General features: G+C 40.6%; 2 protein-coding genes across 8 annotated transcripts; one reads left to right on the forward strand and one right to left on the reverse strand.

Moving 5' to 3' along the window:
• The first annotated feature begins 6593 nt into the window (after positions 1–6593).
• Positions 6594–18205, forward strand: AGT (angiotensinogen). Of its 5 annotated transcripts, none has more exons than XM_083858089.1 (5): positions 6594–6633; positions 12083–12899; positions 15172–15436; positions 15896–16040; positions 16502–18205. In XM_083858089.1, exons 2-5 carry the CDS (start codon positions 12110–12112, stop codon positions 16691–16693), a joined length of 1392 nt encoding a protein of 463 aa, XP_083714215.1. In that variant the 5' UTR covers positions 6594–6633; positions 12083–12109; the 3' UTR covers positions 16694–18205. The 5 variants fall into 5 exon arrangements, with proteins under 5 accessions (XP_083714215.1, XP_083714218.1, XP_083714219.1 ...); XM_083858092.1 differs by having other exon boundaries at positions 6603–6633; positions 12086–12899; XM_083858093.1 differs by having other exon boundaries at positions 6630–6642; positions 12086–12899.
• Positions 18206–22598: 4393 nt separating this feature from the next.
• On the reverse strand, positions 22599–47398 carry COG2 (component of oligomeric golgi complex 2). Of its 3 annotated transcripts, XM_083857470.1 has the most exons (18): positions 47306–47398; positions 46630–46791; positions 45792–45857; positions 44816–44896; positions 44090–44193; positions 42753–42861; positions 40856–41035; positions 39731–39855; positions 38313–38439; positions 35998–36137; positions 32959–33020; positions 31567–31718; positions 30529–30729; positions 29658–29730; positions 28600–28742; positions 27863–28002; positions 24599–24779; positions 22599–23037 (listed from the first exon to the last, which is right to left on the reverse strand). In XM_083857470.1, exons 1-18 carry the CDS (start codon positions 47372–47374, stop codon positions 22936–22938), a joined length of 2217 nt encoding a protein of 738 aa, XP_083713596.1. In that variant the 5' UTR covers positions 47375–47398; the 3' UTR covers positions 22599–22935. The 3 variants fall into 3 exon arrangements, with proteins under 3 accessions (XP_083713596.1, XP_083713597.1, XP_083713598.1); XM_083857471.1 differs by lacking the exon at positions 47306–47398 and having other exon boundaries at positions 44816–44954; positions 46630–46644; XM_083857472.1 differs by lacking the exons at positions 46630–46791; positions 47306–47398 and having other exon boundaries at positions 44090–44195; positions 44817–44896; positions 45792–45824.
• Between the last annotated feature and the right edge of the window lie 6911 nt (positions 47399–54309).

Consider the following 54309-nt stretch of genomic DNA (forward strand, 5'->3'; position numbering starts at 1 on the left):
CAGCTCTCTGTCCTTCCTCCTCCAGATCTGTATGAAGTTACATAAAACATCTTTGTTCTGTCTCTGAGAGTAGTCTCATTTTGTACTGCCTGGCACCCTTTGAACCTTTGAATCCAAATACCACAGTCACAGTCACATGAAACCACACTGTTTCTGATACTTTCCATTACTTTGGCTCAATGCAGTGAATGGACTTTTGCCCAGTGGCTTGCAGCCTGGCAGGCTTTGCACACACTCCTGCACACATCTTTGCTATCTGGGGACATCTTCTATTGCTCCAACAACAGCTGAGACCAGATAAAATTAAGCCTAGCTTGGGGCTATTTTTATAAGGTATTTTGTGTTTTTTTCTGGCAATAAACTAATACACACTTTCTCTGGATAAGACATGGCTTGCTACAGAGGGGCTGGAGTATCCTTCTTTCCTGCATTCCAGGCAGAAGTGAGACAGAGGGAAGGAAGGTGAGAAAGGACAGCTTTAGTGGTTCTGCAAGACAGCCTGAGGCTGAAAAGCTCTGCAAAATGTTGTGGGCAGCCTAGTGAAAAAGGCTAGAGAGCAATGAGAAGGGTACAGAAAAACAATGGGAGGGTTTTTAAGAAGTGCTCTTTGAAAATTTTGTTCATTAAAGGAAAAAAATACCTTGGAGGAATTGCAGGATATCACAATCTCATTCAAGGGGAGGATCCTAAAATAACAATGAATGCAAGAAATCTGGTCTCTTTCACTGGGCTGTGCAAAAGCGGTAGGTTCTTCTCCCAGAGAGGCATCAGTCCCCAGTGCGGTCTCAGGACTAAATGTGTGCTCGCACCACCTGCAGCTGTGCCCTCACTGCCCACTGCTGTGGCTGGATATGAAATGCTGGTGTGGCCCAGCCCCTCTGCAGGGCCGAGGGAGCGGGTGCTGAGCTGTCACCCTGAAGGAGGTGATCCCATGAGGTGGCTCCCCCACCACGGCCACCTTGCCCAGGTCACCCTGATGCTGACAGCACTGCAGTGCCAGGAGGCAGCTCTGCTCTGCCTGTCCCCTTTTTGCTTGGCCTCTCTGACGGGCTACCACCCCTTTTACACACCCAGAAATGTGAAACATCTTTTTGTGTGCTTGGGTAAGTAAGGACAACACTATCTGTGCTGGCAGCTGAAGTATCATCATTAGACAACCATCTAAGTGCTTCACCCTGCCAAACTGCACAGCTTTCTGAGCTGTTGTTCCAGGCTTTTGTCAGAGCTGAGCACACAATGCTGCATTAATTCATCACTTCGGGGAAGCAGCAGTTTTACAAACAAAAGAGGGCTTTTAAGATTATTTTTATTCTTATTCTTAAGACTGTGAAACACCAAGTGGCAGTATGGGAGAGGAGCCAAGCTGCAGTATGTCTTCAGCTCCCTGAGTCAGAGGCAGTCCCTAAGGGAGCTCAGCTTTTCCTGGGAGTAATAGAACAGCTCCAAGAGCACTCACTGATACTTTTTTTTCTTTAATGAGAGGAGTTATGGTTTTCAAAGGCTTTCATCAAGGTTTGTTGCCAGAAAGCAATCTTAATCCTTTTTTCATCATGAATATTCTGGGCTCAATAATAGTGTTCCTCTGATTTATCCCTCAAGCAGTAAGCTAAATTGTTATTCCATGTTTTTACAGTTAAAACAGAAAAGGTAGAAAAATAGAGCAAAGTAAAAACAAAAATGAACCCAAAACTGCAGCATTTAAGCCTTTGCTTAAAGATCATCCAGCAAAAACAAAAGAGCAGGAAGTTCTGATCTGCCTGGAGATTGACTTTTGCCACTCCATTGAAACCCCAGAAACTTTAGGTTATGAGCTCTTTCATTATTTCCTGTAGAAAAAAAAAATTAAAAATTAAAAAAAAAAAAAACAAACTGGATATAAATTTATTTTTCCCCCTCCTCTTGCCTCCAGAACGACTGGCTTACCGAAGGGCAGTAAGGTAATGACATTTCCAGATGTTCCCGGCCGGGACAGCCCCGGTGGCGGGAGCAGCGATGCGGCGGAGCCTCCGCACGGCGGCAGCTTCGGATAAGGAGACAGGGAAGGGATCAGCGCCGGGATCAGCGCCGGGTGATGCACACACACTGCTCTCCCTTCCCGGCAGACCAGACGTGCCAACACTTCCCCACTGGCGCTGCCCGGGGAGGTTGGCTCCCATTCTGCGTGGCACGGCTGGAGCTGGTGCTGAAGGAGGGGATGGGTCTGTTTTAGCACCCCGAGCAGGGAGATCCTGCTCGGCTCCTGAAAACGGGGCATCCCTAGTGCTGGCCGGCTCAGCCTCTGCTTTCCAACAGCATCCGAAAGCAGGAGAGAGTCAGACCAGCGTAGCCAAACACTCGTTAGTTGGGCACCCCTCAAATTAACCTGAAAGCCCCGCCCTTATCTCAGGTCACAAAGGGGTCTGTAGGTTGTACTTGGAGCACAGAAAATTGCGGCTGCTGTCCCAGGAGTGTTGCAGTTTTGCTGAGTGGGAGCTGTTCCCGTAGTGCCTGCAGTGAGGAAGGAGCCAGCCTATTTCTCACTAACGAACTGCACAAACTGCGTATGATTAAAAACACTCCTCGAGTGAGGCAGGAGACCACCACAGACAGTCTGTTCAAAGGAACACCAAACTGTGCCCAAAAGAGCACAGTCCTGCTGCCTGCAACTATTTGCCCACCCAGGGAGAGGAGCAGGAGGAGGGGTGGAGGTGTCATGAGAGAGGCTTGGGAAAAGATAAAAGGAACCGAGTTCCCATGCAGGAAACACGGTTATCCCATCTTCCAAAGGTCTTTCTATGGCTATGATTTGAATTTCCAGACTAGGAGACAACTACTATTGTGCATAGTGCCCTGTGGACAATTTGGCTGGGGTACAAAAATTAAAACCAGAGTTTCAAAACTCTGCCAGTAGTGACAGGAAAGATCAGCCACAGAAATATCACAAAATTAGGAGATCCTCAGGGGGCAAATCACTACTGAGCTTTTTGCAGCACCCTTGCAATACGGAGGGCAGCTGGATGTTTGATGGTGGAGGATTTTGGAGCTGAATATTTTGGCATTTCCCTGACAGTGGTCAGCTGGCTGCATCCCTTGTTCAACTTGGGTGACATCTTGAAGACTTCAGTGGCTGACCCAGCTGGCAAATATTGGGACAGTGCAAAATCCCTCCCTGACACAAAGGCATCTGCCAGAGTTCTGATAACAAAGCTGGCACCACCAACTCTCTCAGGCAGACATTTTGCCATGCTGGTGCTGCCATCCCTGCTGCTCTGCCTTATCCACAGGACTGTGTGAAGATAGAGTGTGATCAAAAAGGTAAACACACTGGGCTGGGAGCAGAAAAACCTGGATGTTTGTCCTTGAGATGTTGCCAATCTGTTGCATGACCGAAAATGACTCATGTCACCTCTTTGTGTCCACTTGCACTCCCAGGACAGGCTGCTCTGTCCTGGCTGCTTCAGTCTGGGATTGTGTCTTGCTCTTCACAGGCTCAGCATGTGCCACAGAAAAGGACCCAAAATCAATTATATGTTGCTGATGTAACTGTTAGACTGCAAAGTATTTTGAGATCCTCAGGGAAGGAGGTTTCCTCTGCCCGTGCACACAGTGGGCCCACAGCCATGTCTCTGTGTGCACGTGCAGGCTGTGCACAGATCATTCTTAAAATGCTCTTCAAAACTGCATCTTCCACTGGGATGGACAAAAATAGGGCTACAAAAATTCAAAGCAATCTTTACCATCAGTGCCTGCAAACACAAGCTGTGACAAACCAAATGTAATTTTAGGCTGGAATATGTGCTAGCATTAATAAAACCTTCCTTGAGAAGCTGAAAGAGACAGCAAGATGGTCATGCTCCCTCCTCCAGCAGGGAGGATTTGTGGCACTGCCAGGGTGAGAGCAGGCCAGGCAGCTGGCTCATCCAGGGCACCTCTCTTGTGGGGAGGGAGCACTGTGCCCCACCAGCCCTTCCACCTGAGTCAGCTCTAAGGCTGCCCACTCATCACGTGCATTTTGGCATCATCCAGGCTGTTTCCCTCCACCCCAGCACAGTAATGGCACACGTGATCTTTGGGGTTTATGGGAGCCAAGTTACCAAGTTTTCCATTGCTCCTTGCTGTGAGAACCCATGGCAGAAGCAGGATAATCCCTCTCTTTCATCATCTGTACTTTGAATGTTATTATTGAAAAGCATTTTTGCAATCCTCTTTACACAAAAAATTGGGCAAGCTGAGTACATCCCTCATGCTCACCAGAAGCTTTCACAGAAAAGTGGTTCCAGCCAGCATGGGCAGAGGTCAGGTATACAGAGAAAACACAGGAAAAATCACATGCAGACCTATTCCTGTTTTATTAAAACAGCTAAAAACCCATTATTTTGCACTGCATTTCCCCCCCAGAGACAGCAAAAATAAACAAATAAAATCAGGCTCGTGGCAGCTGGCCACAATTCTTACGGACTGGGGGGAAAATTGATTTACTGAAGTATAGAAACTTGCCTGACACATTGCCAGAGTGGTAGTCCTTTCCTACTTATTCACTCTGGAAAAAGTCACCAAATACTATGTGTGCAGCTGAAGATAGAACGGAGCTTATAGGTCTGGCAGGAGACAGAGACACATTTTAGACCCCAATGTACTAACTGCAGTTAGTGAACGTACGCTGATTAAAACAGAAAAAAATTCCTGAAACATGGCTGATGTTAATTAATATTAGAAGCCTACCCACAGTTTTTGACAATTGTTCATATTTTCCAGGGTTTATGCTGATTTTGAAGAGATAGCAGCATGTTCCCAAATGCTCTGTGCACAGGAACAGTGCTGAGACTGAGGGCTGGGTTTGCTGAGTGCAGTGTTTCATTAGTATTGCTCTACTGAAAGAGTGTTTTCAGTCTGTACTGCAAAATGAGCCAGCATAAGCTGGCCTCAGATCAGACATCTCTATTTCCACAATAAGTTGAAGACAATCCCTTGGAGAGAAGCATGAGAGATGCTGGAGCAAGCAAAATTCATGACAGCTCTCTGTCTGGGCTTTCCCAAGTTTGCAATCACACCTGGACCATCATGTTCTGCACAGGCCAATGACCACATCCTCTGTTATTCCATTTAATCCCTTTTTTTACCTAGACCTTTGGTCTCTGCAGCATCCTGTGGCAGTGTCTCCTGCAGTTCAAGTGTGCAAAAGGGTTCTTCCTTTGTAGCTGTTGCCTGATAATTTTATTGGGAATGCACTGATTCTGGCAATATTAAAAAAGAGTGATTCAAGACTTTCTGATTGCCTTCAGCATTTTATGTTCATACTTCCCATACCAGTGGATTCTTTTTCAAATTGAAATGTCTTGGTCTCTATAGGCACTCTACTGCTCTACAAAGTTTTTTTCCTGGATGTCTCACAAACAATCATTCTTCCATTCCATCCATATGACCCATCCATATGACCTGCTGCCATACCAGGGGTGACCACTGTAGCAGCTGACGCAGCAATAGTCCCAAATCTTCCTTTTGTCAGATCTTCCCACACAGGCATTCTCTTTTGCCAGATCCTCCCTGTCCTTTTCCCAGTGCCTTAACATTTGGAGCGTTGTTAAGACTCCAGGCTGTGCTCCCTTACCAAAACAGATGAGAGAGAGAACATTGCGAATGTTGACGGGATGTAAACGTTCACAATTATCAATGTCAACTCACAGGCTGTATAAGCAAACAGTTTGTGGCCTATTTTTCACTCAAGATACTTTTCGGCTTAATAAAAGAAACCCTCAAATTCAGTAATGAATTATATATGCCATGTACATGCTATTATGCCTAAATTAGCCATATATTAATTCATAATCTATGTATGTCAGACATGCCAGCTCAGGTTAGGAAGATGTCATGTGAAGGTCTGTGGTCTGAGCCTGTGAGCAGAGTAATTTATTATCCCTCCTCCAGGTCTGCCACCTTACAGGAGACAAGAGCATCATCACAGGAGTACATCTGGCCCTTTTGAGTTCAGGTCTCAGAGGAAAATTTGGAAAGCTGGAAAACAAATGGAAGAGAATAAAATATTTACTATTGTCTCCACACAAAGTGCTGAATTTTATACAGCTTTCCCCAGAACAATACAGATCAATGAAAATGCTTCTTGACAAAGTGGAGACGCGACGTTCTTTGGCAAAAGAACAGCTGCCTGGTCGATCAGTCAAAATTCTAGCTTGGACAAAAACATTTTCCCATTCAAGGCTGAATTACATGCTGCTGTCTGTAGGGTTAGTGTTCCTCTGCCAGGGTTAAAATTTCTGAACCCTTTTTGGAAGTATTTGCATGAAGAAGTGTTGGACCACCATCAGGAGAAATTTTTCATGGGGCAGGGGAGCGCTTCCACATTAGCACTTCAGAACAGTGAGGCTGACCAGGAGATCTCATCCCAGGATGGCTGCAAGGAAACCCAGAACTGCAGCACCAGTGTTTTTCCATCCCTCTTTGCTCCCTCTCAGCAGCTACCATGAATAACAAGCAGGAAAAACAGAGGCAGGTTTTGAAGAGAAATGAGGGCAGCGGTGGGGGGGAGGGGGGCGGGCCCGGCTTATGCAAGAGTGGGTATAAAAGGGGTGGCCGAGTACCCCTCCAAAATCGGAGAGTGGGGCAAAAGGAGAGCACACACCTACCGCTGAAGAACAGGTTTGAGAGGTCTGTGTTTCTTTGTACCTTTACTGTGCCTGTTGCAGGGAGAGGTTCATTAGAAAACGTGTGTGGGCCACAGGCTTGTTTTGGGTAAGGGATGCTTGTAGAACATCCTCACTTTCACCTTCTTGGGTTCCTTGTTGCCAGAAAGCTTTTTGCCCAAATTTGGCCCAGTGCAAGTTCTCTGGCACAGCTCTCTTTAAGGGGCAAAATCCTTGGGTGCCAGAGCTGAAGGGTAGGATAGAGACTCCACTTTCTAAAGTCGAAGCTCTATCTTTGAGCACACTCATTCCTAAAACCATGGCAACCCAACAAAAAAAGCCTGACAACAGAGTCCACATATAGTAATTGGAATAATGCTCATGCACTCCTGCTTAAAAATGTCTCAGAAGTAAAATGAAAGACTATCCGTAATTAAGTGTTACTAGGATAAAATACGTTGCAGGTGTGGCAGGCTATGTTCTTCCTAATCTGAAACCTTCTCCTTTAGAAGAAACTGTTAGAAGATAAAAGACAAAGATCTGAGAAGTGTGCTGGTGTGTGATGCATCTTAATAGGGGAATATTAATTGAGTAAGCACAAGTGACTGGCAAATGAGAGGGGGGACTGTGTCTGAGCTTTGTAGTAGTGCATGAGCATAAGTGAAATCAAAGGTTCTCCCTCGTTACTGGGGCCAGCCAAATTCCCAGTGGTCCGAGGCAGGGGGAGGACTGTGGTGAAAACAGGACGTTGAACATTACCTGATGAATTTTTTTTTTCTGGAGAAAGCTAGGTATTTTAATTTGATTACTTTATCAATGTAGGGGCAAGGGTGGGGGCCAAAAGATAGACTTCTGTGTTCCTCAAAGACACTGACCTTCTTTTTATCAACAGAAAACAATAGAACTGAGTGCACAAACACCAAAAGACACCCAAGGATCAACTTGGCTGAAAACCCTGAGAATATTCAAGTAAACTGAACTTTCTTTATGTGGCAGAGCCACCAGACCAGCATGTTAGATTTGTTGTTCAGGTGACTCCTGCTCCTCCTCTTCTTTAGGGCAGCATCCCCTGCAGCCAGGGCTGCCTGTTTAGTGCTGGTACTTACAGAAAAGGAGACCAACAGCTGCAGCATGGGTTGGTCATGAGCTTCAGGGGAGCTGGAAGCAGGAGATACCCAAACAACAACATTGTCTGGATGCTACAGAACTAAGGCATAATGATTTAAGGAAAAAAAGTACAGTGGGTGAGGGATTTGTGATTCTCCCTTTCAGTGTTTATTCTCCACAGCAAACATGTAAAGCTGACAGTGGTACTATATGCTATTAGCATTACTTGTAGCCTATTAGCCAAAACCAGTAATTTTAAATATTTTTATCCTTATTTTAATAAGGATAAAAATATCCTTGCTTTTAATAAAGATACTTTTCAGAGTTTTACAGAATTCAATGTGCCCTTCCATGGAACTGCTTTCATTTGTGTGTCCTTGATATGGAGAGTACTGGGTTTTCTTTTTACCTGTGTTCAAGCCTCATCTTGGGCAACACAGCAGAGCAGCTGTAGCTCATAGGCTCAGTGTGGTCTGGCCATTTGTGTGCACTGCTGGTGCCTGCCCAGTGTCTCAGGTGGACTCTCATGCGTGGTGGTGCAGGAAATACAGATTTGGGCTGTGCTCACGCCCCACCCATAGCTCCACTGGCCTCTAAAAGACCAGCTGGCTCCCCTGGTCTGCCTGTGGGAAGGAGTCTCCAGGGTAGAAGGGAAAGAAGAGGAATTGCAACCTGAAACCTAGCTTGAGTTCTTAGCATTAGCTGGACAATATGCATTTTTCATTTTTCATCCTTCTCCCTTTGCTTGTGTTCTTTGCTTGGCTAGAAGCATTTTAAAGCTGTCTGGAGATGATACAAATGCTTAGGGATTGTTCTGTGGGCAGATGCTTCTTCAACTGAGATGCTCAGGCAGCAAGAGCACAAAACACCTTGAATATTTCAAGCTGTTTGTTTAAGCCTTTCAGTGCATGAGAGCATGTTATACAAGCCTGGGCTCAGAACCACTCTTGGACCTCATTAGAGTGAGGGTAATCAGATTGTTTAAATGAAAAGCAGGACTGCAGAGACAGAAATTTCTCATCTCTTTGGTGTTAGGCACCTGGCACACAGCACTTGGGCTGGCAGGACTCATCTGTTTCTGTCTCCATCTTCATCCCCACCAGCTCCAGCTGCCCAGGGACGCTGAAAACATCCCCCTCTCTCAGCTCTCTCCTTGAACCCAACATGTAGCTGGGCACTGCAGTACAAATCATGCCTGACTGGCCCCCTAAAATCGAAGGACAGATGATAAATCAGTCCTACTCCTGTTTGAGCCGTGGGATTTTAATTACTAAGAATACCAGGGGCACTGAACAACACCCAGTCTAACCAATTGCATTGTCCCTGGTTCGATTCACTGTTTATTTGCTTAAATAGGAAGAAGGGACATACCAAAAATTGAAAGATTGTTTCAAAAGCAGCAGAAAGATCTGCAAATCCCAAGCCGTTTTCCCAAACGAGACTTGGAAAGCTGAGACTGGGAGGGATGAAGTTTTTGTGATCCAGCTCTGGCAATCTCGCCTACCTGCTTTCATCTCCATTTCAACATGTTTTGTTCAAGAGGAGAAAGAACAAAGCCCTGACATTCTGAACAGACCAAGAGGGAAAGAAGGGATAAAAATTGAGAGCTTAATCACTTTATTCTGCAGTAGCATAGACGCCTCACACACTCCTGGGTCCTCAGGCTACAAGGTAGAGATTAAAGGCGATTTATCTGCGAAGACAAAAATCTGATCCAACTGTGCAACAAATATAAGTACAAAGGAATCTGCATTCCTTTCAGTCTGGCACAAAATGATGTCTTTTCAGCTCCTATGATCAGTTATTCTGCATAGCAAAACGCCTGTGTCTGCCTCAGTAAATGTGTAACTGCAGGTTACACAGGTGTGCTGGGTCTGGCTAAAGGTTGTCTGCCCACCCTGGAACTTTCTATGCAGCTGGTGTTAAGCCGGGCTCAGGTTTCATTGGGCCCGGCCTGGCCTGAGGTAACTTTTCTCGGCCCCCAGGCTGTGATGTAAATAAAGCAGTTTTGCGCAATGCTGCCGCAGCCGTGTAGAAAGGGCAGAATTCCACCTGCAGCCCCGGGGAGAGGTGTCCTGAGGAGCTCACCTGGGGGACAGCAGCATCGGAGGGGCGACAAAGGGGCGACACCCCCAGCACAGTAAGCGCTCTTACTGGATTTGCTTTGAGTGCTGCTTTTTCAGCTCAGGTGTTCATGCTTTTCCAAAGGGCTCGGGGCTCTGTTCTTTATCCAAACAAACCGCGCTGGCTGTCCGCAGATGGGGCTTAGGGTGAGTGCTTGGCAGTGAGAACTCCTCTTGCTTGTGTTCTCGGAGCAAAAGCTGATGGGGGGCTCTGGCAGCCAGAAAGAAGTGACCACTAAGTGCCAATGGTACAGCCTGCCTGGGCAGCACAGGGTCACCCTCTCTGCTGTGCAGGAAGGATTAAATAATGCCTCAAAATAATTGTATGGTGGAGAGAATAGTGTGGGAAGGGCATTCCTTCTATTTTGCAGCTTTTTGGTTCGTTTTCCTGAGCATCCCAATGTGAAAAATGAGTTGAGTAGTCTAGAAATCCACTAGCAGTGTAGCTGGGCTAACTGTGAAAGTGAAGTTGGGAAGGCACCTCCCAAGACAATTTTTTAATCAGTCATAAGCAATGGATATGCTCTGTCATGCATGTCACACGCTACCAGGGGGGCTGGGGAGGTGAAGAGGGGACAGCAGCAAGACTGTGCTGCCCATACAGTAATTTAGAGGATGAGGTGGGAGTTAATGGGGAAGAACAATCCTTGGGTGGAGGCACAGGGACAGAGACCTACAGCCTGGGAATGTAGATACATATCCACATTAGCAGGCAGAATTGCTTAGCAAGGTATGTCTAGTTACCAAGCATCTGCACATCTCAGTTTTTGTATGTGCAAGAGAGTGGTGATACTGCAAACTGGGATATTATTATTAGGCATGAAATAATTGAGTACCCCCCAGGGGAAAGGATATTGTTATACATTGTAAATTAGGCTGGGAAAGGGCCAGGTCTTGAATAGATGGATTTAAACACAAGCATTTCCACCCTGTGTAAAGTGTTGGTGAGACAGACTTTGCTCTGTGTCCTCTCAAAGGGCTCAGGCTGCCAGAATTACAATACCTGACAGACTGGTGCGACTCAAAAAGCTTTGGAGAAAGAAAGCAGAGAGCAGGGCTTGGCTACTGGCAAGGCTGATAGCATTTTGCCCATCCAATGAGCTCTGCAGAACTTGAAATGGGTGAAAGAGAGTGAACAAAGCCACAATAAACAAGGATTTACAAGTAGAATAAAAATACTCTGAATAATAGCATTTTGGCTGATGATATGTGTTACAGATGCATCATTTTCAACATGTTTTAATTTGGATTTCAAATACACAGATTGAAAGTCATGTACTAGAAATCCAAGAAAGGTATGGCAGAGTTATTAGTTACCAAAGAGTTTGATATAGGAAAAGAGCCAATTCTAAAAATATAAAATTTGTCAGTGGGTATAATTTGTCAGAGTATGTGTGTGTGTGTGTCCATGACATTCTCATTCCCAATATGCATTACATCCTTTGTGCTAAAATACCAGGGACATCCACGTACAGTAAAATTCTCTGCTTCTTGTCAGGAAAAACAAGAGCAGCAAGTGGTTTTTTACCTCAAAAGACTGCCTGCACAGCTGAATAAAACCGAGCCTACCCCTTCTAACTCTGTAGTCAGACATTTCAGGTGCAATGAAAATGGTTTCAGTGTGAGCGCATTTGTAAGGGAGCCTGGAGTGTGTTTGCCTATAAGCCAGAATGAATGTTTGCACTGGGCTATGAAAACATAACATGCTCTGCTAGTGCCAAGTATTTTGCTGACTAGACATACAAAGCAAGACCATTTTGTGTTTGGACCTTAAGAGAGCTGGTTTCCAAACCCACTTCCTGCATAGCAGGAGGCACATTGCTTAGCCCATCCGTGTGTCAGCAAGGCTCAGTGCAGCAGTTTGCAGAGATGGCTCTGACCAGGTCCCAGGAAAAAATGTTGTTGCATTTGTTGCAAAATAAGGTTTTGCAGAAGTAGCATGCTCTAGTTTGCAGGCATAACCAGCATCCACAACCATTCCCATGCTAAATCCTTAGGGTACTGTGGTGGGTAATTGAGTCACGTCTGTGCTTACCATTTCCCACCTACTGCCACTGAAACTGGTGTCTGTCCCATCCTGGGCTTTTTGGGGGCAGTCAGACCAACTGCAACTTAATACTGAATTAATTCCCACCTTTGTTAACTCCAACATAGCACTAACAGCTCATCCTGTGATTAATAGAAGCTTGAAATAGACTGACCAGTCTCCTTTCCTCCTATTTTTTTTTTTTTTAGCAGACACCGTGGAGGCGATTTTCCAACATGAATCTGGTAGCAGATTTTCTCTGCTTGTTGGCTTGCCTCACTGTGGTGACCTGTGACCGAGTCTACGTCCACCCTTTCAATTTGTTTTCTTTCAATGAGAGTGACTGTGACAAGCTGGAAAAATTGGTTCAGGAGGGAAAGACTATTGTCCCTGTCTCCATTGAGTCTCAAACCACACCTGAATATGAAGGTGACGTGAATGACAAGAACAAGCTGGAAGCCCCAAGCCTCAACACCTCGGGGAAGGAGGAACGGGGTTACCTGCGTGGCTTGGTGTATGTGCTGGGCATGAGATTTTACAGTGCGCTGCAGAAAGCACGGAGGGGCCAAAATGTGCTCCTGTCCCCAACTAGCCTCTACAGCTCCTTGGTGTCTTTCTACCTGGGTGCCTCCAACCAGACAGCCCTTGATTTGCAGGGTTTGCTGGGCTTTGTTCCCCCCTCTGGAAACCCTGACTGCACTTCCACGGCAGTCGGAAGCAATTTCCTTTCCAGCCTGAGGACGATCGAAAGGCTTGTGAAGAGCGGGGATGAAGAACTGCTCTTTTCCAAGACACTGAGCCTATTCTCTGCCCCTGGCATACCCCTGTTCCAGCTGTTCATGGAGCACTTGCTCCCCAGTGCTGATGCATTCTACGCCCGAGCTGTTGACTTTACAAATCCAGGCGAGGCAGCAAAACAAATAAATGCCTTTGTGGAGGCCAAAAGCGAGGGCCAGAGCAAGTGCTTACTGACCGACATCGACCCATCCGCCGAGCTGCTGTTTGCAGTGGACATCCACTTGGCAGGTATGAGGCAGCACTGCTCCTTTTGGGAACAGCCTTGGGGGAGGATGGGCAATAACCCCGCTCCTGGGAAGGAAGCAAGGTTCACGCCTGGCCAGCGGGGAAAGGGAAGGGCTCAGATGAAAGGCTGGAGCTCTGCTCCCCTCCACTGTGCCAGGGATCCTGCCTGCACTCTGCCATGAGCCAGCAAGGGCAATGGGGAGTGAGGAGGAGGAGGCAGATGGCCTCCAAGAAATTTTCCTCGTCCAGGAAACTAAGGATTAGAAAGGTGCATGAGAAAGAATTGTGCAGCATCTCTGGCTGCAAAGGAACTAAAAGTCATGAGTGACGTCCAGCAAGATTGATCAAGGTGTAGCTTTTAAGAAAGCCAAAAGAGCTGGGGGTAGCAGGCCAGAGGTACAGCTACAAAAAAGGCTAAAAAATACCATGATCATGCCTCCTCTAGTGGCCATTAAATACAGAAGACTGGAGGCAACATCTGGCTCAGGAAGCAACCAAACATCATCAGTCATATGGAAGCAGGGCAGCTTATAGAAACCTAGAAGAAATAAGGCAATCCCTTCATTGCTTAGGGTTCCATGCTGCTGTCCCAGAAATCCCCCTACACTACAACTGAGCCTTCTCTTTTGAGTGTAGATGCTTTCCTAGATCCTCATGACTGGATGCAATACCAAAGACTGCACACTTCAGACAGCTTTCCTACCTGGGACTGTAGTTCAGAAAACTTGTAGCCCTAAGTTCCTGAGTGGGCCTCTACTACTACTAAAGGTGGAGTTATGGTGCCCAGGAAACCTTTTTGTGACTCCATCTTCCCACCTCAAAATTAGATGTCAGGTTTTCTTTACCTTTCATGGGTGCTGTCATTCTCTCAGTGAGCTGTGGGCATCAGCTTTCTCTTCATTTTAAGATCTAGAATAGATATGATATTACAAAAGTAATTGTGTTACAGACTTGTGCACGGTCAAAAGCAGAGTTTTCCTGTAGTAGAACCATTTTTTCCTCTTCTTCTGTATTGGAAACTTGTAATTTGTATAAGCCTAGAAACACAAGTGTCTGCCTCACTGGGTGAGTCTCTACTACCTTCTTTCTCAGAAGGTGCATTTGAAATGTTGCAGTCCTCACATGTGGGATGGACAAAATTGTCTCAAGAACAAATGAATTACACAAGCAATTATCTTCCAATAAACACAGAAGATGACTTTAGCATTTGGTTTGTCATTTGGTTGTGAAGAGGCATCCATGACAGCTGATGCTGCCATGCTCTGTGTCTGTCCCAATAGCTGCAGAAAGGAAAAAGTACCTTTTTTTTTTTCTCTGAAACACGTTCTATAAGCTCTGAGATGCTATTAATAGCCATATCATTGATAAAGTGTCAGAAATCCATACTAAACAACAGCTAAATGTTCCAGTGGTCTCAAGTGTTGCTTACTTGCACACAGTTTTTGTAGACTTGCTGCCAAGCAGGGCCTGCCATTTAGAATTCAATGCAGAGCATCAGGTGCAAGTTTCACTGAGGGCAGTAGTGTCTTTAAAGCTAAACAGGATTATCTGCCCAGCTGGGCAGCAGCACTGATCTGTGGTAGTGAGAAGACAACAGGTTGAAGTGCAAAGCTGCACAGAAGTAATGCAAGGTGAGAGCAAAGCCTCTCATAGTTGTGAACTCAGAAAGAAATTTATTTTAAGATCTAGTAAATGTTCTAATATGTCCTTTTTAACCTCCTTGGCTAAACCAACACTTCAGTGTTGTGCTTACAGCCTTCCCCATCGCTTTGGTTTGTAAGATGGTGAAGGGTTGAGACCTCAGGCAGAGCTTGTGCTGCCTTCCCTCTCCTGAGCCCATCTGGCTGCCTGAGAGTGCTCCTGCAGTAAGGGATGGATCTGCTTCCAAACATGCCATCACTGCACTCCAGGGACAGAGAGGAAACCAGGAAGACTCTCTGCAAAGGCCTGTGAGCCCCTGGGGACCATGTGGCAGCCTGGGAGGAAGCAGGTAACCAAGAGACACTTTCCTGTCCCCAGGAAAGGCTGCAGAGCCAACAGAAACACAGCAGCTTTAGTCACAGTCCTGATGGTCATGGTCCCTGTGCTCTGAGCTCGATGCCACCAGAAGGCAGATTAAAAGGAGGAGACATATGATTATGATAGCTAGATGTGATTTTACACACACAGTCCTTCTCTAAGGCACAGTGTGATGTTCTTAAATAGACCAGCTAAGGGGCAGAGGGGAGGAGAGAAGGAGAAGAATCAATTTCTCTTTTCTTGATCTGTTTTTCAGTGAATGCTAAGCAAGCCTTCCCACTCAAAGAGCCTCAGGAGTTCTGGGTGGATTCAAACACAAAGGTCTTGGTCCCTATGTTGTCTATCACGGGGACATTCAAGTACAAAACTGATGCCAGTGGGACTTTTTCTGTGGTAGAAGTGCCCATCAGCAAGACGGCGCTGCTGGTGCTGCTGCAGCCCATCAACGGCAGTGACCTGGAGCACGTGGAGTCTGAGCTGACACAGCAGTCCTCAGCCTGGCTCCAGTGGCTGTCCCCAAGGTAGGGAAGGGCCATGTGCACCCTCCCATGGCAGGGGTGGATGGGATGGGGTGAGCTGCACTCACCTGGGGCCTGCCCACTCACCTGGGATCATATCCTGCCAGGGAGGCTTTACTACTGAGCACAAAGAGAAACCCCTACACAGCCAGGGGGCTCACTGCAAAGGAGCTCCACTTTGGTGGGAGCAGCTTTTCTTCTGGAGGTATTTCAAGGCAATAATCAAGTCTCTTTGCATCCCACCCATGAAGTGGGATGATCTGGGGTTTAGCAGCAGATCCTGGGTGAAGTCAGGGTGAGCTCACACTTGGAAACAGTAAAAGGCACCCACTGTGTTTGTGCCCACACACCAAACACTTGTTCAGTTATTTTCTAATACCCATTCCCCAGGACTGCCCAACCATGATACTTTCACAATGAACAACCACTCACTTGCCTCTTTCTGTCTCTCTCTCTCTGCAGAGAAATTAAATTAACGCTGCCAGCATTAACACTAGAAGACAGGTCTGATCTACAGGAGCTTCTTGCAGATATGGAACTGCCTGCACTGCTGGGGAAGGGGGCAGATTTCAGTAAGATAAGCAACGCCAGTCTAACAGTTGGAAAGGTACAGTACATATCCCTGGCATTCAAAAAACATTATGTTTCCTGCACAGTTTCAGCCTTTTCTAAACTGAATAAATCTACCTAGAACAAAGCAGTCAGAGCCATGTAGGGGACATGCTTAGTAGGGGACTGAGTATCACATACAGTGCATGTTTTGGATTTAGTAGGAGAATAATGCTGATAAGGCAAGAGTTTTAGTTGTTGGCAAGTTGAGGGAGGAATGAGGGAGCAGCTGTGTGGTACCTAGCTGCTGGCTGGGGTTAAACCATGACATAAGGTGAACACAACTACAGACCAGCCCACTGTAAAAACAGTATACAGCTTTTGCATGTTATGGACTTGCACACCAACATCTTTTTAAAACATTTATGGAATACAATGTGCTTTTACTCAGACTCTCATTTGTTCCATCACAATCATGCTCCGATGACTCCAGAGTTACACATGTGTTTTTCCTTACAGGTAATAAATAAAGCCTTTTTCAAACTGGCCAGTGATGGAACAGATCAGCCAGAAGACCCTGCAGCACAGAAGGAAAATGGGGCATACCTGGATGTAACACTGAATAAGCCATTCCTTTTTGCTGTTTTTGAAAAGCAGTCAAGGGCAATGCTTCTTCTTGGCAGAGTAGTAAACCCTCTGCATGAGGATTAAATGCAAACACAGAGAAAAAGAAAGGAGTGGAATGATGCATATTTTCCATCACCTTTTTCTTATTCTTCAGATATTTTTGTGATGTTGTTGAGAGCTTTACTTAGCTTCGGGATGAAGCAGTTAGTGTTTGAAATACAGCTTTTTGAAAGCTAACACCTTGCAACATTTCATCCTTGCTCATCTATTTCATGTGAGGTGACTCACATCCTTCCTCCAGCTTCCATTTTATTCTTTGTCTCTCTTTTGCTCCTAGTTCCTTTTTTGGATGCAGTGGGGCAGGGCAGTGACTTGATGCAAGGCAGCAACTTCAAAAAATAGATAAGAGAAGCAGCTTTTACTGTATTAATTTTATTTACTATAGAAAAGGACCTCTTCATTCTTTAAAAAGCTTTTTTAATTGTATGGTCAGTTTTGCAAGAGAGACTCTCTTTTACATTACAGTGAGAACTTTACAATTATCCACAGAGATTTGTAGCTTCATCAGGGACATTTCCTTTTAAAATGCTGCCAACAGCACAGGCACGCTCCACTTGTCCCACTGAGACAAGATTTTTTGCCTTGGAAGCAAAAACATGCTTAGAGGAAGCTTCTTCTTTCTGCAGCCCAGATATGTTCACTTCTTAACTCTATGGAAATGCTAAAAATAGGGTTTGGTAGTGTTAATGAACTGTCATGGATACATTCTCAGAGTGTGACAGAATTATCTCTGATTTTTTTTTTTTTTTTTTTTTTTTTTTTTTTTTTTTTTACCCACAAGGTCTACTATTCCAAGACAATTCCATTTCTTGGATTACTTTATAATCTGTGAGGCATTTCTTACAGCCTTATAGCAAAGATAGACATGACTGGTTAGAGTCCAATTCTGTAAACTTTAACATATCCAAAGCATATGTTCTTTAAAAATAGCATTAATGGCAATAATATGTTTTAGTATGAATAATGGATGTGGCGCAGCTACTTGTGAATAAAATTATTACAGCAGTCTAGTCCAACTTTAACAGAGTCATAAAAATTTGAAACATTTAAGTGGAACAACAGATTATTAGCTGAATTAGGAAGTGAGGAATTGGGAGACAAACCTTGGTACTGAGTAAAGCCTGGAACAAGGATTTCCACCTCTCATCTCTCGATTTATTGTTAGCACTGAGGGCATTTAAAAATAACTGCAAACCTCTTTGGCAGATGATGTGAGACGTATCCTGCAGTGCACAGCAGCTCATTATCACCCACAGTGGCCCAAATGTGTATCTCATCTAAATGCACTAATGCCAGCAGCTTGCTATCAGTGATGTAAAGACATGACACATCCTTGTAGTTCCATGGAAAATGCCATAACATTATAAATAAAATAACCCTCAGAATACTAGGATACAGCATCCATGTATTCATCCATTTATACTGTATGTACTCCAGATGCTCTAACATCTAAATACTGTACTTGTATTATATACAGAAGTAATTATGAACATGCAGAGCTAGAAACATGCAAATAAACTCACTTCCAAATTTCTTTGTCACAGTTCAGTTGGGCTTTTGTCCATAAATAATTTCTGGCTTCTGAAATCTGCTCCAAATCAGATTTATGCTTTCAAGATAGTAAGTAGCCAAGGTCTAAGCATGAAAGAGGCGGCTTCATATTAATTTAAATGTTATCCCATTTACTTTTTGAAGTCAGAAGGTAGCATCATCTACAAATAAAATATTAGACCATGAAATGTTCCATTTTTATGAAGAAGGTGGAAAATAACAAGAGGGAGCCCCTGGATACACTGATGGAAAGTTCAGGGAAAAATACCTTTATTCACAGGTGGAGGCTGCATGCTCTGGAACTCCATATCCCTGTTTAGTGGTTACAGGCAGAAAAACAAAACAAAACCATCAAACACACTTTTCAAAAAAGAAATTTTGTGGTGGAGAGCACCTCTCCACTGACACCCTGAAGAAGAAAAGGAAGAAGTAAAGGGCAGAGACAGGGAACTAAAAGTAAACTGACCAGAATAAGGACTGTGGACAGAAGTGCTGGAGCAAATGTTACAATGCCAACAATATATCTGTACAGATACCCATTCTCCTACACACTGTACACATCAAATGGTAAAAACCAACCAACTAACTGAAAAAAACCACCCATGCCCAATTCCCAAGTCTCTGCTTCCTCAACAATGTATATATACTCTCCTGAGACTTGTTTCTGACACCATTTTTACATGTAAAATTTTTATGGCATTTTGTACTCTTCACTCTCCTCCAATTTTACCAAATTCCTCTGTCAGGCACACCACAATGCACATTCCAAGCATTGTAGACACCATTCACATACTGGGATCCCAAATGCAATCTACAGCCCAACAATCTAGTGAATGAAGCACCTAAACTCAAGCTCTGAAAGGTGGGAGATTTGGTGAAAAAGAACAATGGCAAGGATGAGCTTTTTAGGTTTCATCAAACAGCACAGTGTATCCCTGAGCATAGCTGACAATTTACTGACAGCTCAAAAAACAAAATACTTTTTAAGAGATCTATGCAGTTTCCTTCCTCATCCCTCCAGTTCCACCTTGAAAATACAGTGGTTGATGGAAAAAAGGAGAGTAAATATTCTTTAAGTGGTCCAGCCAAATATACATACTGCTAGTTATCTTTAGATGATGAGGTTAGAACAGTCTGGTCCACTTCTGGTGTAACCTACCAAGTTGAGAACCCAGTTATCATTTTAGAGGAAGACATGCCACTGCTCTTTCTCTCCTCAATATTGTATAAAACTTCTTCCAGCTAAATTTCTTCCAAGATTAGAAAGGCATAGCAAGTTTTCTAAAGGTTCTAAGACAGAAGAAGAAAAAGGCACAAAATCAAAACTGCATTACTGTCATGAAGCGCACTTCAAAAATTACCTAAGGAATAGAAGAAATAAGATTAGTAGCAGAAGACTTTTCCATTGGAACACACTTCAGTTTACCAAAGTTAATTGACACCTTTCCTTCAACAGGGGTATCACACAAATTCTTACCTGATGTCTTATTCTACTGAAAGAAAATTCAATCCTATTCAAGTGAACAAAAAAAAAAAAAAAAAGATGGGGAACTGACACAGAATCAGTGATTTGGACAAGCAATCATAGGACCATTCAGTAATTTTGATTTGCTACATAGTGTTATTTCCTGCCCTGAAATTAAAGCTAGCCTTCAATGGAAAAGAACAGAATTCAGCCTATATCCTCAGACACTTGATGAAGACAAGTAGGAAGCATAATTGCAGGAAGACATGGAAAATCAGTTGCAACTCAAGTGCAAGTAAGCTCTCCATGCATTTTTGGTTTGGTACACGGACTACATCCTTTTCCCCAGTTTTGGAGGATAAAAACAGACCTGTTCTATTTTCAATCACAGTGTGCACAGATCTCAGAATCTGCTACTTTGGTGACAGCTGTTGTAGAAATTGAATTGTATAGAGATGCACACCTGCTGAAATGAGCAGCTGCACAGTACATTTACAATCCTACAGTCTCAGTCTCAGGCTCCAACTTACATATCAATTTTATAATAAGAAAACATCACTGAAAACAACAGTAGCTAGAACTAGGAAGATGTGTCTACTCCTGACTCTTAAGAAAATTAAGAGGGGTGGGGAGACCAAGCTTTCTGTGTTTCTTCTATTAGAAACCTGGAAAAATATAATATGTACACAAACATCTTGTTCATGAGCAGTAAGAGTTACATCCGCTCAGTAGTGTGTGCCTAAGGCTGAGGATTTCCACGTGCCTGAAGGAGACAAACAGGTCTGTCATCTGACAAGTTGTTTCACTTTGCTGTTTCTTTTTTCAGCAATACATTTGGATGCTCCCTCAATTGTGTATGTGCCATGAACAGAGAGAAGCTAAGCAAATTACTAAAGCCAAATCCTGCTCTCCATTATTCAAGACTGAATCCAAGCACCACCGTGTAATTTTAAGCAGCAGGACTTTCCTCATCGCCTCCCTTCAAAAAATTAGTATTAGAAAAGTCGTAACAGCCACCTTTCCTAATAGCTTCAAGAGCACCATGATCACATGGTAGTGTCCTCTCAAATAAAATATGATCAGCTTCCAACAGTGAGGAATGAAAGCCCTCAAGCTGTGAAAGGTTTGCTCACTACAGCTTCACTTCACACAACAGCCGTGTGCTACAAACCTCCTATCTCTAAGTACTTGGAAAATTTGCATCATCTGGGCATTAAGCTCTGTACATACTTTAGGAAGAAATAGGTATTTTAAATTAATAATCAGGAACTAGAATTCCAGTGTTAAATTTTCACAAGCTAAAAAAAAAAAAGTAAAAAAAGATCAGAACAACAAAACAAAAAACAAAGCCAGGGCATTTTCTGACTTTTAAGCTTTAAATTCACCTCCTCCTGTGCCCAGATTACTCTGCCTGTCCTTCACATATGAAGGAGAAGCATCAATAGGCAGACCCCTCTAGGTTCAAGGAATGTCTTTGTTAATCTTTCTACTATTTTAAACCCTAACAACACTTTCAAATTTCCTGCTATATAAAGATGCACCTTGCACTGATGTAACTGGTTTTGAAGTTACAAAAATTCTACATGTATGCAGGTGAGTTCATTAGAACTATAAATAATATTAGATAATATAATACAAATCAGAAATACATCAGCCCTGAATAAATTCTAGCTTAGTGAATTAAGTTTTAATTTGAAGGAAAACAATCTGAATGTAATAACCTCTAAGTCAGATATTTGTAGTAGAAATTATTTTTAAAATTTCATGTACTTTATGAGCTTTTGTCATGCAGCCCTTCCCACCAACATGGTCTGTGAAAAAAACCAAATCAGTTAAATGAAAACATTCAAAACCCAAACAAGAGCTAACCATATCCCATTTTGAGGGAGCCCAGGTAAGTGCAAAGCAGTCATGAGAAATAGCAGCATCCTGCTCCTGCGAGTACTTTATCCCAGGAGAGCTGGAATAACATTTGGAAGTTTTTGACACCCTGTAAAGAGTTAAAGCACACAGCTGCCTGTCTCAAACACTGTCAAGGCCACAGACAGAACTTGCCATAAGATAAGCCACCACAGCAGGAATTTGAGATAAGCAGAGAAGGGAGGAATTTGTGACAGGAAGGTGCTGATTCCAGACCTGTCAGAGGTGAGATCTGTTTAGCACATCCTGGTTAATGCATCCAGACAAAAATTATCTGGCAAACTGTGAAAGAGAAAGCAAGTGTTCATACTCGTATCACTGCTTAAAATCACCCTAAGTTATGGGACAGACAGAGTTTGTGAGCACCACCAACCCCAATGTGCCCCCAGAGTTATTTCTAGGGTCTCCCACCAGAGGACTGCACATGATCCACAGGGTTAACATCAGACAGTGTAGAACTCCCTCCCCCAAGGGAGGTACCAGGGCATTCCCACCTGAACCTAAACATGTACGAACCCATTGAACTCTTTGTTTCTTGGACTTCCCCCACCCCTGATGGATCAAGGCTGTTACCATCACTGACCAATATCTAAAATGGAAACAATCCAGTCTTGTTGCTGGATCTGTGGATGGTGATATCTTTCATCTCTACTATGTAATCATATGCTTTCTTTCTCTTTCTTTCTTTTCTCTATATATTTTCCTAAGTGGTATCTTTATACTTTCATATTGTTCTATTTCTATAGACAATAACCAAAGCAGCTACATACCTTCTTCCATTGCAACCAAACTGCTCTAAAATAAACCTGATAGATAGATAGATAGATAGAGCTCTATATGTACATATAGATACATAAACTCTGGTCACTCAGTGTTCTTTCACTCTAATCAAGGGTTCTGTTAACAAGAACATCAGTTACTTTGCCTCTGGAGCAGGTTGTAACACAGCCATCAATCAATACATTTGATTCAAAAACATACGGGACATCAAAAGTTAGGCAGACAATTTATTACATATTCTTTTCAACACAGAACTTTGTTCTTGTACATTTCAAACTGTACAACAAAAATAAGAAAAACATGTTCTTCTACTTTTATTCTATAGTAGAAAGTTTAGAACTTTGATTGCTTTCCATATAATGGATAACTGATAAATTCTCAGTGTTTTGGTGAAGCAAGTTTATCGAGGCAGAAGATACACTGATTTGCTGCTCGAGATACTTTAGGAAGCACTTCATTGCTATTTATTTGGTAAAACAAAGAAGAGTTAAATTGTCTCTCTCTCTTTTAGGGACATTGTTTATCTTCCATCACATGCTTTCAAAAATATCTAGGATGGTTCCGTTGTAGCCTGATCCTTGGCAGTTAGAACCAGCTCTGCAAGGGCTGAAAAGCTTTTTATGCTGCTTGTTTCCAGTCCCATCTTTCGTATCTAAAAAGATATAAAAAACTCATTAATTTTCTTCTAAGCATTAAAAAAGAAAACTCATTAATTTTCTTCTAAGCATTAAAAACCCACTAACTATTCTACTTAAAACATTTAGTGAAGCCTATGTTTTATCCTGCATTGACATGTGACAAAAAACACAACTGCATATGCTGTAAACTATCAAAAACTTGCATCCAACTTTGCTCAGTTAAGTCTCTCCAGTTACAGAAGTGTCTTGCAGGGAAATATTTTACCATCTTCTAGGCAACTCGTAACTAAAGCCAGCTGGAAGTTTCCCAGTGAAGCAATCAGAAAGAGAAACTTGGCTGTACTTGGTTTTAATGCATTGATTTCAACTGATTCTCTTTTTTCCAACTCCAAATGAAGTTTCTGGGCAGTACTTTAAAGACTAACGTGAATACATCCAAGAAGAGCCAACAGCATGACAGTGAAAGCACTTCAATAGGCTGCAAGAGCCAATGGTTCTAGCCTTGAACTTCCTGAGAAACAAAAACAACTCTACAATTACAGAGATTGCTGCAAGTAATTTCTTAGCCAGGAAATCTATTGCTCTGAAAATAAGAAAAATCTGGATCTGACTAAAACCATAATGAAGTGATTCTGAAAAGGTGTTTGTTGCTGGAACTCTTTGTAATAGTCACATGTACCAAAACATCTCCCAAATGATTATGAATAATCTGTCCCAGTTCAGCTTAAATTCACACTGCAGTGATGGAAAAGAAGAATAAAATCTCAACCTCAGGCAAAAATTGACAAATAATAGCTTTTGTTAGTAAGATTTCTACAGTTCCACCCAATTGTGATTAGTCTCCTATCTGAGAAAAGCATCTGCTCACACACAAGCAGACTTAATCTACCTGTTATAATGCATCAACAGCATCTGGACATAAACAAGATCAATAACTCCTTGGCAACTCTTAGTTGGAAGTTTGTTTATATCTAGGTATGATTTTTAGAAATAAAGGAGCACAAAACCAGTATGCTAATACAATTTAATATAGCTACTGCACATATTTCCTGAAATATTTTCTTCTGTGTTTTGCTATTTAAATTTTCATATTTGGCACTGAAAAGCACTTACAGTTCTGCAGCACAACAAATTGGGCTGACATTCCCCACAGCTCTTGGGAACAAACCCTGATCATGCAGAAAGTCTTGACTGGAGATACCCCGACAGAAGGCAAACAAAAGGGTCATAAAGAAGTTTCTATCAGATCTAAGTCAGGTCCCTGCCCTCTCATCTGTAAACACAGTTGTTTCTTCTTAATGCTACCAAGCACAGAGCACTACTTGAATTTTGAGTAGTAAGAAATACAAGCTTTGCATTTGTATAAGAAAGGACAGGAAAGTATGCATTGCTGAAGTGTCTATAATCACCAAGGGCTGAAATCATCTCCTTTATACAAACGTGAAAACACACAAAAAACCAAACCCACACCAACAAAGCTTTCAAGACCAAAATCTGAGTCAAGGTTCCCTCTTTTCTTCCATCTCTGTTCCAAAACCATTAAATATAATAAAAAACTTGTTTCTGATAACTTACTTGTTCTCCAAAATACTCAACATCTAGGGCCAGTTGTAGTCGGATTTTGTTATCATCACTCATGCCTCCATTTGTACCAACAGGGTTTGAAGTTGCAGTTCTTCTGGCTTGCTTCAACCTTTTTAGACTTTCTTCCATTTTCTTAACAGAACTGAGCACATCAGATACAGTTTCATAATACCTAAATTAAGGAAGGTCAATGAGAAAGAAAAAATTCCACTTTACAGAAGAGCCCATTTCAAACACAGAAGTACATCACTGGCCCTGCTGAAAAATGCCAGAAGGAATGGCTTCCCTTGCAAAAAAGCTGCTTATTAGCATTATCAATTAATCAGTATTTCCATTATTAGTTCCAAAGGTTAATCTGAAGATTACTGTTCAGTCTTGAAGACTCTTCATCAAAACGTTTTTGACTTGTTCAAGATGTTTGTACTCAATAGTGACCAAGGAATGCAACTGCTCAATTTTAAACAGTCAAAATCAGCCCCTCTTAACAATCAGTAGAATATTGAGCAAAAGTGCTTTTACAAACAGGACAGGAATAACAGCCTGACAGACCAAAACTCACCAATTTTTAGGCAAGTTATAAAAGTGTATGTGAGAATGCACATGTGCACACCAGAAAGAAATGCCTATTTCTAAAGTGAAAAATCTGATTTAAACAGTCTCAGGAAGCTGGCAGGAGAAGTCAGAAGAAGCCTAACTTAGAAATGGTGGAGATTAAATAAAACAACACTGCCCACAGAGTGGGATCCACATTAAAGAAAGCATAGAATCAAATAAAGTACACACATCAACTACTCAACAAAAGTTCAAAAAGCCTTATGGACTGAAATCCCATGCCTAAGTGGGAAGAGCATATCATACAAATTAACAGAAGCCCAGGACAGTGAATTGAGAAAACAGAGCAACAATGGGAAATTAAAAGATCCATGAAAGAAGTGACCGGATTGAGCTATGTTCTGTAATTTACTAAAATACCTAACTTTCAAAAAGCCTGCCTATGAAAACTATTAGTCTAAGAATTAAAAGAGTTAAAGAATCTTTCTGATGATCACTTTTAAACAAGGAGGCAGCAGAAAGCAGACAAGCTTTTTTAAAGGGTAATTAGACAGGGATAGCTAAAGAAAAAGTGCTTGCCAGTGCCATGGAAACTTGTTTCACAATACCATTCTATGAAAAGCAAAGGTATTCCAGTAAGTCAGTCATGTCCTCTTTTCATATCTTGGTATTTCCTAGTCCCACTCACTTGTGATTAATTCCTACTTCTGTTCTACTCCCAAATGCTTCTGCCGTTTAAGCAAATTTACCCCCAGTAATTTTTAACTACTTTATGCTCTTTTCTGTTTTTTTCATTTGGATGCAAGAATGTATTATCACAGCAAGAAATTAATTATTTGCATCTGTATTCTCAATAAAGAAACTACAATATTCCTCCATTTAAGAAATACAATTTCTTCGACTTGTCTCTTGTCAGTGAGGATATTTTAAAACAAAATGATGAAAATAGTAGCAACGAACCATGAAAACAGAATTCAACAAAAAATTCTAAGGAATTAAGAAATTAACCTGCCAGTCTTACTGTTTAACCACTGGCACCACATTTAACTTAATTCAGTTTTGGAAAAGTGAAGAACTGCTTTTTAGGGGGCAAAAAAGCTCTGGTTGGGTCCGAGAAACTATATAACAACTACTTTACATGGTGTCACCAGATTTACTGAAGCTTTAAAAGCAAGACTAAACAGGCACAGAGGTAGATGTAGAGATGTAGAGAGACAGCCAAGAATTAACCCTAAGATATTTTAGCTCAATAACCTTAACTGGCTTCAGATTACAGGAATCTCTGCAGTTTTTCATCAGTGTCACTTTACAAACACTGTGGGTTACCAATAAGCTTATTTCTATGCACTAAAAACTGGTTAAGAGACACCAAGCTTGAAAAAAGAGGTTTTGGGCAAAACGAGGATGACCAATGCAGTCAAGACCAATCTAAGCTTAGCCTTGTCCAAAATACTTAAGAAAATTTTTAAGAACAGTTGGTGAACATGTAAAATTGTCTTTAAATTTTAAGTCTATTCTGAAACGTATCAGAAGAGAAGAGTAGGGTGGCATAAGGAGGCAAAGGGCAAAAAAGAACTTGTGTTCTGACTATGGTTTAAAACCTCAGTATTACTATGTGGTTAAATCTCAGGAAAAAAAAAAATCAATCTATGCTCAGCAGTAGCCAACAGACAATATATTATGGAAACAATAAGCAGGAAATAAGGACAGACAGAAAGCACACGTTATACTTTAACATGCATGGATTCTTCTGATATCATCTATGGTCAGAAAGGTCAAAGAAAAACAACAAAGCAAAACTATAAAGACGGGAAAAGGAAAAAAAACCCATCAAAATAGGCTAAGGTGACTGTTTAAGTTTAGGTAAGGTTAGAGATATTAAAAAAAAATATAGCTACCACAAAGATTGAACTGTCCACAATTCAAAAAGTAGGGGGTATCCTGTGAAATTTTCTGGCAGAACTTTCAAAAAAAATCAAGTATTGCTGTCTCATGTTACAGGCTTTAACTGGCAGAACTCATAGAATGCAACATCCCTGCTCAGTAAGAATTTAAAATACAGCTAGACAAATGGAAAAAAAAAATCCATTAAGGAATCTAATGCATATGACTACTATTGTTCAAAAGCGCTCAAGATGCTACTAACTAGGGAATGGAAGATCTGCTAAAGAAAGTATTGCATTATGACTGCCTTATTAAAACTGTGCCAAATTAGCTCTTCAGCAGTTTAAAAGGCCCAAAGATTTATTTTTTTTAACCACTAGAAAGTTGGATAATCATTACATATATTAAAAAAGTCAAAGGACAGTAGAACTCAAGTTCTTGAAAATTCAACCATTGTTCATAGAAAGTAACATGAGATTAAGGTCTTACATCAATTCTGAAACAAAATGCACATCTTTAGTTCACTGTTGCATTCCCAGAACTAACCAATTTTTCAAATACCCTATCCACCATGTCATGGTTTGCACAGATCTGAGCAGGAGCCAGGTCTTTGATTCCCTGCCCAGCTTTTCATCTGCCGAATACACAACGTGAGAGTAAATCCAAGGAAATATATCCCGCCCCCCCGAAGAGTGCTGTATTTTGATTTTCTTTACAGTTGTGTTAATTCATAGTGTTTTGGTTTTTTTTCTGTGTCTGGTCAGTGGACATTGGAGTTTTTAACTAAGGCAAACAATTTTATCTGCGTGGTTCTCTTACTTCTGTGTGCTTTCAGAGAGAGCACCTTCCAACCACTGATGAATCATGGGCTCCTTCAGGGTATCCCTGTAGTCACTCTGCAGTCGCTGGAAGGGCTTAAGAGCACTGTCAACATACGGTGAGGCTTTAGTTGGCACCTCCTGGTAGACAACAGGGAAACAAGATGGGGAAGAAGAAACCAGTCATTTACCTACTGAAAGTATCAACACCCAATTCTAGCACATGTAAAAAAATGCTAAGCCTGTACCTAAGCAAAGAGACACATAAACCATTTAGGACAAGTCAGTGAAGACATCATTTTACACAGGAAAGACACTATGACAAAATTATTCAGTAGTGTTATAAAATAGAAAAATATTATATATATATATATATAAAAATATATATATAAATATATAAAATATAAAATATTCAGTAGTGACATAAAATAGAACAAGGTTCAAAATACCCAAAGCTTTTTCAGAGATGCGTGTGACAGCCATTCCTCTTACCAAGGTATGATCCTGAAAGCTCTCTCTGCTCATGCTGATTCCAGAGAAAGCTGAGCAGACTCAGTGCCCAAAACAGACTATTGCACCTCTGTTAAAACACCTACAGCTTTGTACTGTACTTCACTAGGTTGAAGTGATTGTCATGGGCTCTGTCAGTCAGATATGGACAGGCCTGAAGAACTCTTAATCTCAGCACAGGCCCTTCTGATATTTTTTTTTTTTTTTTCATTTGCAAGCAGCACTGACCTTGTTGGTTCTCCTGTACAACCTTGGAACTTCCAGTGCACTCTTCAGGTATGCAAAGGAGGATTCACTAAGATCCTGGATAATCCTGTTATTCAAGGTAGGCACACAGGCTGATAGAGAAGTCTTTGAATCTTCCAAGGCTCCTGTTAAAGTAAAAATGCTGAAGTTTAAACTGAGCTACCCTGCCCAATCACAACACAGATTATATGAATCCTCTGATCCTCCTAATCCCACTCACTATCTGGTGTCAAGTACAGGATATGCCTACCAAATAAACATACACCAGCCATTTATAAAGCACTGCCAGTAACATCAACCATTCCTCAGCCAGAAACACAGACAGAGGTAAGGAAAGACAAATGGAGTAAAGTAACATTCTCCAGATTCAAAGTTTTTCCAGTATTACCAATCAAGCAGGGGCTTGAATTGAAAAGATCTGACCTTCCAAAGAAACTGTGTGAAATTCTCCCTAAATTCCCTATGGAATGACTGGAATATGTTCACCTCAAAGCCATGATTGGCAACAGACAACCTACTGAGCAGGGGATGTGCTCAGTCTCCTACCTCTCTAACAGACTTGGATATCTACCAGTAGTTCTGGTTTAGAGATTTCAATGGAATTCATGATGCAGAACTTCTGGATATGCTTGCAGACAGGGACTACTTCACTAGTTCACTTATGCAGCTACATGCCTAGATTTAATTATTAAATTAAAACTAAACTCCATATTTCACATAAAGAATGATCAGATTGAAAAAACCAAACAAATAAACCAAAGAGACAAACCCAAACACCAAATCAACCCAAAACGAATCTTATAGCATGAAGTCCTCACTTTCTGGAGAAAAATACTAAAATCACTTTAGACTGACTAATTTTAATCATTTAACATTTTCCAGACTCAATGGGTTTGTTCAAGATTGTTTCTATTTAACAATTTAAACAGAAGGTAAGTTCCATTAAGTATTTTCGTCCTAAACAATGAAACTGTAAAAGTTGATTTCATTTGTTTGCCAGAGGGATTTGGAAGAAAGGGGAAAGAGCCCCTCAGCTTTACCTGCAATGCAAGATATATTCTTGAAGCCAATCATTTCAAGCTTTGGTTTAATCATGTCTAAGATATCAGGAATCTAAAACAAACAAGACAAAACCAAGAGAGATACAGTCATGTTATAAACGTATAATTACTTTTTCTACATCCTGTAAGTTTGAAGTGCATCACAAGATATCCTCAATTTCTATGGCTTTACTGCATTTCTATGCAATCAATACTAGAAGTTTACAATATGCACAGGAATTTAGGCTTACACACTAAATCCTCTACCTTACTATTGTACTCAGAGGAAATTATTTAGAATTATTAAAACCCATCTGCAATTTACAACTTCACAAATTACAGAAAATTCAGCCTTACTGAAAATAAATACACAGGAATCACCCCTACTGGGAGACAATTAACACCATACATCTCTCCTTAAGATTCTGGATCATTAATCAATGATAAAACCTTTTCCAACCTCCAAGACTAAAACCAGCAAACATTTAAAAGAGAAAATAACATTAAAGCTCAATGTTGCATCATACTCCAAGCTGCAACAGAGACTTTACTTTAAAAGATAAGATTGGCAGAGACTGGTAAGATTCACATCAAAAAATTGCAGAAAGATATTATTTTAGGAGTAAAGTCCAGCAGCTACTGAGAATCGAAAAATTTAAAATAATTTAAGTACCTGAAAAGGTTTGCCCACAATTTGCCATTTCAAATAAGCACAGAGTAGGCCATGTATTTCAGGTATCAGACATCCCAAGTTTTAGCATTTAAGATTAAAAAAAAAAAAAAAGGTACTTTATTTTAAACAATTTAATGCCCTTACAAGATGCCGAAAACATCAATGAAGATTCTTTCTAAGTAAGTCAAAAGCACAAACCTGATCCTGGAGTTTGTCCAGATCTGCAGCAACATATATCAGCTGAGTACTAGATATAGAAGACACTGGCAGACTTTCTGGAGAAGATCCATTCCCTTGGTCCTCACTGGGGTTGAGGCTTAAAGAAGACTCTTTTCTACCAACTGGAACGGGTTTTTTGCTTTCCTTTGTATTCTCACTGGAAATGGGCCTTACAGAAACCTGAAACATCAAATTGAAGTGTGAACCCAGGCAACAGTGAAGGCAGTTAAAACTGGACAAACTGAAACAGTATATAAAGGATTTGTAAGACTTCAGCATTAGAATGTCACACCTTCAAGGGATGTTACCAAATACCATTACTAAATTATGTAAAAAGTAAATTTAAAAAATTGAGTGCACTATGAAGTTGGATGATTTAGAACAAATTTATCTAACTGAGGTTAGTAGAGAGCAGTCCAATCCTGCTGTCAAACAAGTCTTTTCTCCCACCTCCTCAAGCTCTCTGCTGTCAGGCAAGTGCTTCCCCTGACTACTCTGTTTTATCAGTGCTTTCCATGAGCTAATTTAGCTGAGAGAGCTAAGTCACTGAGTCACAAAAGAAATTATAAATGGAGATCTTACTGCTGTCTTCAGTAGTAAGGGGCATGTACAGAGAAGACAGAATCATATCTTTCCTTGAGGTACAGTGACAGAGTAATAGGCAATGGATATGTACCACAGCAAGAGAAATTCTGATCAAATAGGAGAAAAAGGCAAATAGGAAGAAAAACCAACCAGTCATTGGACCAGAGATCCCAGGAAAGAGTACAATCACCACCTCTGGATATATTCAAAATTCAACTTAAGAGGCTCTGCACAAGTGCAGTGATACTTTTTATAAGCCAAAATCATGAACTGCTTGAAGGTTAAAAACCATTAACTTCACAAAAAACCTCCTAAAAAGAGGTCACATACTTTGCTTCAAAAAGTCTGTTTTTGATGGACCAACCCGTTAAAGCAGGCAGTTCTCTCACTGTTTTTCATGGACCAACCCGTTAAAGCAGGCAGCTCTCTCACCTCGCTGATGAACACAGAGTAGCGAGCCAAGACCTGCAGGCTGAGTTTCCACAGGCGATGCACTAAGAGCGGTAAAAACATCTGGTCTGACCAGCACTTCACAAGACTTGTCCACACCATGTGAGTGGCCAAGAGACAGAAGGAGCTCCCAGCTACAAGTAATGAGGCAACAAAGGTCAAGTTCCTAAGCATGTTTTTAAAAGATGCAACATCAGTGTAATTGCATTACCCAAGACTTAAAAATGCCTATCTTCCTGTAGAAGACGTGAGCATAAGATAGAAATGTATTAAGCATTGCCTGAAACAAGCTCTTAAAATACTATCTCCTCAATGCTTTAGATTTCAAATTCCACTAAAGTCTTGCTGTAGCTGTGCAGACAAAAGCAAGAAATGAGAATTTGCCTGCAATAAAGGCAGAAACAGCTTGGCCAAATAATTCACTTCGGGAAATAACATTTCCAAAATAATTTTTGGCAGTTTTTTGAAGAAGTTACATTAGATATGCCTGCCAGCCATAACATAATACTCTCTTAGCACTAAACTATTGCTCCTCTCCCAGTTATACGAGATAGTTGCTATAAATATTAATTTAAAACAGTGTACAAATATCCATATTTAAACAAAATACTTTAAAAGCAGTTTACACAGTAACATTTTAGAGAATGCAATTAGAAAGATAAGGCATGTGTCTGCAAGTTCCAGGCCTATGCCTTGAAGTGATAAGATTTATATGTTTTGTCTTCATTAGGATTTTTTTCCCCCTGGTTTTCTTCAGAGGGCATGTGTGGATACACAAATACAGACATTTAGCTGGCTCACAGCTACCTTCTTCATAAGTATTTACTCTGTTAACTGAAATTAGTTCTTCTGATTACAGCATGCTTCTAATGCATGTATCAGGTTATACCTTCCACTCTTATTCTTCCTGTGCATACCTCCTCATGAATCAATGTCTGGTTTTGGAGCAGACACCAACATTATGAATGACAGCAAGCCTTAAATGCTGCCAACAGACAGCCATTTTCACCTCTACATAGTGCTACAACAATTAAGAAAAATATGCTCCAGTAACACAGCATAGCCTTTTGGTTGTCACTTAGAGGATGTCAAATGCTAACAACTCCTCCTTGCACTGAGGGGATGGTTCCATAAGTATGTTAATGACAGCCGCTAAAAAGGGGGTTTTTAGAAAGTAAAATAATCACTGAGCAGAATTCTCACATTGCCATCTCTATAACAATGTTTTATACTGTTTGATCAATTAATCAGAAATCAGGAAGCTGATGTGAACCATGGGATACATGTTACTGAATACTCGAGAGAGAGAGCGATCACTGCTACTTATACAACTGATTTCTTTACAATACATATTTTTTTGCAATGAAGGTTTACCTGGTGCTTCCTCTAGTGTATCTGAAAGTGCTTCTTCTAAGGCCCCTGCTATTTCTCTGAATCTGAGGGAAAGAAAAAATTTGAATATCACAATTCAACAGTTGCTTAAATTGAAATATTTTTCAATGTTTACTTTAGTATTATTCCAATGTGCTATCAATGGTCGTACACAGATTTTAAACCCGGGGTTATTTTTGCCCAACTCAGCACCAGCATTCAAACATTTGAAAGAGAACCTTTGACATTTACAGGCACATACAAAGCTTATACTTTGGGATATTATTAAAGTCATGGTTGCAAACATTATCAAAATAATAGCTCACAGAGCGACAAGTCCTGAGCTCTCCTAGGAGGGAAGCTTTTTGTTTTGTTACTGTTTTTAAACCAAAAGTAAACAAATTGATGCATATTTTCTTTAACCTTCAGATATGTCACCTGATACTGGAGCTCCAGCTTTCTATTTGTGTTTGGTGCAATAGCATAAGACAGTTCTTAAAGGACACCTGTTTTTTGTTGTTTAGGTATAAAAGCAAAAGTTATTAAAACCTCTGATACTTTTCCATACTTGCATCATTTTAAGCTCCTCTGTAGGTAAGAAGTTCTGTTGTCACTGGTTTCCTCTTTTTTGCTTCTATCCCCATCATACAGTAACTCTGTAAGTCTTTCTATCAAACTCACTAATTACAAACCTGTAGGGTTTCTCTTAAAGTCTCTTAACCATCATTTCCACATCAGGACAGGTGCCCATCTAACTTTTCTTGTTCAAACTCCTAATGGACTAAGATGAATATTTAGAAACTAAACATGTTTGCAAAACCTCAGTTCTGCCTATGCACTGCTTCCATCAACAGAGCAGTGTCTTTAAGTCTTACAGTGAAAAGGATTAGAGAATAGAATTTTAATGATGACATATTTTTGCTGAGTATTTTCTTGCACAGGAAATAATTTCCCCAGTGTGGAGTTCACTACAGTTCCATAATCAGCTGTACTGACATAACTGATATAAGAATGAAACATAGGAAAGAGTTACTGGTGCTGCTTGTGCCAGCACTGCTACAGAAGAAATGCCTGAATATCCATCTGCTCCTCCCTCAAATGATCATTTCTAAAGGCTTTAGTAGTGGCTGATTTCTCTAGGGAATTTCTGTAATTGAAAAAAGAAAAAAAACCAAACAATTCTAACTATTAATGCCAAAGTGTGAGATAACAGTTCAATAAAAATCTTGTATGACTTAAAGGATATCAACACACATCAAGAGAAAGCTTCCCTGATACATATAATATGTTGCATTATTTTCACAATTATGCACTAAAGAATTCATGGGCAATTGAGTTACCAGATTATTCCAATATAAAGGAATAATGGTTAAAGATCAATCAGCTGCTGTTATCCAAACATTTCTCAAAATAGTACACTATTTAGACTTACAGTAATCTTGGATTAAAGGAAAATTATTTTTTAGAAGTGTTTTAATCAATCAGAGCTCAGAATAGCTAACGGGAAACATTTTTGAAGAGAAATAATATGCTGAAGCTCCATTTCAATTTTATGAGCAAGATTATCAAAGTTTGATCAATATGTCTCCTACTAGAAAAGCTGCACTTGAAACAAAAAGGGCAGACACAGAGAACTATTAACGATACATATCTGTTAAAAGGTTCATAATGGCTGCAGTTCCAGGGACACTTTTAGCCTGTGCACCACTATGTAATGAATACTCCTTCCCCTTCCCTTGGGCCAGCATGAGTATTTGCACTGTTAAATGGTTTGGGGAAACTGACTGGAGCTGAACATCAGTATTTTTTTTTTTTATCCTGAGTAACAGATCCTTATCAGTTCACTACACAACTGCAGGAACAGATGTGCAAACAAAAAACCAAACCAGGGTAACAGATGCTGTGACTACTGTTTTACAAAACACCATGAAGCACCAAAACACTAAGGCTCAGCTCCCAGCCCCACACTCTTGTCACTTATATTAACTCTACCACTCCTAAAATTCCTGGATGGAATTTTTCAGCACAAGTGTAGATTTACCTTGGATTTAAGAAACCGCATAAATGTGACTGTGGTAGTCTTATTGCCATATTACAGAATTGTGCAAAAAAAAAGGCCACTAAAGTGATTCAGGTTAAAAATAAACATCAATTTCTCTTCCCTATCTTTTGGAAATTACACTTTTTTTTTTTTAAGAGGGTCTCAGAAGGCTTTGGACCAAGAAAGATCACACATGGCACACTTGGGTCATAGCAGACTTCATCAATGGTTCCTTGCCTGAAGGGGTGCTCTCCAGCCCTCAAGTCAGACCTGTAGACTACACCTTTTAAAATTCAGTTCTACATTCTATTTATTGAAATTCTAACATAACTAGAATTAAAACAGGGCTTTCTTGGGTCTCTCTGTTCTTTTCTAGCTGCAAGGTCTGTAAAAGGACGTATTACATATACATCAGACCTGCTAGTAAAACAACCTATGAGTTATTATTTAGCTCCTCATAAACAGGGAATAGGAGGACAATCTTTGGGAAACCAATGCTATAAGACCCAGCACTTTAAAGAGTACCTGCTGTGAGACAAATAGAATGTCAAAAACAGGAAAAGAGGTGGTTTTTTTTGTTCTTTAGTCCTTTAGTTGTGTATATCTAAGAAAAAAGATTTCTTCTCTCACATTAAGTATTCCTCCAGATTTGCACAAGTAGCATCTTTTAACATATAGCTTAGTTTCAGGGACAGTGGAGAAAAAGAATTTGAAATAAGAGCTTAATACTTACTTAGATCTGTTCCTGAAATTTAGATCTGTTCCAGCTTATCAAATATAGTGTAATAATACAGCACATATTGAAGAGTAGTTATGTGTTTTTTATTCTAAATTGTTGAAAGATACATAAAAGTTACCTGATTAGTAATTAAATTCTTTAATTTCCATTATGATTTGTTGACAAGTGAGACTTTGAACAATGAAATGTGACCTTAAGCCAGATCATCTTGCCATGACTAACCTCTACTTTTGAAAGAGTGAACAAAAAAATGCATGCCAACCTTATTTGAAAATACACAGGCAAATTCCATTTGTTGTTAAAGCTGTGGTAAGAGGGATGAGCTCTTAACCGTTTCACGCTGGCCTGGGAGCCACACTGTCGCTCAAATTTCCGGACGAAATCCATACTGGTGGTGTATTTCTGCAGGGAGAGAAGGAGCATTCTGATCACACAAAGGCTCCCAGCAAACAAGGAATGCCACCACCCATTCAGCAGAACTCTTGTTTCATGCCACAACTAAGCTCGAGGTTCAGGATGGGCTGACACTGCCCTCCATCACCACACAAGGCTAAGAGCCTGGACTGCAGTGAAATCCAAACCAAACCTCATAGAAAGTGTTACTCTGTGGTAACAAAGGCTAGTACAGGACACTTCTAATAAGCATAAAACTGTCCCAGCACGCTGACCAAGCAGAACTGATCAGAGATTCATGAGTATTTCTGATCTCAGTCACTGGGGTGGTGCTGCACTAACAGAGCCAGGTGCAGCAGATAAAAGTATACAACAAAGAGAAATAATCAGGAATGAAACTCAGAAGTACACATAGACAACCACACACGAGAATGGAAGCACAGTATTTCTGTCTGTCACACAGGACCTGTATTGTAAGAATTTCTGGATCTGTTTCCCTAAAAATGTTTCGCAAATACCAAATACAGGCAGAAGAACTTCAAACAACTTCAGATAAACTAACTTCATCCAGTGTATACTTCTAATAAGATGTTTATGAATATAAGTTGGTTGCAAGCAAAAAAATTTACATTAATCCCCAAGCACACTGTGGATTTGGTCTCAACAGTATGAGAACACTGAAAACAATGAAATAGTAAATTAAATCATGCACAAAGCAGACCAAACACTCCGTGAAAACCAGAAGGAAAACAGTACAAAAAAATGTTATTTCGTACAAAATAGACCTTGCTAACAGACCACAAAACTTATGTAAATGGATTTAAAAATCAAACCACAACTGTAGTTAAAATTACTTCTATGGAATGAAAACTAGTTTGGTTTCTGCGCAAGTTTCTTCTATTAAAAAAATAGGAAACACCCATAAAACCTATCAAATATTCTTATAAATCTCCTATTGAATTAATGAAATAAGGCTGACTGAAAGCTTGAAGAGTGGCTAAAACTTTATGGTAAACTAAGAATTTTCATGAGGGAGGAGGAACACACTATGCTGTCACTTACAAGGCACTACCAGAGCTTTCTTCAACATCCATGTAATTTGCTTCTTATTCGGAGATACACTGCACACATACTCAGTCATGCCTACCTGCCTTCACTTATTCAATGTATCTGTACAAAAGAGATCTTAAATTTCAAGAAAAATATCTAAGTGTTTAGTAAAAGCAGTTTTGCAGGAACACATGAAGAATCACATGCCCTATAAACCTCCACCGGCAAGCCAGCATTTCCTTAAGTCATCTGTCCTGATACGCCAACAATGTCTTCCTTCAGACAATTTATCACTGCTTCCCATCTCTAGCTTGAAAATAAAATGTTTCACACTTAATCACATGTCAAATTGCTAGGAGAGAAAATCCAAATTTTTCAGTAATCATGGTTAAACACAAGCAGACAGGACATGAGGAAAAGCAGAAATTTCTGCTTGTGACATACTGTAAAGTACTGCCAGAGCCAATCTTCATACTAGACCAAGAAATCTATTTCACCATTAGTAAAGGATGATGTTTTAGAGACAGAGAAGCACTACCAATGAAGAAAATACAAGACTGACCAGTACTTATATTCATTATTTAATGAAAGCTTGTGATACCAGAGAAATACTATCTCTGTTTTCTAAACCTGATGGCACTGTATTTTCAGGTTTTAGTTGACTCGTGTTTATAATCACAACATAATCTTCAGTACTGCAAGAGAGCAAAAGCTAAAACAAGCAAGTGAAACAAAGAATTTTTAAAATCTTCCCATAGTAATAAACAAGTTGCAACCCAGGTATTTCATTAACATGACAGCTCCTGCTGTACAGAAGTTCTAAACTTGAGTGAACACTGGAGTCATCCTCTCCCACCTTCAATTACAATGCAATTCTACTCCCAAAATGAACACTAATTCATCTGACTAAAGGCTGTCCAATAACCTCTGTATGAGTTTTCCTAACAAACTCGAGAGGAGAATTAATTCCAATGAAAATTGAACCAAGTGGTTTGAGATAACCTCCTCTTCCAAGCCATGCAACAACATGAATTTAGACAAAAGCAGTGGGGAGGGGAAAGTCAGAGAACACGACTCTTTCAATTCTTGTGTGTGTCGCAGAAATTAGAAATGGAAAAAATGATAATTACTTACCTCATGAAACACATCTGGGTTTCCAGGGTTAAAAAGTGATGGTAATTTCTCTTCCAAACCACGTACTATTTCTGGCCACACCGAATTCACTAAGAAATCATATCCAGGAACAATATCTGCTTTTTCACTGAAAAAAAATTACAATTATTCCATGGTTATATTTATCATCAGGCTTCTATTTGGAAGCAGGAATCACTAAAAAACAGACACACTGCACTAGACAAAATGCAATGAAACATTTTACTTATTTATGCTGATTCCTCAAATGGCTCTTCCTCTGAAGATTTCTTATCTGATTCTATAGTCTCATCATATCCAAGGTGGCTTTTTGTAATGCTCAAAGTGTTTTAAAAATTTATCAGTCATATATTTTGCAAGTGTGTACTGGAAAATTAGTACATTTCAGCTGAGAAGTCCTATTATTACTGGTATAATTCAAGTTTTAATGGCTCCAAACTTACAAGACCTACCAAGTAGGAATAATGTGACTAATGCAATGAAAAGAAGAACTTTTTCCTAATTGTTCCAAACTGTATTTATACATATTGTGTTTGATCAAAAGATTAAAAGATACCTTGATTATGAAAACTTAAAAATTGAGAGCAGAAGAGATAAAAGCATTCAATTCCAATTTAGTACACTGCACTACACAGTAGAAACATTCCATTATTAAGAACGATTAAAACTTGCTGAGGCATTAAAAGAATTAAAATGTTAGTAAAACTTAGGAGTCATAAAAAGCATAGCAATGGATGACTAATTAGAAAAGTAATTCTGCAGTCCCTAGGGGCTACATCCAATAGTTCTGCTAATTACAGCAGTCTACTATATTAACCATCCTGCAAACAGATGAATAAATGGATACAATTCAGTAGACCTGAATTATTTAAGCTTGAAAACAAGCAATTTAATTGCATAAAGAATTAAGCACTTTTTGAGAACACAGTGGAAGCATAAATCAATTAAACCTGTAGTTTCAGTACACGCAATAAATCAGTCAAACCTCAGAGGATCATCCCCACTTTTCTGATGTGCACTAAGAACTCAATAACTTCTGAACTTATATTTTAATAGCTTTCTTATGCTCTTCTCTTTGGACGACATGTACAATCATATTTAATCGGTTCAAAAAAACAAGTTATCTGACACATTGTATTATACACAGGACCCACTTCTACTACTGAAATACAGGATGGTGTTTGCTTCCTCTGAAGGTCTGAGCTGCAGCACCAGCAACGTCTGTTCACTACTTTGTTTTGAAAAACACAGCCATGAGACAGAAATCAAACTTGACAATGAATCTTCAGGAAAGGTCAGATAAGTCATTAGTGCATGAAAGCTGATAATGCAAAGGATTTCAAAGTATATGATACTTGTTATAACTTCAACGCAGCTGAGAGAAAGCCCAAGATATTTACCTGGAAATTGCTCCCCCTGTTACTTCCCGCAGGAGACGACAATGATGGGGAACAAACTCCAGCAGCCTATTGTACATAGCCTGGAGGCCATTAGGGTGGGACTGCACGTACTGCTCCACCATCACCTGCCAGGAACAGCTCCATGTTAAATGCCAGAAAAGTGGATATAAAATATGCTCTAATGTAAGACTCACAAAACGCTTAACACTGTAACCTCAAATACTGGGACAGTCAGTATATTACTTATTTTTTATTATATTTTCCAAGTGTAACTTGCCAGCTTGGATTATTACTTCCTCTAAAGCAGCACTCTTAACTGCCAAGACTAGCCCCAAAAATGGGAAGCAGCTCCTTTCTTTTAAATGTGAGCCACTGTGTCTGGCTCCCGACCCAAGGCCACATCACTGTCACCTGAAGCAGTCTGCCAAGTTAAACAAGCAACTGGCAAAAGCTAATCAAACTCAGAATAAAGTAAAAAAATCCTTCTAAATGTTGAGGTGGTTGGTCCAATCCCAAATACAGGCAAGCCAAAGCAAAGAATCTTCTGTGACATTGCTAAATCTTTAATGCAGCTAGCAAATCAGTTTGTCTGGGCAGTACCTCATACTCTGTGAAAAGGGATAATCTACCATAAAGAGAAGGAAGACAGTGGGAAAAGAGCAACAGCTTGTTTCTTGGTATTCCTCCAGATGTCTGAACACATTTGCTTCTTGCTACATAAACAAGTGGAATGCTGCAGAAGTGGTGAAAGAATAGACCCTGAGAGAACCAAGGGGAAAATGACATGTCCCACACTGTAGCAGCTGTTACAGCACTCAGCAGACACTCAATGGAAACCTGTCCTAAAGGGGAGAGGTTTGGTTTTTCATTCTTCAGCCCAAGAAAAATGGAGGTAAGGAAAAGAATCCCAACTGGATATAACCTGAAATTGGTGACAAGCAGGTAAGAGAATTCCTCCACCCTTTTTTTCTTAAATAGCAACAACAGCCAAATTGGCATCTTGTTAGTGCTCAGTTCTCCTGTTCTCTCCATAATGGTATGTTGAAGCTGCTGACAAAAGCCGGAGATTCACAGGAAAAATAAGCATGTTTGGAAAACAACTGGAATTTTTTTATGATATCTTACCTCATCTACATAAGGTTTTACAAGCACCTGACCAACTAATGCCTCTGCATCTCGTGTTTTGTCAATTGTTGCGTAAGTGCGCAGACAGTGCCGTATTATGTCAACATTTGAAGTCTGAAGGCCTTCCAAGAGCAGCCCTTCCAGAGACTGCTGCAACATGGCTGTTATTCCAGCTATACGCTACAAAGAAAAAGAAATTATAGTCATAAAAAGCCGAAAGCAAAGCCTGGTCATCATTGTTGAAGTAAATTTATCCAGAAGTACCTAATTCAGCTTTCTGTCCTCACTTAAAATGTACAAAAGTTTTGATAACTGCCAATGTTGAACGAACATCAACACAAACTTAATGGGTAACTGATGCTATATAAGAAAGGATTTATTATAATGAAGCTAAAGGCAATTATTTTCTTCTATATGTTGTAAGTTTATGTTAACTTATATCAGGTCTGCTTTATCCTGAGGAAATAACTGTTCCTTGTTCAACTGAACCAGAATGTGACAATAAACAAAAGATTTACAAGTGACCAGGAATAACAATTGTAGCATTTATCCCTCATTTATCTGTAAGAGACTAAACAAACAGCATGTACCCAGCACTACTTGTCAAATTACCACAAACCAATGACACTGAGTGACACTGGCAAAAACCAAAGCAATTAGATTCCTTCTGGCTTCTGCCAAACAGCTTTTTCAGTCTACACATATTGCCCTTTTTGCAAACCATTTTTTCTTCATCTCCCATGACACCTTTTCTATTAGATCCAACTCACTACTACACAACCTGCAGATATACTCTTGGCCCAAGATGGTCCCCACAACTCTGTATTTGAAGGAAGTTCAGCAATGCACATTAAGGTAGTCAGAGCTGAACTATGAATATTAGCCAGACAAATTTGTTCTCTCCTTTTTCACATGCTGGTGTTGTGTCCATCCATCCTCAAATGATTCACACAGTTTGTACTGAACATGCAAAGTCAGGAACCCAACTGCTGACTAGTCATGAAAGCCACATTCTGATGAGCTTTAGCAACAACAGGTACAGGACAGAAGTCCTGGCAAACACCATTAAGGAATGATGTGACAAATGTTCTCCTACCACATACACTACTCCTCTGCTCATGCTCACTGCTGCTATTATCCAAGTTTGATAACTCAGTGGCCAGAGAAGTCTTGTAAACTGTCCATGTAACAGCATGACTGCATGGATGTCTGGAGAAAAAACAAGTTTATACTGCCAACAGGTAGAGGCACAAAGTGAAAAACTGGAACTCTGAACTACCTCACTAGCTTGAAAGCCATTAAGAATGACACCATCATGCTAATCAGCTTAAAGCATTACCCCATCTCTATATTCACAGCTTTCTTTGAGCACAAGTTTTCACTTATTCCCTCTCCCCGCTGAATGAACAGAAGAAAAAAATATCACCAAAACATCAATTAATCTTTTACAGTAGGTAAAACAGTGTGTACTGGGAGATTAGTAATGGCCAGCAAAATTTCATGAGAAGACAAACTTGAATATATTCAAGCCAGCCGCTGTGTAGGCACATTCCGTTTATATTCTGGTCTGTACACTGCAGGTAACAAAGCCAACATAAATCTCTAGAACAAGGCCTCAGTATCAGTAAGCAGACAAACTGCAAGACACATTAGGCTGACAAAAACATCTGTTGTATTTCCTACTCTTATTCTCAGTAATCTATCCTAAACAAGTAAGCAAGCAGGGCATAAATCCTCAGAAAAAGCAACAGTTCTAGTCAACTGATAAAAATGATCTCATGAAACCCATTTTTGTCCATAAATTAATTCAATAAAACTCTGTGGAAACAGGCATTTGTCTTCCAATTATACTGGCTTTGCTTGACTCTGCAAGTGTTAAGTGTCATGCAATACTTACTGGTCTCACTTTGTCTAAAAGGGGCATTCCTTTGCTTTGTACTGCATGAAATTGTAGTTGATTAAATTCTGTAGCAATTCTCTCTAAAACTTGTCCAGTTAGAAGTGGACTAGAAGAGGGATGATACAAAAAGAGAATACATAGTTAGATCCTTTCAAACCAACTCACTCTCATCTGTAATAGACAGATAGATAGAGCTCTCCCTCAATTTTTTGTAGTTTAAATATTTTGAATTCTGGTAGGTACTACTATAATTATTGCAATCAAGCAGTAATGATCTGGAGCTCACTACATGATTAATGTCGTTTTGCAGCTTTAACATGAAGTGGGTGAAGCAGAAGCTGAGAGGAACACAAGCTCTTGCCTCAGCAGCATGAAGCACTTTTTTCTATATGGCAATTTTATTATCACTTGAAAAGTCAGTCTTAAGAGAGCTCAGAAACTGCACCAGGTGATCTTCAACATCCAGATTTGTTTCTTTCTTACTCTGTCATATAGTAAAAATAATGACAGTTATTTCTAGAGAAAGTCCTGCCCTTCTCAAGTCCACACAATCCCAATAATGAGCCAAATTTTCAGTTGTTCCAAGTATGATCTTAACTGCAAACTTAATTCTGCAAAGTGCCTCACCTGACTGCAAACATCTGCATTTGTCCCTCCAGGTATCAACCTACTTTCTGGTGCACCTACCCCCCACTGCCATGTGATCCAGCACACTGAGCTGGAGAGACAGTCTGACACTGTGTCTTCCCTCCAGCTTAAATTGTACTTGCATCCCTGTCAAGCCTTTCAAGTGCATGACTGGTACATCAGTTCCAAAACTGGCTGAAAGACATCTTGCAATCTTCAGCAAAGGTAGAGGAAGAGGTTTGACTGGAATTTGTCACAAATCTTCCTTGTATTAGGTTTCCCTTGCTTGCCTTCAGCTATTGTTGCAGCAGTCCTTTCACTTACACATCAGCAGGGAAAACAAGAAAAACTATTTTGTTTGACTTACAAATGACATTGGAATAAACTGTAGAGAGTATTTCAGATATGGCAGGATTAGTGACTTCAATAAAATAAAGTGAAATAAAATAAACTGCACACAATTTTCAAAAAGCTTGCTTACTGAAAGCACCAAGAGTAATTTGGAACTTTGGAGTCTGAGTTACATGTTCTGTGAATGACTGGCTTGCAGAAGACTAAAATCAAGAAAATACTAAAACTACAGTAATTAATTCCATCAGAGTTACATTTCTAAAGATATATCCTATTGCTTGTAAATTCACTTTCAACAAACACCATGAAATCAGTCCCATCAATTACAAACAAAACTGAACATTACAAAATTTTACCTGTTTCCTTCTAATGAGGACAATTCTTTAGTGCCTTGGGAATGTAAAATCTTCTCAATTTTCTCAACAGACTGAATAACATGAATAAGTCTCAGGACACACATCTGTAATTAAAAAAAGACTTTTTTGTGTCTAACCCCAATCTCATCTGACATTACCTAAAGAAAACACTTTAGATAGTTCTTAGTTCTTTAGGTTTTTTTCTGGTTTAAGTTTTCTCCTTTTATCTTAACATTCAAGTCATGTCTCAGGTGAAGTATTGCTCACATAAGTCCATAAAACATCACAAATAAATGCTTGTTACAGATGTAGGACAACTGTTCCTATCCCTGATGTTTTCCAAAGTTAAGCACAAAGACAAATATTAGTGTGTCTCCTGCCCATAAAAAAAACACCAGCTGAACCTCAATTCCACTCACAGTAAGTAAGTTGATACGCTACTGCAGTCAGAAACAAGAGCAACTATAACTAAAAAAACAAAAAATCCAACTAAATCAAACATATGTTTTGGGCAACTACAGTAAAACAAAGATTTATGATCAACTAGACACTGTAAAATATGAAGTCTGTCAACCAAAATGTCAATATATTTTACAAGCACAAAATCCTGCACAGTGTGCACCTAGACAGCCTAGAACTTCCTAAATTTCATTTTCTCTGGGTTAATGGCAAAATCAAAGTCATCCTAAGGATGATCTTTTAAAGGTAATAATTTATCTCTTGTACCTTTTTTCTTCTAATGTCTTCTTGTTTACTCATCCGGTCATCTACTGCTTGAATTCCTTCACTGACACATGACTTAAGACTCTGTGAGAGAAAAAGTCAGTTTGTAAAGTTTGCTTCCCATTTAAGGGATGAGAAAAACCTAAAAAAAATATATATATCTAAATTTAAGACACAGAATAAGATTATGGGACTAATAAAAGCTATAGTGCATCAAGTGAAAAAGCCATAAATACAACTAAATAATTGAGAGTAGGACCTGCTCCTTAGATATTGCCACTGCAAATAAAATTATTTCCACCAGAACTGTTCTTTTAGTACCTCAGAGAGAACAAATAACCTTTGCCTAAAACAGGCAATCAACCCACTATGTTTTCACGTATTGCAACTGAAGTTATAAATCAGTTTTAAATAGTATTTTTCATGTAATAAGGATTTCTCTATGCTAGTTGATCCTGTTTTCTGTTAGACATGAAGGGTTTCATTATTTTGAAGGCACATTTATGCAGCAACCATATCTTTGAACTGGCTGCCAGGATGACCAAAAATTGCCCCTTCCTATAAATACTAAGTCAGAATGGAAGAGCCAGAATAAGATCCACCTTCAAGAGGGTGATGTTTTATGGTTAAACCACACACTGAGCAAAATAAGTCCATAAAGGGATTGTGCTGCATCTGAATTTTCTACCATATTTAAGTTACTCAAATATTAAAACAGTTTCAAGATTGGTCTTGCAAGAGTCTATTCACTTGTCAAATTTAAGAAAGTCTTTAACTCTTGATTGAAATACACTAAAGGAAACAAATTTACTGCAATACATATGCTTGAAAATACAATGTTTCTCCTACTAGCAATCTAAGTCATCAATTTTCAAAGAGAAGTTTATTGTAACAAATATTAACTTGAGTGGAAGACATTCTGTAGATGATATGAGAGTGAAGTTTACCAAGCTGTTGACAATGATTGTTTTGAACATACCATCACTTCTTCCCTTAACTGTCCCAAGGGCACTGAAAGCTGATTGAGAGCCTTGTCCATGCCAACCTAAAGAAATTACCACAAACACATTTATTACTTTTTTTATAAGATCACATGTGAATTACTGACAAAGTATATCATTTTACAGGTACTAAAAGAGAACTGAGAAAACATAACTTCCTTTATAATTTCCAGTTTTAAATTTTAAATTCAATGCAAAAATATGTTATCTCAAATACAGGCATAAAGATAGGAAACTGCTTTCACACAAAGCCAAAAGAGAAACAAAATTTCCACTCATGGAAAATTTTTCCTCTCAGAAGTATGTTAAGTCTCAATCTTTGAATCTGTATAATAAGTACAATTACAATTTTCAGACACAAAGTTGGGGTTTTTTTTAAGATACTTTGACTATACCAAATGTTTAAAGATTTCTAAAAGAATCCTTCACAATAGTCTTTCATCATTGTTGAAATTCTATTTTAATATTTTATTAAAAATTTTAAATTCTATTTATTCTATTTTAATAATTTATTTCCTTCAATTTTAAAAGTGCTGACAGTTTGAAACAAAGTTTGCCCCTAGTCTAACTCCCTAACAAATCAATGTTTCAAGACAAAATGCACATCTAAAGCATTTACTACAGGCCAACAGCAATTCTGTATGGCAGCTAAGTGCCACAGGAATGGTGTCTCAGTGCAAGGATTAGAGACCCCAGTTTAAGATGCCATAAATCATAAAATGCCAAAATAAAAGCCATATACATTTCATATAAAAAATAAAAATCCTGCAGAACCATATTAAGCCTGAACAACACAGTACAACCAGCAACACTTACTAGATTTGTTGAGAGATTAACAAAATCTGCATAGTCCTTATTTATGAGTTCTACCATAGCAGTTTTAAGGAGTTTGTAATAGAGCTCCAGATCCTCTCTGAGCTCTTCCAACTGCACACGTTTCCTGCAGTCTGACACAAAGTGATCAACATCAAAATCCGCCTGAAAGTCAAACAGGAAAGAGAGGAGGACGTAAGTAAACAGTTCACACAAGAACACACCTAAAATAAAGTACTCCGTATGCCTGTGAGCTGACCAAACTAAAGCTCTAGGGGGCAAAAGGCTTCTTAACGCAGTAGTTAAACTCTTGGTTTTCATGATGAAAAGCACAGAGTGTCGTGGGGCTGAATACCCAAAGATGAGCTCTTGAAAATACAGGAGACTTAAACAAACAAACCAGGAAAGAGAGCCAAGAGTCGAAACTCATTACTGGGAGCTATTCCAAGCTCTCCCAGCAGTGTGGCCTCTCTCTCCATCAGCCCCAGAGCCGGCCCTGCCCGCACACGGCCGGGTCCCCTGTCAGTGACACCCTCGCAGCCCCCGCCCGTGGGAAGGGCCGCGGCGGGGCTCTGAAATCCCGACCGAGGCTCCGGGCCGCTCTCTCCCGCGGGGAGCCCGCCACCCGCGTCCTCAGGAACCCCCTCCACCACCCCCCATGCCGGCGGCCCCCGCGCACCTTCATGAACTCGTCCTTGTCGAAGCAGAGGTTCTCAGGGCCCCGCGGCAGGTTCATGGCGGCCTCCATTGCCGGGCCCGGCGCCCGCCCCGCCCCTCCGCCAGCGCGGCACCGCCCGGCACCGCAGCGCCCCCTGCAGGGCTCCGCGCCGAGCTGCGGGCCTGAGGGGCCCGTGAGGAGCCGCCCTGCCCGGGGTCTGTGGGAGAGACCGGCTTGGGAAACGCCTCTGGGATCATCCAGCCCAGCCTGAGACTCTATATCAATTACGGCATGGCATTGAGTGCCTCGTCTGGTCTTTTCTTAAACACCTCTAGAGACAGTGACTCCACCACATCCCTAGGAACGCATCGCATCCCCATGTCTAAGCAACCTTCCTGTGAAGAAAATCCTTCTAACGTCCAATCTAAACTTTCCCTCGAGCAGATTGATGCCGTTTTCTCTCACATCCTGTCGCTGGTTGCCTGGAAGAACAGGCTGAGCCCCACCTGGCTACAGCGGCCTTTGAGGCAGTGGCGGAGAGCAGCGGGGTGTCCCTGAGCCTCCTTTTCTCCAGGCCAAACCCTCCAGCTCCCTCGGCTGCTCCTCACCAAGGACTTGTGCTCCAGACCCTTCACCAGCCCCACCACCCTTCTCTGGACACACTCCAGCACCTCAATGTTCTTCCTGAACAGAGAGGCCCAGAGCTGGTCACAGAGGTGAAGGCACAGCCCCACCAGTGCCGAGTACAGAGGGGCAGCCACTGCCACTGCTGGACACACTATTAGTGACACTAATGGTGACAGGCCAGGATGCCATTGGCCTTCTTGGACACCTGGGCACACACTGCCTCATGTTCTGCTGCTGTCAACCAGCACCACCAGTTTCCCTCCACCCACCTTTCCCCCAGCCTGTAGGACCGCATGGGGTTGTTGTGGCCAAAGTGTAGGACCCAGTACTCAACACTCATACCCAGCTTCGTGTCCTGTGGATTTACAAAGGGTAAAGTCAATCCCTTCATCCAGATCATCCAGTAGCACTAGCACTGTAACCCCTAAACCACTAAACCATGTCACCTAGACCCAGATGCCTCTTGATTCCACCATTTCCTTGGGCAACCTATTCCAATGCCTGACCACCCTGCCAGTAATTTTTTTTCTAATACCTAACCTGAATCTCAGCTTAAGGCCATTTTCCCGGGTCCTGTCAGTGCGGGCATGGGAGAAGAGACCAGTCCTTACCGCACCACAAGCTCCTTTCAGGTAGAAAGCAATGAGTTATCCCCTGGGCCACCTCTTCTCTAGACTAAACAAACCCAGCTCCTTCAGCATAAGACATGTCTCTGGACACAAGCCTTACTGCACTTGTCTGGATATGCTCCAGCACCTAAATGTCCTTGAATGGTTTGAGTTGAAAAGGATAATGTCCTTAAATAGGTTAGGTTGGAAGGGACCTTAAAGATCGTCTAGCTTTAACACTCATGCCATGGGCAGAGACACCTTCCACTAGACCAAGTTGCTCAGAGCCCCTCCAAGATGGCCTTGAACACTTCCAGTGTTGGGACATCCACAGCTTGTCTGGGCAGTCTGTTCCAGTGCTTCACCACCTGACAGTAAAGACTTTGTTCCTGATATCAAATCTAAACCCATGGTTTTTGCCACCCTGAGATGTCAGAGTAACTGAGCTGTGCTGCTGATGTGGGTGCCTGGTGTATGCCCCACAGTGGGCACGGAGCACACCAAACTGACCCAGTCATCTAAAGCTGAAGGACCTGGCCATCAGGGCCCATGGCACAAGCCAGGGAGTTGCAGGGCTGTGGGGGAGGAAGGGGGGTCCAGAGGATGGAAACTGAGCAGGGTCACCCAGATCTGGTAGCCCACAGCCATGTCTCCTCAGGTTTTATGTATTACCAGGGGGTGGAGGATACTCAGCCTCTATAAGCAAGAAGTGCTAAGGTCTGATCATTCTTTAAAGCAAAATAAGCTTTTTCTCGTGTTTAAATTTATTGTAGTTTATGCCCATATGATCCTGAATAACAGGAACTGAGTCAGAGCATAATTTACTTCCCCCATCCTTCTTTTCAGCAGTGTCTCCTCTTAAGCTCTTGTTTCTTTCAAAATCTTTTGTTCAATGTTGCTGATGCCTTAGCAAAGACAAATTTAGCTCTAGAAAGCCTCCCTGCTGTCACATGCATTTCTGTTTGCGCCTTAGGATGGAAGACAGCAAATGATCTTGTTCTTCACATGAGCATTTTATGGATTTAATTTTGTCTCAGTGAGCTCAAATGAGGAGCTATCCCAGTGCCTTACCAAAGAGTTGTAAAGGTGCATCCTGTACAACTGTTTCTCTGCCAGCTGCTGTGTGGATAATGACAGAGATGACTCCTCAGGCCTGACAAACGTGGGCTCAGTGGTACACTGGGCTGGAAAGCCCCAGGCCTCTTGGGCAACCAACATTTTGGCAGCATGAGCACACACCTCCTCTCCTAAATCCTTCATCGCTTCCACAGAGCCCTGCTGGTCTGTAGCCAGCAAAGATTCGTGCCAGTGATTCGTGGCTGGCACTGAGTTTCTCAGGACTTCCCTGAGTTTCTAGGAGTATGAAGAGCCAAGTGGATCAGTGGTGAACATGGTGGACATGTGCACCTGCTGGCTGGTTCCTTGTGTGCTCCTAGCCTCCACTTGCTTTCACTCTGTCCTTTTGGAAAGCTTTGCAAGACTGACATATTTCAGAGTGTTCAACCTTCTCAGAAATCTCAGAGGTTGGCAGACATGATTTATAGCTGTCATGTGTTGTCAGCTGGAGAGCAGAAAACAGTACACCCACATCATAAATCTACACTGGCACTTTTTTTGCAATAGCTATGACTGTACGTGTCAAGTTTCTTACATTGTGATATTTAAATGTCTACATTCTGGTACAGGAACAAAGCCACACTTGCTTAGCCATATTTTAATTTAATGAGCTGGATGCTTGAAATTAAAATTCTAACCAGCTTTTAATGTTAACTTCTTAACAAGTAGTTACACCTACTTCTTCTAAGTGTAGTAGCTAATACAAATCTTGCTCTAAAAAGAATTGCTGTTGCCATTTATGGTTTTGCTTACAAAGTTCTAATTATGAAATGCTTTGAGGAAATAAAAAGTATGCTTCTAACTTGAATTTGTTTATTGATAAGCTCTTACACTCTTCGTATTTATTGATATAAATGTAAATTCAAATATGAAGTTTGTGGAACTTAATAATTTACCAGTGCAGACTGGAATATGGCACTTTCAGTAAGTTAATGCTAAAACCAGAATTAGGAGTAGTAGGTTATTTCCTCATGCCCTGTGTCTCTGCACAGTCATTTTCACATGGGGCAATCGTACAAAAAATAAAGTTTCTCCAAGATGGAAGAGATAGGCAAAGCAGTGAGGGAGGTGGCCATTCCAAAGAGTCCTACAAAGCTCAATATACTTCCATTACTTTTGGTTACTTAGTCCTTTGTACTACAAGCCCCTTCAACCATTTCCTTTCCTTTCCTGATTCTTGTTACTGTCATTCCAACACTTCCTGGCTTAGAAAACACGGTTTTAAAAGCTTTTTCCCAACCACGAAGATGTGGCACCTAAGAATTTCTTGAAAACTTTTAATCACCATTTAATCTGCAGTTTTTGAATAACATATCATTAATGAACCCATTAGATGAATGAAGAGAGAGCACATGAAAATCTGTCTCGGTATTACTGTTTTTATCTGAATAAGGATAATGTAGGTGCCTGAGAGTAGAAGAGCTACTTTTAGCTGTTGTGTGGGCACTGAATTTTAAAGATTCCAGGACCATTTCTTGTTCTCAAATAAAGAACATTTCAAGGGAGGAATAATGATACAAAAAATTATGTTTAGAAAAATTGCATCATCGTTTTACTGAAGGCTGCCAGTGACCAATCCACTATCTTGGAAATATTGGTATATTCTAGTTAAATTGGGAAGGAAAACAATTAGTTTTACCTTCCACCACAGTTTTGAAGGTCATCTCTGGTTTTATTATTTAAAAAAGTTGAAGATATCACCTACAATTTATGATTAATGGGAAAAGTGTGACTGTGTACAACACGTAGGGACAGATATACTACAGCTAATATGTGGTACAACACTCCAGGTACTGAGAAGTTTCAAAAATTTAGGTAGTATTTGGCAAACTGACATGCAAGTGTTATTGTATTATTTTGAGTACTTTGCCTTCCTAAGATGGCACCTCCATCAATGTATCTTCTCGCCCTCCAGCAAAACTGTGTAAGAAATATTCTGTGTTAGCTGCTTTCAGTAGATGTTAAAAACAAAGAGCATCAGTTAATAAATAGACGTTCAGGATGCAGAAAGGGATATTTTCCTAATATTGACATATTGACATTGAGTGCCTTTATTTTGGTTTCTTTTGGAAATTTAATTAAATGTAGAAGAGTTTCTATACCTGACTGCAGCCCTGAACACTGAAGTCAGTGGGTGAATGCTGCTGATTTTTATGGTTAACTGTCAGTCACCCAGCTCCAGAGGAGTTAACAGGCCTACTCAGCTGGTGAGGCTCTAGTCATGCTTAATGTCAGCAAGTAGATTAAAAATGGCTTGGTCCTAAATAAACAAGCTAAAGAAGTTTGGAAATTCCTCAGGCATTGGGTCTTAGAAGACAACTGTAACATTGCAGTAATGACATAGATATGTGGATATATAAAAATATGAATTTATATGTATGATATAAACATGCATCTTGACATAAAAAAGAAAATTTTTTAAGCGATCATTCACCAGATCAACCTTCCCAGGGACATGGAGAAGTGCCCATGACAGCATCACTGGAGGTTTTCAAGATGCAATTGGACAGGGTGCTAAATAATTTCACCTAGGCTTCCCTTCTAATGAAAGGTTGGACCAGATAATCTCTGGAGGTTTTTCCCAAACTGACCTATTCTATGCTTCTGTGGCACATACTACAAGGTCTGTCGTGAATGTATGTAAAATGTAGAATTGCAGTATGAAAGTATGCCAGCTTAAAACCAGTTTTGAACATACATCATCTTAAAATGTTTTATAATTGTCCCCTTTCCCTGATGGGGTGAGTACAGGCAGAAACTTTACATCAAGGATACATTGAGTACAGTGACATGAGGAAGGAGAGAAGCGGGCGGGGAGAGAAGTGAAGGAGGAGGTTTCAGCTCTCTCATGCTTGAGCTGCCACACCCAGACAGGCATAGCGTAAAGGAGCTGCCTAAGTTAAGACATCCTGCCTCAGGGCCCCACATAGCTGAAAAAAAGGCTGTGGCCTTCCACCTTCAACTCCTCCTGTCATGCTCACAATGGCAGTTAGGAAAGCTCTCAAATGGAACTTAATTATTTTGAGTTAACCTGAAAATTTCTTCTCAGTTGTTGAGTTAGCTGGGCAATTGGAGTTCAGTGATATCCCAGGCATTACAAAAGTAGCAAGAGTGGAGCAGAGAAAACTGCATATACCTGATTCAGCAGACTATTACCCAAAATTCAGTGATTATCAATTTATTTCCATCAGGAGAGGAAACAAATGGCAGAATTGTTTATTACTTTAATAATGTGCTTACTACAAGAAAATACAAAAGGCTACCTTTTTAAGACAGAACATTCAAACAACAGCACGTGTTGGTTTATAGAGCCAGATCTCCTTTAGTCAGTGCTTTGCCCAAAAGTATCTGTTAAACTTTTGATCAAGGTTACATTATTCAGAAGCAGGGCCATGAAAATCATCATAGGGCTTGGAGACCTCTCTTATGAAGAAGGGTTGAACGAATTGAGGATTTTCAGCCTGAAGAAGAGAAAGGTCTGTGATGCCTTATTTCAGCCTTTTCGTATGTAAAGAGGGTTTGTGAGAAGGATGGAGAGAGATTTTTGCCTAGGCCTGTAGTGTCAGGACATGGAGCAACGATTTTAAACTGAAAGAAGGTTGATTTAGATTGGATATAAGGAAAAAAAAATTTTACAAGGAGGGTGGTGAGATGCAGGAATAGGTTGTACAGATAAGTTGTGGATGCCCCAGCACTGGAAGTGAAGATCAGGCTGGATGGGGCTTTGAGTGTCCTGGGCTAGTGAAAGATGTCCCAGCCTATGGCAGGGAAGCTGAACTAGATGATCTTTAAAGGGCCTTTCCAAGACAAATCATTCTTTAGTTCTGTGGTTCTGCAATGCTGTGACTGTCTAGAGGATCACTGGTGTTCCTTTTCCTCATTCTATTCATTGTTCCTTCAGCATGTCTCATTCTGCCAGGCACATCCCTCCCTGGAACACTATGTAGTGAAACCCTTATCTGCATTTTGTTTATATTTCTCATCATTTTCATGTTTGTTTGTTTGTTTGTTTTGCATTGTGAGAGGTATCTGGTTTTTGATTGAAAGTGTCATGGTTTCAGCCATTTGACTTCTTAAAGGCAGCTCTATGGATCCTTAGGGGAACTCTATAGTTTCTTATAGTTATCACAAATGAAAGATAACTGTTGTATGTTGCAAGTTCAGTGAGATTTAATCAAATCCTCAATGTGTTGTGGAAGAGCTGAGGAACAGAATTTCTCACCTTTCTCCTTTTCCTAATAGGTATCTATTAGGAAAGAGATGGAAATTTAGGTGTCCCCTGACAATAGAAATCATGAATTTTTAGCATTTTAGCCACTGGATGTCACTAATGATTCACAGAAACCTAGCTATCTGTGCACTTTTTCCAAAAGGTAAAAAATTATTTAAAGAGCACAAGATTTGGAGGAGAAGCATTTCCATCTGAAAGGGGAGCAATTTTTATTAGTATGCAGTAGGCAGAGATCTGGTTGGGCTTACCGAGTTTTGTTTAACTTGATGACTTTTAAGGTGGCAAACAGATACTCTGTTACAAGATTCTGAGGAACAAAGCCAGCAAAGTTTCTTTGCATAGCTCATTTAGGAGGTGTGAGCTAACCAAGCTGGAAGAGAAACTCTCCATGGGAAAATGTATGTGTGAGTTGTGGTGTATGTATCAGAGATATGCATGTAGTC

The sequence above is a fragment of the Zosterops lateralis genome (genome assembly GCF_965231275.1).
Source record: "Zosterops lateralis genome assembly, chromosome: 3".
In the NCBI taxonomy this organism is placed as follows: domain Eukaryota; kingdom Metazoa; phylum Chordata; class Aves; order Passeriformes; family Zosteropidae; genus Zosterops; species Zosterops lateralis.

Coding starts and splice junctions, on each gene's coding strand:
- AGT (XM_083858089.1), top strand. CDS start 12,110: ATGAATCTGGTAGCAGATTTTCTCTGCTTGTTGGCTTGCCTCACTGTG. Junction 12,900..15,171: donor AGTGGACATCCACTTGGCAG/GTATGAGGCAGC, acceptor TCTGTTTTTCAG/TGAATGCTAAGCAAGCCTTC. Junction 15,437..15,895: donor CTCCAGTGGCTGTCCCCAAG/GTAGGGAAGGGC, acceptor CTCTCTCTGCAG/AGAAATTAAATTAACGCTGC.
- COG2 (XM_083857470.1), bottom strand. CDS start 47,374: ATGGAGGCCGCCATGAACCTGCCGCGGGGCCCTGAGAACCTCTGCTTC. Junction 41,036..42,752: donor TTTTAGACAAAGTGAGACCA/GTAAGTATTGCA, acceptor TTTTCTTTGTAG/CGTATAGCTGGAATAACAGC. Junction 29,731..30,528: donor TGGACAAACTCCAGGATCAG/GTTTGTGCTTTT, acceptor TGTTTGTTTTAG/ATTCCTGATATCTTAGACAT.